This window comes from Pinus tabuliformis, chromosome 3_1, assembly GCF_031772625.1.
Source record: "Pinus tabuliformis cultivar Carrire ecotype Pingquan chromosome 3_1, CPIR1, whole genome shotgun sequence".
Lineage (NCBI taxonomy): Eukaryota > Viridiplantae > Streptophyta > Pinopsida > Pinales > Pinaceae > Pinus > Pinus tabuliformis.
The window spans coordinates 828,312,143-828,384,231 of record NC_142301.1 but is presented as its reverse complement, the minus strand read 5'-3'; positions in this window follow the sequence as shown (position 1 = coordinate 828,384,231).

The window sequence follows — 72,089 nt, the reverse complement described above, 5'->3', positions numbered from 1 at the left end:
GAAAACTAAGTGTACTCGTGAAGATGTAGACAGCTTGTAATAGCCCTGGTGAAAATTCCATGTAATAAAAGTTAAAAACAATACCCACGGATGATGGGACACTTATTCCAAGCTGAATTTTTGGAAAAATCCTACTGATGGGGATCACTTGTGATTGTTTATGGCTAAGGAAATTGGCAAAGGAAATGGTTAAGGATTTGGAAAGGCAAAATGGAATTTTGACACATATTTTTATCAAAATAATGGAATTTAGGAGAAAAGGGAGGTGAAGGTTCACAAGTTGCATGTGAGGAGGAAAATGAAGGAAAATAATGGAAAGTGAAGAAAATAGAGGCCTCATTCATAAAAAGGATTTTGAGGATCAGTTGGTAACCTTTTGTTAATTCAATGTTGGAGCTCTCTTCTATTCTCCCTCTCTCTCTCTCTCTCTCACTCTTGGAGACTTAGAGTTTCCTTGGAGCGTTCTTGGAGGGTGTGGAATACTTGGATTTTTAGAGCAAGAAGGAAAAGGAAGAGCAGGAAAGCGCAAGAGGGCATCGGGATCAACAACTACATCATATTTAGTTGCAGGTATCGAGTTACATGTATGTTTCCTTACTAGTTTTGACATGCATGACACATGTATGCAGTTTCTTGGTTGTGATCTGTCATTGACATGGAGGATTGCTTGGATTGACAGTGGATTGCCTAGCCTTTCCATTTCCTGGATAGCCATGGTGATTGTGGGTTTACTTTTGTTGTTTGTTTTTGGTTGGTTCTCATGTTTCCTTAGCTTGGGTTGTGTGACTAGTTCCTAAAGCCTTGGTTGGACAAACACTCTAGAACCCTATAATAGCTTGGGTTGAGTTACTAGTCTCATAGCCTTGGTTGGACAAATGCTTTGGAGCCCTTCATGGGTTGAGTTATTAGTCCTTGAGACTTGGTTGGAAAAACACTCTAGAGCCTAGCGACAAATGTGGGTTGAGTTATTAGTCCTGGAGCCTTGGTTGGAACAAACGCTCTGGAGCCCTGGATGGTTGGGATAGAGACCGATTAGATGATGGTTTTGTGATGTCTCGTTGTGAGGTGGAATCACTATTTAATGGGTTGAGGTGGATGTCCATTGGAAGCCTTAGATGAGTTTTAATTGATGTGTTCTATGAGATCCCACAATCATGCTTGGAATATGGCATGGGGGTGAATTGTCGAAGAGAGATTTGGCTCAGCCATTCTACGGTCAGGTGGAACGTGGAAGTCCCATCCTAGGTTTGGAGTTTGCATCATTAATGTAGGGTTATTTATCCTTGTATTTCTATGAGAATTTTTATGGATTATATGTGGTGTATATGCCTATGATTTCATGGATAATTTTTTCGCTATTATATTGGTTATGTATGTGTTTGATGACAATAGCCATGCATGGTTTTCCTCATGTTTTTAATTGTAAGTGAATGATCAATGTATCTATGACCTAAGGGAGGGAATGACAATTGATGTGTTGAGGAATCAATGGTTCTTAGCAATTCTTAGCTAAGTATGAGACCCCTATGTTCAAAACTGTTAATTACACCTATATATTACACATTTGCAATATGTTTGACGAAATGCCTGACATATCTAGTAGGGGTCTAGTTAAGGTCTCGAACAAGTATTTGCTTTAGTATTGTCATTTCCATGTTATTTTACTAATCTGACGAGATGGTTCAATTCTGGGCAGTGATCTAGGCTCTAGGCCTGAAAAAGTGGCTCAAATCGTGGAGTTGTTGGCATAGCACTGATAGTTTTGGTCTCTAGTCGTTGGCAGGCAAGCCTGTGAGAGGGACTCTGGGTTGTTGGTCGCACTCATGCCTATAGCATGGGAGCAAATGAGCCTTAAATTGTCCAAAATCTGAATGGGAGTCCAAGGCAAGTTGTCTAAAGTATTGGATTGGTTCTTAAGGGTCCTATAGCTGATAACTAATGTTTGTATGGTGTTTTTTCATGGGATCCACTTCCTTAACGTGAATTAGGAGGTCAAATCATATCATAGTGGCCTCTTGTCGCATGTTTTCCCTAGCTAGCCAGTTGCTTGGGTAGATGTGGGAGGAGGGCGTTATAGAGTGGTATTAGAGCATGGTTCACCCTTCAGACTAGATGAGCTATGTGTTGGTCATGCATGCATGTCAGTTGCATGTGTGTCTCTCACCCTTGCATTCCATGTGCTTGTTGCATTTGCATGATATTGTTCATGGTTGTAGTGATGTTGTCATGTGAAATTTGAGGTGTGATTGTGGAATGCATCGTTGTGAGTGTATAACCAATTGCATGTCGATATATGTCGCTTACATGTATCATTGCAGTATGTTTGGTTACAATGTTGTATGCATGGTTGCATGTATCATTCTTGTAGGTTTGATTTCAAGTATTGTTCATTCATGCTTGGTCATATGTGTTTATGTATATGTGTGGATGGTTATGCATTGCTTATGCATGTTTATGTTTGCATGTGGTCGAGTGTATAATGACATAACAATGGTGGTTGTCATGCATGAGGTCGTGGTGTGTGTTGTTGTTTAGGTCATGAATTGATGACTGGATCGTAGTGCTTATGTTTTATGTTTCTATATGATATCATGATTATGTTATACATGTATCACACAAATTTGTTGATCTTGTAGACAAGGTATCCTCCTCGAACTATACTAAGGTATGTTGGTTTATTGTGATTTGGTTTAGTTGACATGATACACCTTGTAGGAAGAAATATAAAATGGATAGCAAGATGGTTGACTACAAAGACTCTCCCTATGAATCTAAAGAGCAGTATGGTGTTGGGAACTCTTCTAATTTGGAAGCTACACCAAGAAATAAGGAGTTGTAAGGTAGATAATGATAGAATCATACAGCCACAGGAGAAACAAGCAGTGGTAAATGTAGTAATACGTCAGAGTTTGGCATATTTGCAGTGACAGGGACCACGTCGGATCAACTATGAGAAGGAGGATAGAACTAATGGGGCATGCGGTAGTCAGTCGCATGGTGGTCATAGATGAGATAGAGATGAAACAATTAGAGACGACAGATTGGTGGATGCTTCAGATAGGAGAGGGCATAGACACATGTATGATTCTAGTTCTGATTCAGATACGCATTATGATTGTCATTGTTATCATCCTTACAGGAGGAGTGATCGGGGATATTTTCTGAATGAATTTATGAAAGAAAAAACACCAAAATTTAATGGAGAGATGGAGAAACCATAGGATGTAGAGGCATGGTTGTTTGGCATGAGGAAATTCTTCAGGTTGCATGACTATTCAGAGAACATGAAAGATAGAGTGGCTACATTCAGTCTCAAAGGTAAAGAAAACATTTGGTGGGAAGATGTGAAGAATGTCATATGTATTCATGAGGAAGATTTGACTTGGAGTGAGTTTGAGTGATTATTCGAGAAGAAGTATTTGTCAGAAAGATACTTTGATGATTGGGAGAAGGAATATTATGAGCTAAATATGGGATCAATGACAGATGATGAGTACACTAGCAGGTTCTTGGAGTCACTGAGGTATGTGCCTTATCTCACAAAGGAAAAAGCCAAGATTCAAATATTCATTAGTTGGTTACTAGCTGCATTTAAAGATAGAATTGAGTTTGATGAGCCCAGATCATTGGAGGAGGCCATTCAAAAGCTAAGGCATTTCTATGAACAATTGAAGTGCAGAACCAAGACTAAGCCAGAATGAAGAGGTAATGCAAATAACAAAGGTAAATGGAATAGAAAGGCCTCAAGATACATGTAACAAGGAGAATGTTGCACCACCTAAGAGGTTCAATGCATCAGATAGAGTACAAGGGCATAAATATGAGGAACATAATGAGGAGACCATGTGGTGTTCTGAATTTTTGTAAAGGAGACTTAAGAGAGTTGAACTATTGTGCCTTTTGAATAATATTAATAGGAAAGTTAAACCAAGACTACTTTTCTTATGAGTAGAGCACTGATATATCATGATCTAGGTGGATATTCGTGGCCACCCACCTATTCCACCTAGACCCCCCAGTCAGTTTCGTTTGTTTCCTTGTTCATTTCAACATTTACTATTTTTAGCAGTTTTTTGGGTCTTGAACTTCTGGAGCAGTTTTGATCCCCTAAATGATGCTTTTTAAGGTCTGCGGTAGGCCATAGCCTTAGGTAGGGGCATGTAAAAAACTTGTAGTACTCAAATATACCTTTCCAACAACGTATCGTACGCGCCCAACAAAGATAATATGACCAAGTTACGACCCTGAGAAGTTGGCTGCCCAAGTAACCCGCATGGGGCTCACAAAATCTTGGTGTTACATCTCCTGGGATTAGGGTTTTGGTTGTTTAGGGTTTTCTCATGTTTTCCAATAATAAATAGACCCTTGAGCCTCATTATAGCATAATTTAGAGGCACATAGCCGCCACATTTCTTCTCAGAGATAAGTTACCATCGCCCAAGCTATCTTATTTCCATTCTGTTTGTAAGCATAGTTCAATATTTTTCTATTAATAAAATGAAGTTTTTTCCTGCTACATCTCTATATTTATGATTATATATGTAAGTTGTTGCGTTCCTAATTAATTTCAGATAAGTGGTATCAAAGCAGTCTGCTCTTTCTCTATTTTTCTTTGCGTGTCCCCAACGCGGTTAGCGCATAAGGAGTTAGGGCTCGATTTGGTTGAACCATTGTAAGATCAACCTTGTAAAACCTGGAAACCTCCCATGGTGAAATAAAATAAAGATGAGGGGGCAGGACATCCTTTCAAAATATTGCTCGAGGAAGCCCTCGAGTGAAAGAGGGACACGATGATGGATAACTTTTCCTCAATCCTTTGACGGCTACCCACAAGTGATGCATATTCATCCAACATCCACTCTGGAGGTGCCACTCCTTTTAAGGTACAAGTTAACTTCAATATTCCGATATTCGAAGGCCTGATAGATGAAGGTACCATAGATAAGTGGTTAAATCTGTTGGAAGGATATTTTTCGGTTCATGAATTTTCCAATTGGGAAAAGATTATTTTTTCACTTCTCAAAGATGCCCCACACGTCAAGGACTGGTTGGAAACCTACTATGAACAAAAGGATGAGAGTGAACCCTCGTTGTTTTTAGTTGCACCCACTTGGGATTCTTTCCGACACGCCATCAAGGAACAATATTACCCTGTCGAGAGCTATGAAGATAAATACATAAAGTGGACCACACTATGACAGGGAAGGGACCAAGATGTGCCAGAGTTCACAAATATTTTCCATACCCCTCGCATGAAGCTGGTTATTAAGGATACTGAGCGAAATTTGGTGCTGAAGTATCATGACTTTCTACACAAGTACATCTAGGATGAGATGGAGTTCCTAGACATTTCCTCGCTTGGAATGACGTATTAGTATGCTACCAATATTGAGCAAACGTTTAAACAGAATAAGTGCAACTTTGGATGTACGAATCGAAAGCAAGAAAAAGGCTTCCCCAAACCACAAAACAAAGGACCAAGCCAAGGCAGGGCTACCCAGGATAGCTCGCCGAAGCACAAGCAAAGAACAACACCACAACAACAAAGAAGGACATAGGAAAATGATGTGAATTCCATAAGAGCTCCACTCACAATACAAGTGAGTGTTAGGCCAAGCGGTCACTAGTGGCCAAGCTAAAGGATTCTAAATCAGACGCAGGTTCTAACTCTAAATTAAAACCTGATAAGGGAACTAACGAAGGGAAGCAGATCATCGATGCGAAGCCCAATGCCATAGTGGCCACCACCAAGATCCAAAAGATCGAGCCTGAAGATCCAGAGGAGGGGAAACGCCTCTTCCAATCACAGATGTGGGTGAAGGGTTCTCCAATACAGTTCATTGTCGATGGCAGGAGCTAAAAGAACCTCATTTCAGCAATGGTCATGAAATGGATGGGCCTAAAGACTACAACACATCCACAACCACACACCATCGGGTGGCTTCTCCAAGGACAAGATCTTCACATCAACTAGCAATGTCACCTTCCCTACAACATCAAGCCCTTCATGGATGAGGTAATGTGTGACATTGCTCCTCTTGAAGTTTGTGATGTATTATCAGGACAACCATACTTGTGGAAGAGACATGTTGTATATGAGTCTAGACCTTGCTCTGTGATTATTACTTTGGCTAATAAGTTGTACAAGACACCAGGAGGTAGCCCCACCTACCGCCATCTCTTTGATCACTGCAAAGAATGTAGTAAGATCATTTCCCAGACCAGGAATTTTTTTTTCCTTATGATACACCCCTAGGGAAAGAAGAAGCTTTTGGCCACAACTTCTAGGCAGGGCTCCTCTCCACAGCAACAGAATATGGACAAGTTCATGGAGGAGTACATGGATATTTTTGCCTCACCCACTGGGGTACCTCTACACTATCAGGTCAAGCACTCCATCAATCTGACCTCAGGCACGTCGCTGCCTAATGGACCGATCTATTGATGCTCTGTTCTGGAGAACATTGAGATCAAGAGGCAGATTCAAGAACTATTGCAGAACGAGCACATCATGTCAAGCTCATCACCCTTCAATGTGTGGAAGACTTCGATTTGAAGGCAGACTTCCACATATCAATATCATGAGGGTCATGTCATTTAGATTAATGAATGCTCCTGCAACCTTCATGAGACTGATGGATAACATCTTGCAACCCTTCATCAATGCATTCGTGGTGGTGTATTTAGATGACATCTTAATATTCATCTAGAGTTGGCAAGATCACCTCCACCATATTTAACAGCTCCTTCAAACCCTGTGACTACACAAGCTGTGTGCTAACTTGGAGAAATGCACCTTTGGCCTAACCAGGTTCAATATCTAGGGTACATCATTGATGAGTAGGGTGTACATGTGGATCCTTCCAAGATACAAGTCATTCGGGATTGGCTAGCCCCAACCACTCTAATAGAGCTCCGCAACTTTTTGGGTCTTGCCAATTTCTACCGTACGTTCATATTGGGGTTCTCTCATATCACTTGGCCTTTAAGTCAAGTCACCAAGGGTGGAGCGAAAGTAATTTTTTTTTTGGTCGGAAACCCAAAAACAAGTGTTCTTTGAGTTGAAGAATCACCTTTGTTCTGCACCAGTGCTCACATTACCAGACTTGCAACAACCATTTGAGATTGAGACACATGCCTTCGACTATTCTATTGGTGCAGTTCTTACTCAGCATGGGCATCCAGTGGCTTGCCACAAAGAGACACTTTCAAACACAGTCCAAAAGTACCCAACTTATGACAAATAAATGTATTCCAGTGTGTAGGCCTTCCATCAATGGAAGCATTACATTCTGGGGAAGGAAACAATCATCCACACATATCACCAACCTCTATAGTTCATGCAGACACAAGGGAAGTTTCAAAACGATCGCCATCAGAAATGGTCCACCTATTTGTAACAGTTCCATTTGAATATTAAGTATAAGAAGGATAGCACCAATAATGTCACTGATTGCCTTAGCTGACCATCGGCCATGGCACTAATCACTGTGCTCGACTTCTGTGGGCACGAGACATCGAGGTGGCCACATCTTTAGAAGAGCAATCTAGAATTCAACAACATATACCAGAAACTCCTGGAAGGGAAGCAAGTTCCAAATTTTCACCTTTAGGATGCATTGTTATGCCACCTAGGACACATCTGTGTTCCTTCAAGAGACCGTGCCAAGATAATTTGCGAGGCACGCTACAGTCGGGTCGCCGGACATTTTGGAGTAAAGAAAATAGTCGTGGTATTGCAGAAGTATTTTTATTGGCTAAAACTGTGTCAGGATGTTGGGAAGTACATTAGATCATGCACCACCTACACCATTTCCAAACCAACCATCAAGAAGCAAGGCCTATATACTCCTCTACCTACTCCTAATCGTCCTTAGGAACCTGTCTCTATGGATTACATGTTGGGCCTTCCTTCTACTAAGCATGGCAACGATTTTGTTTTTGTGGTCTTCAACAGATTCTTTAAGATGGTCATCATGGCGGCCTCCAAGAAGAGTTTCACAACAGAAGCCACTACTAAGCTCTTCTTTGAGTGAGTGTGGGTACACTTTGTGATCCCACAGTCCACTGTCTCAGATCAGGATAGCAGATTCCTGAGTGAATTTTGGTTAAGTCTCTGGTTGATGCTGGATACAAAACTTACTAAGTCCATGACTTTCCATCCCCAAATAGATGGCCAAACAGAGGTTGTCAACAAGATGATTGTACACATTTTGTCCATGTACAACTTGAATCATACACACGCATGGGATGAAAGTCTCCCCTATGCCCAACACAGCTACAACAGAGCTCTCCACAACTCAACAGGCTACAACCAATTTCAGGTAGGGTGGGGATTTCAGCCATTATGCCCCATTGATGTGGCCATACCATTTGCAACCACTCAGGTCGATTCGGCTCACATTCAGTTCGAAGTTGAAAGGGCTAACAACTTCATTGAGCACATCCACCAGTAGGTACATGATATATTGGACAAAGACAATGCTAAGGACAAGAAATGCCATGATCAGCATCGAGTCTCGCCCAAGTTCCATGTGGGAAAAAAAATTTGGCTACATTTGCAGAAGGAGTGCTTTGTTGGACCTCATTGCAAGATTCACCTACTATGATATGGGACTTACACCATCACCAAGAACTTCAGTGACAATTCCTTCGAGCTCAGCATCCCACCGTTCATTGCTTTGCACCTAGTTTTCAATGTAGACCGCCTTCGGCCATACTTTCCAACATTGTTGGACACATCTAACATTGCAGAACAACTCACACCAACAGAGCTCAACTCGGACTACATGGAACATGCCACAACTAATCAAATCATGGACACACAGATCAAGAAGACTTGCCGATAGAGGATACAACTATATCAAGTTGTCAAAGCAGGCCAACTCCTTCACCAGGGCAATTGGTTCACTAAGGACCAAGTTCAAAAAAAATTTCCTCACCTCATGAAGGATCTGCACGCAATGGGGACCATTTCTTCTTAATGGGGGAGGGATGGTCCAGGTGGATATTGGTGGTCACCTGACTATTCCACCTAGACCCCCCAGTCAATTTCATTTGTTTCCTTGTTCATTTTATTCTTTACTATTTTTAGTAGTTTTTTGGGTCCTGAACTTCAAGAGTAGTTTTGACCCCCTAAATGAAGTTTTTTTGGGGTCTGCAACATGCTTATAGCCATAGGTATGGGCATGTGGTGAAACTTGTGGTAATTGGAGGGACCTTTCCAACAAGGTATCGTAAGCGCCAAACAGAGATAATATGACCAAGTTACAACCCCGGGAAGTTGGTTGCCTAACTAACCCTAATGGGGCCCAGAAACTCTTGTTGTTACATCTCCTGGGGTTAAGGTTTTAGTTGTTTAGGATTTTCTCATGTTTTCCAATAATAAATAGGCCCTTCAGCCTCATTGTGACATAGTTCAGAGGCATGTAGCTACCACATCTCTTCTCAGAGATGAGCTACCATCGCCCGAGCTATCTTATTTCCATTCTGTTTGTAAGCATAGTTCAATATTTTTCTATTAATGAAAGGAAGTGTTTTTTTGCTGCATCTCTGTATTTATGATTATATCTGTAATTTGTTGTGTTCCTGTTTAAGTTCGATGATATCGGGTACTATTATCTTTGTGTTATTGTCATGTTTATATCTGATTAATACTTACATCTTTTCTTTACTGTTTTTCTATGTATGATCTTATATGCAGTTGAATACTTATTCACTATTGAAGAGTACGAAGTTGTTGGTTTTGAATGCATTGTGAAAACGAAGAAATATTATATGTGATATGTATAAACAATTAAATTGATTAACTATTTAATCAAATTAATTATCTTTCTTGCACTTACTTCTTGAATCACTAGATGATCTATATTGTTTAGCATATTAGAGAATCTTTCAATCGCACATATAAAGATAAGTTAAATCCCGGAAATAGATAGCTAGTAATATATATATGTTTGTACTCCTGTATTTCTATTCATCGCAACCATTTCACCCACATTATACTTCAAATTCCATTATATACTCTTAAAGGGAAACTGGTCCCATTATCCCCAGCTGGATCCACTATTCCAAATGGAAAAGGAACGATTTTCAAGTTCCCGACCGGGTGGTTATCCCCAATGTTGAGGCAATGACATTTTGAGCCTTCAACGGAGTGGAAACTTCAAAATAAATTCATTATCTCACATCTCACATTTCTACAATCGTCAAATTGCATTTCCTTTTCTACAACCCTAAAATTGTACCTACATTTCAACAACTCTCAAATTTCCTCTTGCATCACTCTATTTGTACCCTCCCATACTTAGTCTATCTTTCATATGTAGACCCTTCATAAGAATTTCTTTGGAGTGTAATTGAAATTTCACAACCATTACATCCTTGATATTGTTATTAATCAAACAAAGTTTTCATAAATTCCCAGATAAGATGTCAAAACCAAGTGGTAATTGGCATTAATGAATTAAACTTCTATACATGAGATACAACAACAATCTAGTGGAAAATTCAGTAACACAATAACACTCATGTCCACATTAAATGTGATGTTACTTTATAGGACTGCTAAATATTAATTAAACTTGTGTAACAAGGATGTCAAATGAAATAAAATAAGTCTAATATAGAGACAATATGTATACTCTTAGATGTGAGGATTATGAATTTTAATGGTTTGAATATTATCAGTGGTACTAAGGTATCACACCAAAGGAGAAAAACTTGAACAAAGTATGGACTTCAAGAATAGCACAAGATGTATTTATGGTTGATGTATTCACCTTCAATGAACTAGTTTCCTATTTTACAAAAGAGTTCCAAACAAAGCAAAGGATAATTCAATTAAAAAAAGGTGATATAATTTGATTCCCCTGACTAGCAAGTCCTAGTAAAACTTTCAAGGTCTCTAATCGAGATGCCATTTTGCATGCTTGAGGTATGGGAGATGACATTTTCAAAACTTTTCTTAAAAATCCACTTAATGATTCTAGGACTTCTACTTAGATTGAGGTATGCTCAATTACATATCCGTGGAAAGAATTTTCATGTTTATTTTCAAGAATTGTTAATCAAGATTCCACTACTCATATACCAAAATACATCCTTTATGTCCTATAGAGCTTTGTGCATGATAATTCCATCTTGATTGGGATCACATCATTTTTTATGAGATATATTATCAGTTGGGAAATTTCCAAAAAAAACAAAGAAGTTATATATGACTTCTTATTTGGTTTATCGTCTTGTATACTATAATGTATTCAAAGATTTACCCCGATTGAGGAATTTTTTTTCAACAAGGACCAAGTAGGATGCTAACATTCATAATTGTGGAAACATAAGGATCCATTCACTTTTTATCAAATTCAATTTTATTTTCTTGTGACATTCAGAAAAATTATTAATGGCTCTATTATAGACATGTTTTCAAGAGAAAATTTGGCTTATGTTATTGGAAAAGGGGTTTTTAGTATCAAAATGAACTCTACTACAATTGGTTGTTTAGGTTTCAAGGAAATCAACTCCTTCTCCCTAATTATGTTTTTGATAAGTTCTTCATAAGTGAATATATAGACAATATAGATCTTGCGCTCATTTCTTTATTGAGAAAAGGAAAAAGTAGTTCAACCAATTTCCCATAAGAATTGGAGATATTAATGTCATAAGCATATGTCATTTAGATAATTTTTCTTCTCACTTTGATTCTTACAAGATGAGGGAAGTTCAAGAATGTGAAGGTTTTGACCTAGAGGGTCTTTTCTCAACTCACATTTTTTCCATTGGTTATGGTTTGTTCTTCAATAGATAAATAATTGGATGAGGGTGGGGGAAATGATCAAAACTCTCAAGATCATTTTCATTCGATGGTAGACGTTATCTCTACAAGATGATGTTAATACTTTAGTAAAGGAAAAATGACCAGTACAAGTGAAGAGGACAAACTGCAACTATTAATGGGGCTATTTATCCACATTTTCTAGTATATCAAAGTAGAATAACACTAGAGAAAAAAAGATATCAACAAGTAGAGATGCTAGTGATGGAATTGACAAAAATCCTCCTAAAAAGTCACTTTGAAAATCACACACTATTTCTAGAAATTCGAAAAGAAAAAGAAATGACATTGAAAGCAAAATGGAGGATGTTCAAGAATGTGAAGTAATTTTTCAAGATATAAAATAGATTCTATAGCTAAAGTGCTTGATTGGAAAAAAAAATAATTAGTTGAAAGTAAGCAATAAATGAGGAATTGGTTTGTGACAAGCCAATAATATTTTAAGGTCAAAGGTCAATTCCTATTTTTCTCCTCTTTTGTTCTTCGAAGTATTTTCCATCTAATTTTTCATCCATAAGATCCCATCATAGTCCCATTCCATTTGGACAAATACATTTCATTTTTATGAATATTATGAATTATTTCTATAAACATTTATATATTTAAAATCTCCATATAAACATTTATATACATTTATAAACATAAATAGTGTGAGTTTTAACTTTGAGTTCTTTGCATGAGATTTCAATTGTCTTCTCAAAACCTTTATGAACTTAGTTGAATGATCATGTTAAGCTCTTTGCATATGTGGTCTTTTTATCTTCAACTTGTAAAATGATACGCTATGCTTTACTTTATACTATGTTGGAAGCATGTATTATGAAATTGTTCATTTTATTCTTTTAAGTCCTCTTATAGTCACAATTGTGAATATTCATTTCCTCTGAAAATCTTAATTTTTATGTAAAGTAATTTATGTATTTGTTGTTATTGCCAAGAAGCTCTTTATGTTGTAACTTAATTTTACATTTGAAAAAAAAAATAAAAACAACTTTTTAGTATAACCGAGATGTAATTCCATCACTACATATATGGAATTGACAAATAACATGTAAAAATTAGACTATTAATATTACTTAATGTGTAATTCATTCTATATTCGATTGACACAATGTTTAAAATAAAAATATATTAATAACAAAAAAAAGAGAGTGATAAATAAAATATTTTGATATCCACATTAAATATAATTTTATATAAACTTTATATAGAGAAAAATAAAATAATTTAAATTTTTAAAAATAATGACTTATAATATGAGGGGGCATAATATATTTCAATGTCAAGTATGTATGTATTATATAAAACAAATGAAACTAAAAAGTTTTTTGTAATTAAGCATTTTATTAGTGTATTTTTCAAAACCAACATATATTTAGTTTAACTCTCAATGTATCAAATGCCGAGAGGGATCAATCACTAGAGGTGCAAACCTTTAGTCAAGCTTTACATTCAAAAAGAGATTTGCATTTTAAGAGATTTGATCCCTCTCCACATTTGGTACATCCAGAGTTAAGATAAATCTATGGTGGTGTATTTATCACTTTTAAAAAGAAAGAATGCCACAACTTTTCCTTGAAATATTATCTCTATTTAAGAAAAATTGGTGGCATTCTTCCTTTTTAAGAGCGATAAATACACCACCCGTGACACAAATATATATTAAAATTAATAAAAAATATATTATTCATTTTCATATATGCCTTTTTACCAGAATACTCCGACATTATAATATCAATTAAGATTGTGATTTTGTTGTTTAAAATGTATTTTTGAATGCATAAATAGAATTTTACAGACTAAATAATTTAAACTCAAGTTTTTAAAAATCACTGCCTATTTTGATTAAAATTAACCAAAAAAAAAGTCATTTAGTCTATAAGTTAGACTACCCATATAATTTTTAATTATATTTTTATATTATTTTTATTTACAATTTTTTTCAATATTAAATACGATACATTGATAGATTCTTTTTATTAATTTAAATCGTATAAAATACATTAATTTTATTATATAAAGTGACATATATATAAATTTTGCAAAAGAGTTTCAATAACTTTAATAATTTTATATACAAACATTTTGCTATATATATATATATATATATAATTACAAAAAGGAAAATTTAAATTGTGATATTTATCAATTTTGAAAATGGAAAAATTGAAAATAACTCTTTTTTTAAATTATAAATTTTATCCCTAATGGGATGATAAACATTGAGGAAATCCAAACGCATAGTTTATGATGATGAACACGTCGCAGTTGGTGTGTAGGTCAACCTCCTTGTCCTCCCACCGCTTTAGCAGTACAAGGGGAGTAAATATGTAGCATGTGAAATTTCCATCAGTTACACTGGAAGTGGGAGTGGGTGAGGGACATTAGTATATGGAAGTTGTTAATCTCCAGGCTTGGTATGAAGCTGCGACATTTTTTTAGTCTGTTGCGAGTAGGCTGAGTTCTAGTGGTATTATTGGTCTCTCCAGCTAGTGCCCTGTCTGAGAATGGTGGTGTTGTTATAGCTGACACATCCTCCTAAGCGTTTGGGTCATAGAATTGATAAGTATTCTTTCTTGTGTGTGGTTTCCCATTTTTTTCAGCGGGCTCAATGCTTTGTATCTAGTTATTAGGTTGGCCCTCGAGCCTTCTCATGGGTGGTCAACCAATTCTGCTCTTCGTTTCCTTCCGTGTTTACGGGGGATTTTTTTATCTTGTCAACTAGTTTTCTTGTGGGGTCTTGTCTTTTTAAAGGTTTTCTGAGGCTACCCGCGACCTACTGTTGGGTAATTAAATATTTAGGCTAGCAATGGGTTTTTTGTGTTAAGTATTTCAAGGTAGTTGGTTCCATTGTGGGCTTAGAGATGACTAAGTCGATGGTTATCTGTCTCGTCGCTTGGTCTATGTCTCTATTCCCTATAGCTCATTCTGTCAAGGCAGTTGGTAACCACCTAGTTTTCTTGTGGATTTTTTTTGTTACAGTTTCATTTTCTTCTCCTCGAGCGAGAGACAATGGGTAGGTAGTACCTTTTCATCCAAATATTCTCGTAAATTTGGGATTGATAGTTGCTTTGTCATGCATTATGGTGTGTTGGGTGGCATTGTTGTTAGCTGGTGCTCTTAGCTCCGTTACAATGTACCCCATGCCACACAATTCTTGCTCTATAACCCTGTCAAAAGGAATTTCGGCCAACTAGGGGGGTGACATATGAATCTGAAGGTGGTGATAGTGGACAAGGGGCATGCACACTCTACGTGGGGAGGTAGAACTACCAAAAAAATGGATCGGGCGGTATCAAGGGCTTCTAGTGGTTGGGGCGACTCGAAGGTAGGATGAGGTGGGCGAACAATGGGGACTGCGAAGTTGGGTAGTGTGACATGTAGGGGCAACACTGCTGGTTGGGGTAAGGTGCGACGACCTACGCGTGGGGAGACTATAAGTAGACAATGTTTCTCTAAGAGTTTTCGGGACCTGGTCCAGTCTGTATTGGATCGCCTGGAAAATTCTTAGAATGCTAGGAAGGAAGACCATGAAGTAATCATTTCTACACAAGTTTCATTATTTTCAATGTCATGTTCAAGAGAAGATCATGGTGGTATGGCATGGGAAGAAACTGCTATCTGACAAGGTGGAGCAATTGGATTCATGGATGGCCCATTTTGAGTAGCATGTACAATGTTCTTACTGCCACCCCCCCCTCCTCCAGGTACTGGTTCGAATAATCTTACTTCTATTACCTCTGATGATTGAGCATGGTTACTGGTGTTTTACTTGTCTTATTTGTATTTTGGTGCTTTTGGCCTCCGAAGTTATGGATTATGTCTCTAGTTGTACTTCTGTTTCTATGTCATATGCTATTAGTGGTAGTCAAAAAACCGGGTTGGCGTGAGATTACCTTGATGTACTTATTTTTTGATGAATGAATAGAACTTTGACTTACAAAAAAAATATAAATTTTAAAATTAATAATAGTTAAAAATAAACTATATAAAAAAATTGCTATTATATTTTGAAGATGAATCCATTTTAACTCTTGATCCACCAAGTGTCTAGAGGGATTAAATCTCTTGAGATGCAAAGCTTTTTTAGAGTGAAAAGAGATTTGATCAATCCGAGTGAAAATATTTTATTAATAATTATAATTATTAATTTTATTATTTTATTTTATTTTATTTCTCAATTTAATTCTTATTTTTATGTAATTTTACCGATTCAAAATGTTTACAACAAGTTTTTCCTACGTAAAAAAGACACCATAAATATTTGTAATCTATGGTGACTTTTTCAAGTAGGAAAATCTTGTTTCATGGCTCTCTCTGGTAATGCAAGAGAATTGTAACGTCCTCTGTGTCATGCCTTTTAAACATTTTGACTCCATCAAATTACATAAAAATTAAAATTAAAATTAAATTAAAATAAAATAATTGAGAGAAATTTCTGATGAAACTTAATCCCCCATCTCATTTATCTATTTTAATTCTCTTTTAATTTAATTTAATTAATCATTTACTTATTTAAATATTGTCACTTGATACTTCCTCTTAACAATTATTTATATATTGTATTCAATCCATTGACTTGACCATTTCTCTTGACAGCTAATTATATAATTTAACATTATTATTATTATTTAATGGTTACTTTTATTATTTTACTATTATTCTTTAACGACTAATTCTGGATTCCTCCTTCTATTAAAGGATTAGTTCTCATTTGTAATCATTCAATTCTCAAAATCCCTGACAATGGGTGGAGTGTCCACCGGAAACCTTTCTAAAGGATGGGATTAAACACCCTCCACATAGTTTCATCCGAAAATTTCTCTCCATATAAATATCTATGGAAATATACTCTCTCAAAATTAAAATAAGATAAAAATAAAATTAATAATTATAATTACTAATAAAATATTTTGACTCGATGAAATTACAAAAAAAAATGAAATAAAATAAAATAATTGAAAAAATATAATAAAACAATAAAATTAATAATTATATTTATAATTATAATTTTCATAATTAATAATTAAACCAACCTATATCCATCTTAATTCCAAATCTACCAAGAACTGAGAGGGATCAAATCTCTTTTCACTCTAAATGAGATTTGATCTCTCTCAGCGCTTTGTAAATCTGGAATTTAGATATATCTAAGGTAATAATATTTAAATGATCTATAAAACTCCTTTATTATATTCAAATTGAGAGCTATACAAATATTTTATAAAATGGATAAAAAATCTTTTAAAATGGCAATGTTCATTATATCAAAATTATCATATATTTCATTTTTATATTTTAATTAACCAGAAAGCATGTTGTGAAAAAAGTCATTTCGTCTATAAATCAGACTATATATATATATCTATATATATATCTATATATCTATATATATATATATCTATATATATATCTATATATCTATATATCTATATATATATATATATATATATATATATATATATATATATATATATATATATAACTACAAAATAATATGATGATGATGATTAACCTCCACTGAGACCAATCTGGTTTATTAGACATTAATAAGGTAAGAAATTAATGAAAATTATTTAATATATTATTTCTATACCTGGAAAGAAGAGAGAGAAGCATTCCAAGATTGCCATAATTGTGTTGCCTTAATAGGTGAAGAGGGAACTTGGTAGTGTGACATATTTTTTGAAAATTAGAATGGATTTGACTATAAGTTGGGCAATTTAAGAGAAAGTTCTTTTGATTCTTAACCCTCTTAGTATCGCATAGGTGACAAACTCTTTCATCCCATGGCATTTTGGGAGTAGACCAATACCTAGTTTCACTATGAAGCTCATGAGAATTATTTTTTATCTTAGTTATGCTCATTTTTGTCTTAACATTGTTCAAGATAGATAAATAATTTTTGTTTTCAAGATTGGGATTGATCACCTCCTTATAATATATTAGTTTCCTTTTTCCCTCTTTATCGCTCCATAACTTCTCCTTAAATTTGGAAGTAATAATATTTTTAATATTATTCTTATTCTAATCCCCAATGGAGGTGAATTTCGAGATTGTTTATGGGATTGGGGGACAAGCTCGCCACCCTGCCACAAAGAGCACATTAAATATCAGGGGTTGCATGGGCATCCCCATGCATGCAAAACCATACAACTGGGCTATATAAAAGGGTGTATGGTATACGAGGTTCAGTGGATTTCAAGTTGGGGAGTCTAGTTGCAATGCTGAGGAGGGCGGGAAATCCAAGCCCTTCACTGCAGGAAGATCGCCCTAAGGAAGGTTGAAGTAATGAGAGGCTTGTTAACACTATTTCATTGTCAAATATGAGTATCCTTGTTGTGTTTACTAGATTTAATTCTAGGGAAAAGGCCATCACCTTAGCTTTGTTCTTCGTCTGGTGGGTCAAATACTTTGTGTTAGAGTGGAGGGCTCCTGGTCATTAGAAGGAAGCAGGAAGGGGAGGAAAGATTAAGGTAACTGGTCGCAACTCGCCAGGTGATCCTCGTTCTTTCATCACATAAAATTCTATTTCAATCCTCCTTCCCTTCCATCTAACATTTGTCTCAACCAACTAGTCCCAGGTAACTCTTTTCTACACACAATTCTCTATCTATATTTTTAACAATTATTTATGTCCATTTTTATAACAACTTGTTGTGACGAGTCTCATGTTCCAATATTCTTATAACATCCCATCCAACATCGAATTAATGAATGTAGGTATTCCACTTGGTCTTGTGTATAGTTTTGGCCCACCTATTTTTTTGACTCCCTATCTTGCAGTCAGTTTGAGCGTGGTGTCACAGTCACTCTCATTTTTCTACCTTGAAGTATCCTTGTAGATACAGTTAGAGCGAAATAATTTTATTTGAAATGAAACATGTAGTAGGCATGGAGGGGGAGGTAGTGACCCCCAGGGTTGTAACCATGCCCAACAACAAGCATAGGAAGTTGTTGAAACCTATCATTCGATTATTCCCTCAAAAAACTAGAATGCGATTTTTCAATTGGATTCCCTTGTTTCTAGAGCTAGATATGCTTTCTCAGAATCATAGATTCCGAAGGATATTTCTACCTAGGTTCCTGACATTGGGCATACCAAGGGAAGAAGGAGGAAATTCCTTAATTCCACCTCCCTTTACTAGCAAATGAAGACCTCATTGGGCAAGGTATTTAAGGATAAACAATAAGAAAGATATAATATCTTTTCAAGTTATGAAGACATCAAACAACTACAAATAAACTAACAGGTATGTTTATAAATATTGGATGTGAGGTTGGGCCATATAGAGTACCACATCCATTGTGATCCTATTCCTCCAGCTCCTCCTGGGTCCAGTGCCAAAGATCTGACATCTATCACCTCTTCAGAGTCCTAATTCCCTAAATATTAATTTGGAATTTTTTGTTTTACATTACTGTAGTTGATACGTTAATCATGTTAGAATTGTTAAAATGGTTATAATTTTGGATCAACTACTCAATTTTTAGATGGTAAAAAAATTTTGGTTTCTCGGTGGGAAAATTTAGACCACCTACTCAATAACATGTCTAAATTGGTTGATTGTCTGATGTATCTGGTTTTCATGCTATTTGAGGAAATACAACACTAACTTACAAAAAAAGAAAATTATCCTTATTCTGCAAGATGATCTCCTCCTTTATCCCCAAATGGTCTTCCATGATTGGGAATCTTTAATCCATCCTTGCTTGAGCCAAAGGCGGGGTTTTGGATAGAGTTAGAAGCATTTTTCTCTTGTCTTCCATGTTGTATAAATTCTTCTTATGATATACATGGTCATAACCATGCTTTCAATAGGGTAAAGGATAGCTTCAATCAAGAGGATAGGATAGGGAGTACATCCTTTAACCTTGAGGTTGTAGGTCATAAAATTATTTTGGATTTTCTTAATATTCCTCCATGATTCTTTGAATATACTACAACCCCAAACCTCACATCCATATAAAATAATAGGGGTGAGAGGAGTCTCGAAGAGGAACTTTTTTTAATCTCAAATCCAATAAATTGTTTCCTTGCGATTGATTTCAAGCACATAGTAAGCTTTTCATCCTACCTTTATCCTTTTCTCAATGCTATAACACCAATTGAGTTGTTGATTGATGTTTATTATCAAATATTGTATGAAGGAACTTCCTCCAAGTAGTAATTATCGAAAATAGAATTGTCATAGGTAAACGTTTTGGATTTAATTACCATGACTTTAGTCCTCTCAGTGTTAGCAATCATATCCATCTTGGAGAAAAATATTAGAGGATTCTTAGTTGATTATCGACATCATCATGGCTCTTTTCCATAATAAAAATATCGAAAACATAAATGAGAAGAGTTATGATGATACCAGTGAGGATGAGGCTAACACATCCTACATCTTCTAAACATTCTTCTATCTTATCAATGTAAATTCCAAAAATGGTAGGGGATAAGGGGCACCCTTGCTTGATTCCACTATTGCAATTAATTTCTTTTGACCAACCATCAGCAGTATCAAGCTTGGAAATAAAATTCTCATACAACCTTGTCACAACAACCCTCGACTTAGGAGGAAACATTAGCTCCTCCAATGTCTTCCATAGCTTCATCCTGAATGGTGTCAAAATATTTTCTAAAATCCACAAAATGATATAGGATGTTAGTCTTTTTATTGCAACATTCCTCTGTAATGATCATGAGAGTAACAAGATGGTAAATAGTTGAATGATGTCTCATAAACCCAACTTGGCCTTTAGCTCTGTCACCATGGATTTCAAGCCACAGGCTTAATATTCCTTTTCAAAATAATTTTGTACAAGTTGGATAAAATGTGGTTGATCATAATAGTTTTATAATTAGAGGGACTTCTTTTATCCCCACTTTTAAAGATAGGCACAATAAGTATTTCTGTCCAAGGCTTAGGAAATCCTTGCTTCACTTCTAAATTGAAGAGCTTATGTATGTGAGGGATGAGGATAGACCCTCCCATTTTAAACAATTTAGCTTGATAGCCTTCAATATCCTTTGCTTTCCCATTAGCAAGGGGCCTAACCCTAAATTCAATGTCTTCTAAAGAAAATATATTATCCTATATAGGAGCATTCAAAATGATTCGCCTAGAATTAGGGGACTCATAAAGGTTTTTAAGGTAAATTATCCAATTCTTTAAGAGAATCACATTATTTTCTTTAGTCTTACAAAATAAAATTTTCCTGCAAAACTTTTTGGGATCAATTTTAGAAAGGTGAAGTAGCTACTCTTACTTTCTATTTATATAGCATATTTGTTTTTTAATAAAATATTTGTACAAATTTGTCTTATCAAGTTTTAAAGTTTCACTAAGTGCATCCCTAATGGATTTTATAACATTTTACAATCCTTACCAAACCAAGGATTGGTAGTTTTAATATTCTTTTTACATGTCACCTCGGTAGATAACTTTCCAATTGTAACATACCTCACAATTTGTTTTCCTTTAACTATGGATTGTTCATTACCACCATTTCACTTGTATGAGTCTTATTATTATTACCTTTATGTCGTTGGAAGAATATTTTATGTTGGTTTTTTTATAACATCATTCCACTATAATAACTTAATATTATGCTCCCTACGCCCGTGTGGATCCATTCTTCCATTTCACAACATAGGCCCCCAAGGGTTTTGATACTAAATTTCACATTCGATGCATTCGAGAAATATTTTTTGAATATTAACATTTGATATTGTTATATATAGGGAATTGCTTGATTTTTATGATAAAAATATGTTTGAACTCTCACGAAGTATTTCCAGTACGAATCAGAATATAAATAATGGATTGGGTATGTGCACCTTGATATCTACGGTTCCCATTCATTCGGTTTTTAATTGATGACCCATAGATGGAAGAGGTGGTTAGAGGGTAACCACCCTCCATCCATCGTGTCACGAGTGAATCATTCGACCATCTTCCTTTTTCAAGAATGACTCTGCTACTTATTGGGAAAATTCTACTTTGATCGTTCTTGAACCATACATTGCTTTACAAGCAGTCAGGTACCTTATCATTTCTACATTGTAGAGAATTACTAGAGGATTTGTTTTTATGTTCTTATTAATTTATAGTATGTCTTACCATTTATTTTTTGATCCTTTTTGTATTGTTCGCGACAGAAATAGGGTTTAATAATAGGATTGTCGGTCCCAAATTATGAATTTGCATACTTATTCAAACCCTCATTTTATGGTGGAAACTACCAAGGTTTTACCCGACCATAGGTAAATTTGTAGCTAACCTAGTTGTAGAGTCCTTATGGTTCATATTATAAATTTCAATAATAATTCTAAGCGATGATTTTTTTTTTAGGACAGAAAAGGAAGTAGCAACGAGAAGGGTGAACATGGGGTTCTTACACCTTCAGTTTTCTTCTTGAGAAACACAGGTATGTTGAGAGTTTCTATGTTTTATAACATTCACATTTCTCTAAGTTCTTCATACACTTGCCATTTCTTTCTAATTTTGGGCATAATATGATTAATATATTGATTCCAACAACCCTTGGAGTTTTTCAGGTATCAACACTCGCATTAAGCCTTCGTGCTTTGTTTTTATCAACTAGAGAAATATTCTACTGAACTCCTCCTATTGAGTCTTTCTCCAACTGGATATTTTCCAATATCATTACCTGATTCGATAAGGGTTAGTTCTAACTTTTTGCCTTATTTCTTGTTTTCTACAAGGTCCCTACCAATTGGTGTGGTGACCCTTTTAATAATTTGGTACGATTCGGCGTAAGAGAAAGACAAATATTTTAAGTTTAGTTTTCTTACTTCTTGTATGTTGCAGCAGGTTTTGGAGGTCGTGACGACCCTCGTTCCCTACATCACAGGTAATTAATAATTCCTTTACTTGCTCTGTTGTATTACCCATTTCAGGGTTGGGGTTTCGACTAACCTTCACATTTTCCGTCACAAGTCTTCCTATTAGTGGGGAGCCTCCAATATAATGATTTCACGTTCCTTAAAGAAAACCAAGTTCTTCCATAGACTTGCCTGCTGGCCATTAGGAACTTGAGAATGACTGTAGGAATTTCACTGATGGGGCTTTTCCACCATCTAATCTTCTATCTTATAATTGATATCTCTGAGGAAATGCATATCTTTTGAATGTGAGACCTTTAGATTCACCCATTCTCTATGGTTAGTCAAGGAATATTGTTGTAATTTAAGGAATGTTTTTAATCAAATACAGTGTTTGTAACTTGGCTTTGATAATTATTACATGAAATTAATTATTTTTCTAGATTCTTAGTCATGGTGGTGACCTGCTCTTGGAATACCCTCTTGGCAAAATTGTTAGTAGCTATGATCTCTAGTCTCTCTTTGTTTCAGTTTGAAATGATTGATTACATTCATACATTTATAGTTGAATTTTTTGGTTAACCCTATATCCTAGCGTTTAGTCGATGGTCTCTACCATTAACTGTAAAAAAAAAATGAAGAGAAAATATATAAATTAAATTTGTTTTATTATATTCCATTCTTTCTTTTCTGGTGAATGGTTTTCTTATTATTGATGCAACATTGTTTTTTGCTTCTAGTTAGAATATATATTATCTTTATTTCTTGAATTTATGGCCAACCCTTTGATTTAGTAACCGTCATAGAGTTTGTTCTCTTTTTGTAAGTGAAAGCTTATTTTCCATCGTACACATATTTATGTAAGGATAGTTCTCCATGTCAATACTTAGTTTTCCAGACTACTTTTGTTTAATATGGAAATCATGAGTAGATCTGTCTTCAAAACCTGCTCCTTCCGTTCCTGACTTGTTATCCTGGACTAGTATTTCTTTCTAAGTTTCTAGTTAGCTAGCTTGGCCCAAAATCTAACCTACTTCATATCTATTGGTTTAACCTTACAATGCACCTGCATTCATAGGACTTTATCTTTCATGATGAGAGATGAAACGTTAAAGTTTCATTCATTTGACATATATCTAAAAAATGTAACATCGTACAACACAAAATAGTTTCACATCTGAAAGGAAATTAACACACAATAGAAAGTATGTCAATAGTACTTATATGATTTTGGCCTAGTCATAAAATCACCAAGAAAGAAGGTGCTCCACCCAGCAAATGAGTATTGTGTTTGCACAATAGGACCCACCCCCCGAACCAGTTTCTTCCTAGAACAGTTACTTGAAAGTGACCCTGTCAGGTCTATCCAGAGGCATCAAGGCCTTTCCAATCTAGCCCAAGAAGTTAGACTCACAAGTCTATCTCAAGGATCCAACTAGCCACCCACGAGCTCAAGGATACCTAAACTGACAGTGGTCTGCCAACCTTGAATAGTGTCATGTTTCACATTCCAAATCTTCGAGCTTCAACTCCTCTCTTGGACCTCCTTCAACCAGGTACCAAGTCTCCATGTTTTCCTCAGGTTTTCTTCCCTTTCACCCTCTTTTCTTTCTTGCCCCAATTGAGATTATTTATCTCTACGAGGAGGAATAACTGTCTTAACTGTCTGGTAAATGAAACTCTATTTTAGCACTTTTTCTCATAATTCTATGGCTTTCCATAGCTTATATTATTTAAAAAAATAAATTTAATTACATAAAATAATAACTTTTATTTTTTACCATCCACCTAGGCCTTTACGTGGCCCACAATTTTACCAAGTCATTTGTGGTAAAACAGAACATTAACAACCTTTATGAAGGGGTGTTACATCTTCCCCCCCTTGAGTAAAAGATTTCCCTTGGTGTTTTCTTAGCCATCCCAATAGGCTAGAATATGCCTCACACATATAATCTTCATCTTCCAGGTAGCCTTCCTCAACTGAAGTGCTTCCACTACCCTTATCCTAGTGATCTCTCATCTCTGCAACATGAATTTCTTTTGGTCAGTAAGAGTACTTAGGGGTCTGATCAAGAACTTTTCATCTGATTGAACCTACATTTTCCATCATCAAGGCTGTTAGTGTCCATTAGTTCCAGTGATCAAATTTACTCTTTCATGTTGTTTATAGAGTATTAGGTCAAATTATTATATTTTCAAATAAAATTTGACATCTCTCCTAGTTATATTCAAATTCAAGCTTCTATGATCCATATTTTGATTTGAAAACAATTTCGGAAGAAATCACATTGGTAGATTTAGGCCGACGCATTTCGAACCAACCAATGTGGTTCATCATCAAGACAAGATGAAAATCAGATCACAGTGGTAAGTTAAATAGGAATTCAAGACCTTCTAACGGCTATAGGGAAAACAACTCTTTTTTACTAGATGGATAAAGGGCCAAAGTATTAATTAATTAATTAATTATTTAATTATTTATTATTATTTTATTTTTTTCTAAACTAAATTAAATAATAAATACATTATATAATTATATATAACTAACATGATCGTTAATATAATAATAATAAGATAAAGGACTATAACCTAATCCAAGCTAATGAAAGTAATATTCAAATAAAAACAACAAGAAAAAAAATTAGAAGGAAATAATGTTGAAATATTGTTAAATAGTTTAAAAAAAGAGAAAAAATAATTAAATTGGTTAAACATTAAATTTAGATGTAATATGTATAATTGAATTTTATTTTTATTTTGATAGTTTATTATTTTATTTTTTTTAGTTTGTAGTTATTCAGAAAGGAAGAAAAAGGGGGGAGGGATAAATAAACAAACCTCAGGGAGGGGCGGGGGGTGGGGGGGGCGGGGGGGGTGTGAATTAAGAATAAAATAAAATCTGAAAGGAGGAAATGGAGAAAATAAAGGAAGGGATCTAAGAGGAAAGGATCGGAATCCAACAGCTATTGATTTTCCATCCATTGTCCCTATTAAGATTACTAGGCCTCCTTTCAATTTCTATGGCTTCCCTAAATTTACGGTGATGAAAGTGAGAAATCTTCGCAATGACCTTCACCTCCTCAATGCATATCTAATTATTGGTCTTCTCAGCATGTTCTGCTAAGGCCAAAGAGCGGGTCCTTCCATGCTTGATATCAGTAGCATGTTCCTTAATCCTTTGATTAATGGATCAGCATGTTTCACTAATGTATGATGTTCCACAAGAGCATAGGATGACATAAATTCCTTTCATATCCTTGGGGTCCACATGGTCTTTAACCGATTTTAAGGAACTTATGGTGTTTAGGGGTCTAAAGGTAGAGGGAACGTTGGGTTTCTTGAGGATTCTTGCAATCCTGTCAGTCGTCCCTTGGATGAAGGGGAGGTGAACTCCAAAACTGCGATCATTAGGGTATTTCTTAACCTTAGGACTTTTGCAAGATTTGAGGAAGGCTTTAAGGCCTTCTTTCTTACTGTAACCATTATTGACAAAAACTTTCAAGAGATGGGATTTCTCTTTAGAAAAATGGTCGACATCAGAAACCCTCATAGCATGAGTAGCTAGAGTGCAGAGAACCCCCAACTTTTGAGCAGGGAAATGATGGGACCTGGCATGAAGATACTACTCAGTATGGGTTTTCTTCCTAAATAACTGATGGGAAAATTATTCATCCTCTTTCATAGAAATGAGGACATCTAGGAAAGGGAGGCAACCATTGACTTCTTTCTCCATGGTAAACTTAATGGAGTTAGATTGATTATTAAGATGTTGAAAGAAGAGATCTAACTTATCTAGACCATGTTGCCAAATAGAGCAGGTATCGTCTACAAATCGTTTCCAAAGCTTAGGTTTAAAAATAGTTGAGGCTAAAGCTTTGGATTCAAAATCTTCCATAAAAAGGTTAGCAACAATAGGGGACATGGGTGAGCCCATGGCCACACCACAGGTTTGTTCATAGAACACACCTTCAAAACAAAAGAAAGTGGAAGTAAGGCAGATCTCGACTATGTTGGGTTGTGTTATATTCTTTCTACGTAGTTAACAGGGGGTTTGAAGGGCACCCGTAACCCCACTTTATGGGTTTTGGGGCAGCGCCCCAGAAAATTTTGGTTTTGGACCCCATGTTAGGTTGGCCAGACCCACCTATGGTTTTGTGCATGATTTTCGCACATGTTTTTTGGACGCAATGGTTTTCATTCCATGGTATTGGACGCGATGGTTTTCGGTCCGTGGTATTGGACATGATGGTTTTCGTTCCATGGTATTGGATGCTTCACCATGTATAAATATGTATTGTAACATTGAAAGGAATATAATGAAAAATCAAGCTGGTAGTCCCGGTTTTGGACCTGTGAAGGTTCCATCACTGGGTAAGTCTGTGTATTATGTATCATTTATAGATGACTTCTCAAGGAATACATGGATATATTTCCTTAAGAAGAAATCTGAAGTCTTTGATAGGTTTAAATAATTTAAGGCTCTGGTGGAAAACCAGACAGAGAAGAAGATAAAGGTGCTGAGGACAGATGACGGTGGAGAGTTTTGTAGTAAGGAATTTGAAGAATTCTGTAAGAAGTGTGGTATAGCACGGCAGAAGACTACTCCATATACACCTCAACAAAATGGAGTTGCAGAAATAATGAATAAGACAATGATGGAAAGGGCAAGAAGCATGCTCAGTGGTGCTGGGTTAGGATAGGAATTCTGGGCAGAGGTGGTGGATACTGCATGTTACTTGGTCAACGAGTCACCTTCATCAGCGTTGGAGGATAAGACTCCACAAGAGGTATGGACTAGTAAGAAACCCTCTCTTTCACATCTGAGGGTATTTGGATGTGATGCATATGTACATGTTCCAAAGGAGAAATGAACCAAGTTGGATAGTAAATATGAAAAGCGCATCTTTATTGGGTATAAGGATGGTTTAAAGGGTTATAAGCTTTGGAACCCATTCACACAGAAGGTTGTGTACATCCAAGATGTGGTGTTCAGAGAGGTGAAAGATGTTATTAAACATGAAGTCCAATGAAATGAACCTGAGAAGATAGAGTTTGAGCTAAAGGAGGAAGAATCAGACTCTACAACAGAGGAGGAATCAGAAGATGAAGAGCCACAAACTCCGGCTGTGAGAAGTTCAGTTCGAGAAAGAAGGTAGCCTGAAAGGTATAGTTCATCTACTTTCTGTTCAAATTTTGCTTTATCTATTACTGATGATGATCCCAGAACTATGAAGGAAGCAATAGATTCAGAGGATGGAAAACTCTGGAAAGAGGCCATGGTTGATGAAATGGCATCTTTGCACAAAAATGAGGCTTGGGATCTGGAGGAGTTGCTGGCTGGAAGGAAACCCATTGGCAGCAAATGGGTGTTCAAAAAGAAGACAAATGCAGAAGGAAAAGTGGAGAAATACAAAGCTCGGTTGGTAGAAAAAGGTTATCCTAGGTGCCGGGAATTGATTTTGGTGATATTTTTTCTCTTGTTGACAAGGTAACTTCTCTTAGATTACTTTTATCTGTTGTTGTTGCTTTTGATTTTGAGGTAGAACAGATGGATGTGAAGACAACGTTTCTTCATGGGGATCTAGAAGAGGAAATCTACATGAAGCAACCTGAAGGCTTTGCAGCGAAGGGTAAGAAAGAACTGGTATGCAAGTTAAAGAAGTCTCTGTATGGGTTAAAACAGTCACCAAGGATCTGGTATCAGAAATTTGATACATTTATACGGGGACTTGGCTTCACCAGAAGCAAAGCAGATCACTGTGTGTATTTTAAATTAATTGGTGACCGTGTTATTTATTTGGTCTTGTATGTGGATGATATGTTGCTAGTTGGAAATGACAAAGAAATTATCCAGGATTTGAAGACCCAATTGTCCTCCAAATTCGACATGAAATATCTTGGTGCTGCAAACTCTATTTTGGGCATGGAAAATAAAAGAGATCAGGAAAATTGGAAGCTCTGGTTAAACCAGAGGAATTATGTCAAGACAATACTGCAGAGGTTTAATATGCAGGATAGTAAACCGGTGAAGGTTCCTATTCCTGTAGGTGTGAGGTTATCTGTTGAACAATGTCCCAAGACACAAGAAAAGGAAGAGGACATGTCCCGTGTTCCATATGCAAGTGCAGTCGGTAGCCTGATGTATGCAATGGTCTGTACTAGACCAAACATTGCACATGCAGTGGGACTATTGAGCAAGTTTATGTCAAAACCAGGAAAGGAGCATTGGACAGCAGTGAAGCGGGTTTTCAGGTATTTGCGTGGCACTAGTGATTATGGTCTGTGCTACCAAGGAAGACTAGGATTGGACAGAGTGTTGGATATTCGTGGCTTTGTTGATGCAGACTGGGCTGGAGATCTGGATCAGAGAAGATCTACAAGTGGGTATGTGTTCAACCTATTTGGAGGTGCAGTCAGTTGGATGAGTAAGAAACAATTTGTAGTGGCACTATCAACTACAGAGGTAGAATACATGGTAGCCATTCATGCAAGCAAGGAATTAGTTTGGTTGCAGAGATTGTGTTCAAGTATGGGGTTAGCACAGGAAGCTATAAGGATATACTGTGACAGCCAAAGTGCAGTTTTCTTGGCAAGGAACCCTGCATATCATTCAAAGACAAAGCACATTGATGTTCAGTATCACTTTGTGAGGGATATGATAGAAGACAAAAAGGTGTTGCTGGTAAAGGTGGACACTTTGAAGAATACTGCAGATGCATTGAAAAAATCTATGAGCTCTGAGAAGTTCTCTTGGTGTAGAGAGACAATGGGAATTTCAGGGCTAGGAAAATGACTAAGCTCTCTTGTGGCCCCCTGTGGAAAGAAAACAACAAGTGGGAGAATGTTGGGTTGTGTTATTTCTGTACGGGGTTAAAACCTACAGACTAATCTAGTGGTGTTGGGATCAGCAAGGCGAAAGATGACATCCAAGGCTTGTTTGATGGGGATATTAGTATATAAGGAAACCACATCGAATCTTACCAGAATGTCTCTAGGATCAAAATTCACATCCCTTAACCACATCAAAGCTTAATTTCGAATCTCTCCTAGTTGTCAAAAGGTCCCAAAGTCATTTGTCTAGGTGTCATGCTACTCCCTCCACTTGTTCAAGGTTACCCATGATGGTGATGTCATCATTCCCTATAATAGGTCATCAAAAGAGTTAGTGAGTCACCATATAGGTCATGGTCTAGGATATACAATGGATTGTCATCATTATATCAGTCATCAATATCAAACAAGGGAGTCATGTGATCCATTTTGGTCATCATCATGGGAGTTAGCAATTAGGGAATAAAGTGAATCAAAGAAACATTTCCTATTGAAGAAATGATGTTGCAGTACAAATCACATCACCAAGTCATTATGTCAAAGCACACATGATGTCATCCCACTGTCAAGCCAAAATTGAGTTTCTAAGCTATAAAGGAGCACAAAATAATTTCAAAACTTCATTGTATCCTTCCAGAAGATCCAAAGGCTCCTCTATACCAGTTTTATACTTGTCATAGCCATCAGAATTCCAAATTTCACCACCACTTCTCTTCTCAACTATTTGTTGCGCTTCTGGAGGTAGTCGCTGCACTTTTCATTTGGAGACCAAGGGAGGGCAAGAAACTTCATTTTTCATCACACATGTTTCAAGACCTCTTTAAACCAGTAATTAAATCTCCACAAACCATCCATGCAATATTTCTCCTCAAGAAACTGATTGAAATCTATCCCTAGGGTTTGTCGATGTGTTTCTGCTATGTTTTTGCATTTTCATGATCTTTTGCTCCTTTTGAGATGAAATACCCTTGTTTCTGAGTCTACACACCCTTAATTTCCCTCATCAAACATTCCTCCATCATTCTCCACACTCAAATCCACTTCTTTCATCATTTTCCTCCATATACCTAGCTAGTCGTTGCGCTTTTGGCTTAGGACTATGTTTTCCCCTTTTCAGCCCTCTTTCCTCACTCAATTTGAGAAATTACATAGTTTCCATTGCCTTCATCACACATATCACTACCCTCCTTAGTTTCCTCATAAATTATCCCATCCTCCTTCCACTTCATTCCATCCCCTCAAGTTGTTGTGTTTTTAGCTATGTGTTGCTATCCTACAGAAATGCATCAAATATTTGCCGCACCGACTTCCAGCTTGGATTATGAACAAGTGGGATGTATTTTGGAAAAATGGAGGATTTTTTTGTTCATAAAATATCCAAAAACAATAACCTCTCTAATTTTTTGAATATACTTTATTATCTGGGAGATCTTCCCAAAATACAAGTTGCTACAAGAGAGTCGTTGTGCTTTTGACTCTCTTTTTGGTCATTATTTTCAAAAGAGATTTCTACCAAAACGAAGATGAATTTTGGAAAACAAAAAGAGGTTTTTCTTAAGGATAGACTTAATACAAATAAAATACTTATGTTTCTACACAGTTATCATATATTGGTAGATATCCAAATTTTCCTAGTTGTTTTAGTAATTATTTTGTGGCACTAATTTCGAGAATATGGGAACTAATTTCAAACAACTGGGAGAGGTGTTTTTCTAAAACAACCTTATATACAAAAACCTCTCCTAGTTTTGTAAAACGTATTATGGTTAAAGATATATCGGTTTGTCTTTTACCCCTATGTTTTCACTGCGCTTCTCGAGAATTTGTTGCGTTTCTGTGTAAGCAATGCTTTTTTTTACTACATGTAAAAGGTTAAAGTGTAACAAGGTTAATGTAAATGGTAAATTATATGTTTTGATTGCATTGTAAAGGTAAACATCCTATGTTTAAATTGAACATTGGATACTCTTTTAGAGATAGGACCAGTTAGCTAAAAGGAGGAAAGTTTGTTCTAACTCCTCCTAGGTCTTAGCAGAGATAGGATAGGTGCATGTACCATCTTAGTTGACTTTTTGAAGATAGAATTCGACCTACTTATGAGGAATTCGATATCATCTCCTAGACAAGGATGAAATTTAATGTAATCAAAGGTTGGATACTTGAGGCTCTGGCTCTTGGACTAGTGTATTTGACTATTTGCATAAATATAATAGATAGTTGCATCTATTTTTATGGGATTTTTGTGTTGTGATCAGTGGCTCTATTTTTCCTATGCTTTATTATATATTTGATTATTAGCAGCAATCTACTTTCTTCTTATTCTTTATCTCATACTTTTTAAACAAAAATGATCATTTTAATGCTCTGTTTCGTTTGGGATTAACATTCAATGTTTTCCTTCTAGATAGGTGAATTCATGCTTTTGCTCACTTAATCTCCTACCATATTCTCCTCACAACACTACAACGACAAACCAATTTGTGCCACTGATTACACCTACCTTGCCCCATCTTATGACTACAACTGACCTTTAGAATTACTTGACCTAGTTCCTAAACCTAGTGCTCTCTATCCAACAAACCCTAATCAAACCCTACTGAAATGATACCTAGCCTAAAGCCTTAATTTCCACCAGTCATTTTCATTGGTTGTTAGGTTGTTTTAGAGAGATCCCTCTTTAATTTGGTACGGCTAGCTACTAAGTCAAATGTTGGTATGAGGTTACCTCTTTGGTTTCCTTTCTTAGCCTTGGGAAACTAAGGAGTGCTAACATTTTGACGTTGTTTTCGGGGAGCGAATAGTTTCATATTCCCCAGAAAATATCATCATATTTTAGATCTGATTTGATGATGGTGGGCAATGGTTGGACACATATGAAGGCTGAAATATTCACCTGGCAACTCCAATCAATTTTCAATCCGATTTAAAGACTCCACTAGTAGCAGGATCCATGAATCAATATGAGTTCTATATATTTAAGGTATGCTCCTATGAACAGAGCACATATTCCAGGTTTTCCAAATATGATACCTAAAGTATATTGGCAAACAAATCTGCCTAGGTTCTGTGATGTAAAAGATGACAATGCTTCTATACATTTGATTAAATTTCTTATCCATATACACAGGCTAGGCTTGCAGTTTCTTGAGGATTCTTTGATGAAGATGTTCATGACAACCTTAGAGGATAATTCCAAGCCATGGTATGAGGGATTGCCTGTTGCCAGTCTATATTCATTTAAAGGTTTTCATATAGAATTTTGTGACAATTATAAGCCGCATTACCCTTCTTCATTGTTGATAGAAAATTTATGTGGAAAGTTTGAGGACCTTTTTCAGCTCATAGGGATTGATATTGATGATAAATATCTAATGAATGACGAGATTGACGAGGCTATGTTTGAGTTATCTTTGCATCAAGATGAGAGGTCAGAAATCAATTATGAGAATTTCCAGCCAGCAGATGTTTATCCTTTGACTGTAAACGAAATAAATCAGCAGCCTATTGAAGATGTTTTTTATTCTTCTATTAAGTTAGATAAGGATATACAACTGCCTTCTTACACTCCATACAATCAAGAAATTCAATCAACTGACTTATCTTGTCAACAAGATTTTTTTCCCTCTATTGTTGAAAATGAAATTGAACAATATTTTAATGATGATAGTTATTTTCCATCTTCTGATTTCAATAATAATGTATAACATGTTTGTTCTCTTGAGATTGATGAACATATTCAGCAGTTTTCATATCACCAAGAAAAGGATGAGGATAGTCAATCAAATTGTTCTTTCTTTGGGTTTTTATTTCAAGATCAGGTTTGTGAATACCAAGATGAGGTTTCTGATGAAATGCATGAACAAGGATCTCTAGAAATTCACCACTCATATGTCTCTCCATCTCATCCATTTTCTAAAGCAATATTTCAAGGGTAGATTCGTGCAAATCATAATTTTGAAATGGCATGTGTGGAGGTTTCAGACAATGTAATTATGGGAGAAAATAATCATCAAACATTGCAAGTAGATTATTAAGAAGAGAGAAGTGTAAAAGAAGAAGTTGTTTTAGAGCCTCTTGCACATGATGATCTTCCTCCAGGTTAAAAAAATGAAGGGTCTGTTGAAGAAGAGAAGTTTGTCTTGGATCCTATGGATGTGCACATTTTCACCCTTGATAATATGGTCGCCTCATATGCATATTTTCAAGAACAAACTTCCCTTTCTCTCGATGCGAATGAAAAACTTGATGAACATATTTTCTTCTTTCATCCTGACACAAATTTTGGATTGGAAAATGAAGGGTGTCCTTGTATTTCTACTGACTTTCAAGACATGGTAATGTTCCAAATTATTGACGACACTATTGACAATTTTCTATGGTCATCTGGGAGAATGAATTTTCTTGTATTTATGGATCATAAGCACATGTTCAGTGGACACTTGGAGTTTCCTATCTTTTGTTTTTATTGCCTACTCAAGGAAAGTGTGAGCAGGATTCAAGTAAGTAGCTATTTGTTGGATTGGTTATGCTAGAGGGATCATTTCACATGATTATATATATATATATATATATATATATATATATATATATATATATATATATATATATATATATATATATATATATATATATATATATATATATATATAGCGGGTGGGCGGTTACCATCAAGATTTTAAGCCTGAAGTGAAGGCCCTAAGATCTCGATGGTCTGCTGCCATATGTAAGTCATTTAAGCTGAACCATTGATCCTCAATGAAATCGATAATGTAGGTCAGCCCAGGTGTCAAATGTAGAATGAAGCTTGAGATCTTCCACTACTGAGTTAATTTAATGGATGCCGACATTGAGTTATATAGTAGGTTATAAAAACCAAAACCCAATTCAAAATGTTGTGGTCATCAAGCTAGGTTGTATCAGGGGTTAGCTTTACAGATCAAATAAAATAAAATAATATAATCTTGACATGAATATACATGGTAACTTTAAAAGGAAATCTTGGGTTGTTCAAAGAATAATTTTATTTTTTATTTCTTTACTTTATAAGAGTTACATATATGAGAATGACCCAAAGGGGTGTTACAGTTGGTTATACCTTCATAACGTTGTTGTTGAGGATTTTTCTAGAGGTGTGGAAGACCTTTGGCTAGAAGTAGCTAGCTTGCTAGAAGACGTTAAAGGTTGCAATTTCGGATTTCTAGTCTGCCTTGAAGATGCTCTACCTTGAGAGTAGGTATTTGACCCACTTGAACAAGAAGTAGTGTTAGACCTTCGTGGACTAGCACTGATTCGTGAAATTGGAGAACTAGAATTTCCCTAAAGCATTGTAAAACAATGAACTTAACAAAAATAGGAAATACGATTTATTGATCACTACCCCTTGGGAAAACTAAAAGATACCCATAGAACAATATGCTCCTAAATGAACTTTCCAAAACTTCCATCAACAAAAATAAAGAAAACATCCCTTCAATTATAACAGATACTCATGAAGAGGTCATGATAAGAAGGAAGTGGGAAGGAGAGCAGAGTGAGGAAGCGGGAAGAGCGGAAGAGTGGAAGAGTAAGGTTGAGGGTTTCTACACGGGATTTCCACCATGGACGGGGGCAGAGGAAGGAGCTCCACTCCCTCCTACAGTGAGGTAGTGGTTAACAAGAGCAAGGCCCGTCCAGAATCAAGCAGAAGTAAAACAATGGATGGAGGAAGCAACAAGGAAGAGAAAATAGAAAGCAACAAGGAGAAGGCGAATGTTGGCACAAAAGACAAAGAGGAAAATGACAAAAAACAGGGTACAAAAGACAGGAAAAAAAAGGGACCATGTAAGCCCAAAGTTGAAGTCACTCCCAGAGTAATCTTAAATAACCTTGAGCTGCAGGCCCACAAGGAACACATGCAAACTTATGCAATCATATGCAAATTCATGGGACTATGGCCCACCGAAAAGGCTTTACAATCATGGATCAGATACCACTGGAAGCCTAAAGGAAGCATTGATCTTCATTTAGGATCCAAGGGTTTTTTCACTGTGGTGTTCACAAACATTGAGGACAAAGACAAAGTGTTTGAAGGTGGGCCCTACTTCTATGCAACAGCAGGGCTCTACATGTGGCCATGGATGATGAACTTTGTGCCGGAGCGGGAAACCTTTACCTCAATCCCGGTTTGGGTAAGAATCTATTCGATACCTCCGGATTATTGGCAAATAGAATCATTAATAGCCATAGGAAATAAATTAGGGAGATATGTTAAATATTCTGAAGCCACAAGAAAAGGAAAATATACCTCCTTTGCTAGGATTTGTGTAGAAATGGACATATCTGGAGCTCTTCCGGACAAGGTCATACTAGAGGTTCATGATGAGGAATGGGTGCAGACGGTTGACTACGAGCATATTCCATTTAGATGTCGAAAATGTCATGAACATGGACACCTTCTGAGAGACTGTCCTCTTAGTAAGGCAGAACACAAAGGCAAACCTAATACAATGAAAGAAACAGATGGCTTTCACAAAGTAGCTCACAATGGTAAAAACGACAAAAAAGGGTCGAAACAGCACCAAAGTGGAGACCAAAAAATGAGGCCAAATCAGTTCCAAGTTCTTGAAGAGGAGGAAGATGCAACAGTTGAAAATCAAGTTATGGAGGATGAAGATGATAAACAGGAAAAGGAAGAAGTACAAGTTCAAGAACAGGTAAAAGGAAAACAGAAAGAGATCATGACAAATGAACCAGAGATGGATATGGATCAGGAAATGACCCAGAGCGAGATGGAAATGGAAGACAATGAGTTACAAGAGATTCTTGACAGAGAAAACCTAGACCTAGAAGGGTTCTTAAGTAAGGGAACAACAAATGGAGTAGAATCTCTACCACAAGAAGAATGCAATCGAATAAAGCAGCTATTCTTATGGAAATCTCAGACAAAAGGCTTGGCAGAAGATCACAACAGTGAAAGACAGGGGAAGCAGGGAGTGAAAGCGGTAAAATCAACTCCAGGATTAGCTCCAAGAAACCCGGGGAAAAAAAGGGGCAGGAAAAAGCAGAACGAGCTATTAATGGAATGTGGAAAGCTTATGATAGACTCAGGTAAGATGAAAGACCTAACCAGTTACTCCTTTACCAATCTGTAATTATGAAGTTTACAACTTGGAACATCAGAGGTCTAGGTAGTAAAAGAAAACAGAGAATTCTCAATAATAGAATGAAACAGGTAGCTCCGGATATAATTTTTGTCCAAGAAACGAAAAGCTCTCTCCAAAAAATAAGACAAATCCATAGCAAGTGGCTCAGTAGATATGAGTTTATAGAGGTCAAAGCAAAAAATACAGCAGGGGGTATCCTCATCTTATGGAATCCCCAAAAAATAGGTATCATTGATGCGGAAGCATCAAGGAATTATTTATCAGTTGTCATACAGCCTGTAGGAGATAGGGATACTTATCTAGTAACGAATGTCTACAACCCACAAAGATTAGATGACAAAATCAAGTTTATTGAGTCCTTAGTGGACCTTCGAACTAGATTTGCAGGGCTACTATAGGTTATAGGAGGAGATTTCAACATGATTAGATCTCTCTCGAAGAAAAAAGGGGGCACAAGAGTACTAAACAAAGATTCCTCAGCTTTCCAAGGTTTTTTAGAAAACATGAAGCTGGTGGATATTGAGAGAAATAATGGTCTTTACACTTGGAACAACAAAATAGGAGGGGATTCTCAGGTAGCTTCCAAGCTTGACAGATTCATGATCTCTGAAGAGCTCACGCTTCTTGACAAGGAAATAACAGCAGATATCCTTCCTTTTGGAGGCTCAGATCACTGGCCGATTCAAATGGAGATCAAGGGCATTAGGACCCCAAGAAACAAACCGTTTAGGTTTGAAAACATTTTGCTTTCACACCCGGACTTTGTCAACAACATTGAAAAATGGTGGGCTGAAGATCTTCAGATTCAGGGATCATCCATGTTCCTGCTACATAAGAGAATAAAATGCATTAAGCAGAAGCTAAAGGAATGGAACCAAAAGCAATTTGGCAATATTTTCACAAGAAAAAAATTGTAGAACTCAAAATCCTAGAACTCAACCAAGCTCTGATCAAGAACGGCTTTGATAAAGACAAAAATGAACAAGCGGAGAAATATCACCAAGAATGGGAAAGGTTGTGTAATCAAGAAGATATTTTTTGGAAACAAAAATCTAGGGTTCTATGGCTAAAAGAAGGAGAATGAAACACTAAATTTTTTCACATATCTACCATTGCAAATAGAACTCACAATAGAATCTCTTCAATCAAGGACGAGAATGGCCAAATTCTTCAATCCCATGAGGAGATAGATGTAGTGTTAGTAAAGCATTTTTGGGACATTGCCAAGGAAAACTTTTCAGGAAGAGAACCTTTCATTAAGAACTTAATTGAACATATACCTAAACTGGTATCCAGAGAGGATAATTGTAATCTCAACAAACCAGGAACTGAAAAGGAGATCAGTGAGGTCCTCAAGGAAATGCAAAACAGTAAGGCACCATGTCCGGACGGATTTAATGTGGATTTCTTCAAAGCCTGCTGGAATATTATTAAAAGGGATATTGTGGAGATTTTCGAAGACTCTAGGTGGAACAAGATCATTTTGAAAGCTCTCAATACCTCCTTCATTGCCCTTATTCCAAAATAGGAAAATGCTCAAACTCCTGAAAGATACAGGCCCATTGCCTTATGCAATGTGGTCTACAAGATAATTTCCAAGGTTGTGGCTAACAGACTTAAACCCCTGCTGCCCATGCTCATCTCCAGGGAACAAACTGGTTATGTAGAAGGAAGACAGATTCTGGACAACATCATTCAAGCTCATGAGGTGGTTCACTTGTTAACTTGCAACAAGAGAGCAGGCATGATCATGCAACTAGACATAGCAAAAGCTTATGACAAAGTAAACTGGCTTTACATCAAAAAAGTGCTCACTACGTTTGGTTTTGATCATAATTGGGTCAGATGGGTCATGGCCCTTGTGGCTGCGTCTAGCTTTTCAATTTTAGTGAATGGCTCTCCTTTTGAACTTTTTCTCCCTTCCAGGGGTCTTAGATAGGGAGATCTGCTTTCTCCTTTTCTCTTCATCCTCATGATGGAAGGGCTAGGGCGGTCCATCAAGCATGCAAGAGTAATGGGAAAAATTCAAGGACTCCAACTTTCGAAGAATGGGCAAGTTCTCACTCATCACAGTTTGTAGATGACACCATGTTATAGGGAATTCCCACAGTTAAAGAAGCGCTTGCTTATAAACAAATCTTGAATGACTTCGCAAAGGCCATAGGTATGGAAGTAAACCTTTCTAAATCAAAAGTCTTTTTCTTTAACACACATATTGCCATACAGAAAAATGTCTCCGGAATCTTAGGCTTTCAAAGAGAATCCCTTCCCTCTAAGTATTTGGGAGTTCCTCTCACAGCTAAGCCCTGTCACAAGAGTATATGGGATCCTCTAGTAACTAAAATGAAAGACATGGTCAATAAATGGACAAACCGATCTTTAAATTTAGTTGGTATACTGGTTCTCACTAAAGCAGTTCTCCATGCGATCGCAATCTTTATGCTATCAGCCCTCCCAGCCCCCATTGGAGTCTTGTAACAATTTCGGAATATTCAACGAGATTTTATTTGGGGTAAAGAAGAAACAAGGAAAAAATGGGCCTTAGTCTCGTGGGAAAAGATCTGCAAACCCAAGAACCAAGGACCACTGAGTTTGGACAATCTTGAGATTCTCAACAAGGCTCTTGGAGCCAAACTCTGGTGGAGGTGGGTTAAAGATCCTAAAGCTCAATGGGCAAGCATATGGAAGCAAAAATATGCCAATGACTGGCCGACTTCTGATATCATATGTATGACAGGTACAATGAAAGGCTCCCTGATATGGAACAAGGCCTAGGAGAACGGAGAAGTGGTTCAAAAAAATAGTTTCTAGGAAATAAGAGAGGAGATCTGGCACTTTTCTGGGAGGACAAATGGCAACAAGAACCTAATCTACTGAAGGAAGAATTTCTAAGCCTCAAACATGAGACTGACATTCAAGGTTTAGTAAAGGTGAAAGACTTTTGGGAGCATCCACAAAATGCTGGCAAATGGAGAATTTGGAAAAAAATTGAGGGCAGAGAGGATAGGACCCTCAAAAGTCAAGCAGAGTCCCTTAAAAAAAATTTGGATCAAAGAATAATGTTAGTCACGGAAGGGCAGGACCAGCTGAGATGGGGTAACAACAAAGAGGGCAACTTTAATATTAAGGAAGATAAAGGTTTTCTCCTAGATCAGGAACCACAAGATCCAGATAAAACTTGGCAGAAGCTTTGTAGACACAGAGGGTGGATGAAAATCAAACTCTTCATGTGGTTAGTCCACCACAGGAAAATATTAACCTGGGACAACCTTAAAAAGAGGGGCATGTTGGGACCCTCCAGATGTCATCTCTGTGAGAACCATGAGGAGACTATTGAGCATCTTCTCAGCAGCTGTATCTACACCAACAGGATATGGGATTTTTTTACCAACATTTTCAAACAGTCTGATAGAAACAAAGAATGTATTGCTAACACTCTCAACAATTGGAGGAATAATTATTCTAATAATGAAATTATCAATTCAGCCTGGGATCTCTTGCTGAGTTTCATTATATGGAATGTGTGGAAAGAAAGGAACAAAAGAATATTCAAATAGGTAAAGACTAACTCTCTTAGCCTGGTGAAGCTGATAGTAAAACAACTTAAAGAGACACTTAGCACCACAGTCAAGAATCTCCCCAAAAATCCTCCCACAGCAGAAGAGTTAAAAATCCTTCAGCAGTTAGACATGCAGGGGCTCATGCCTCAAGGTCTAGACAAGGAAGCAAGCATGAGATACAAGGAGGAGGAATACTGGCATCCTCCCCTTGAAGGTTTTTTAAAGTACAACATTGATGGAGCTTCCAAAGGTAACCCGGGGGTGGCTGGCTTTGGGAGAGTTCTAAGGGATGATACAGGAAGCATAATTTCCCTCTTCCATGGTCACTTAGGAAAAGCTACTAACAATATGGCCAAACTAATGGCCTTGGAACAATGCTTAGAATTTTTTATTTAGAACAATTGTCAAAATGTCATAATAGAAGCGGATTCAAAGTTGGTCATAAACGCAGCCAAGAGAATCTGTAATGGTACAGGGCCAGAGAAGGTCACAAAACACTGGAGGTTAACTTAGGTTCTTCACAAGATCCAAGCACATCTTCAGGAACTTCGTACTCTCAGATTTATCCATGTGAGGAGAAAGGCCAACAAATTGGCGGACATTCTAGCCAATCAAGGTGTCAGCTGCGAGGATAGGTCAATTTCAAGGAAGTGGAGCACTATGGAGTGGAGCAATCTGCAAAAGCTCTGTCATAACCAGGTGGAGGAAGACAAAGAAGTGTATAGAAGCAAAAGAATAGAATCCAACCACTAATGGTTAGCGGTCAGAGGGCTTCTCAAGGTAGGTCAGAAAGGTTCATGGTGAAAGGTATGACAAGGTTTGCAGCAAAGACGACCATGATCAAGATTATTCCCCGCGACAACGTCAAAGTTTCCTGACCGTTCGCATCAACCTCATTTTTCATTGGCTGAAGGTAATACCACCTTCAGAGCGGGTTCATAGCGTCGCACCGCTTATAAGTCATATGTGGCTTTCCATGTTTGGCAGTGATACCACTGAGAGCGTGACACGTGGTGTTGGGCCCGCTCGTAATACCACTTTCCCCGCTACTTATAAACCGATCACCTTGGATGCACGATATGCAACTCAGCCGTCTGATGATGCGAGGATAATCGACGATCGGGATCGAACGTGCGAGTTAGTGGGGCCCTCATTGCATGCTATGTGTCGGCTTTCTTGGTGGGGGTGTTTGGTCCTTTACTGTTGGATCCTTTCCTGTTTAAGCAACGGTGGTGATGAGTCGAGCAGCTTGGAGGCATTGCCAGTTAAGAGGCGTGCTTCTCTCCTTGGTGATTTAGTTCTTAGCCATTGATTAGGACCCGATAGATCTTCACTGCAGTTTCTGGTAAGAGATTCGGTTTTTCAGCGAGGTTTGTACGGGCCCCTCCTTGTTGTCAGGTTTCGTTGGGGCATGTTTCTCTTCTGATCCTGATAGACTGGTAGGGCCTTTTTTCCTTTGGCTCAGGTCCATCCACTTTTTAGGTACATTTTGGATTTTTCCGGTTCAGCTTTGATGTTTTGAAAGGTAAGGTCTTTGTGCCGAGTCTTTGCCTCGGCCCGTTCTTGGCTCCCTTGGGGGGTAGTTATCCTTCGCCACTTTTCGGGGTGGCTTTTTGTAAATTCTGTATTTTATTAATGGTAAAGAAGGACCCACTCTTGCTTCAGCAAAAAAAAACAGATACTCATGAAAATTTGCTCGAACTAAAGAGAAGAAGCTTGTGCTCCAATTGCTTGAACTAAACAGAAGAAGCTTGTGCTCCAAACATTAGGGATTCATGGAGACAAGTGATGTCACAATTACCACAACTCTTGACAGTAGAAGAGAGAAAATTTACATCAAAGTAATTTACCATAATTACATAAAGAATGAAATAAGGATAATGGAGAGAAATATTTATTAATAAAAAGTAGATCCATTTTACATGTAGAGTGAGAAGTGTCTCACCCTTGAGGTTGTTTTGCTTGATACTTGTGGAACATAAATCACTCCACTCCGTAGTGTACTTGTCTCAGAAATGTTAACACAGGGAGCATCTTGCTTCAGTGAAGGAAAATGTGGAGTGCCTGGGGAGTCAAAACCATGTCATTGCATTACAAAGCAATCTCAGGAATAGAAATGTTTATGTGATGAGAAAATGCACTTGGAAAACCAACGGTATGCACCAAAAGAAGTGAAAAAGAGAAAATATGTGCCCATATTAATCTGGCAAGCATAAGAAGAAAAAAAAAAAAAATATATATATATATATATATATATATATATATATGAAAAATAAATGAATATTCTGAAGGCATAGTCATATTTCTGTAGTGCAAAGTGACAAGTGCATATTGCTAGTAGAAACATGAAAAATTCTTCCAACTCTTGTTGCATGTGAACTATAATCCTACTGTGAATTGTGCAAGCGATAAGATGCATTTAGAGAAGTAATCCCCTTTGAATGTTGAGCCTTTCCATCAAATCTTATACTCGATGCTAATCAGTTTGCATCAAAGTTTCTACGCTCGTACATATCTAATTTTCTACATGGTGATTTTTCTTTATCTTCTAGCTCTGAATGACATTTTGTTTACTAATTTTTATCTTCAGTGATTTTATATGTGTCATGATTCTTCTTGAATTTATGCCTTATGGCATTTCCTTTGCAACATCTAGTATAGTTTCTAGTTTAGATCCATCTTAACTCCAAATCTCTCAAGCACTCAGAGGGATCAAATCTCTTTTCACTCTAAATAGGTGTGCATATAAGTTATATTCCACATGAATATCATGGATCAATACAATAAGTCATTGTTATTTTTATTATTATTTGTTTTTATAGGATTGTTTTTGTTTCATTATTTTTATTTTATTTTATTTTAAATAATTTAATTTAATCTAATTTATATTTTATGTAATTTGACTTAGTCAAAATATTAAACATTACATTACAAGTGTCTTTCGATGCAACAAATATTATGGTATATATATATATATATAATTTAACTTTTTAAATATACATTTTATTTTTAATTTTATCTTGTTTTCTCTTATTAACAATCTTACACACAACAAATTTCTACTTTATTAATGCAATCTAGCTTCAAAGGATCTCTCACTGAGTTCATAAATTCACAAATTCACTCACTTATATATGAGATCTAATCCCAAATGTTGAAAGAGCTATTAATGGAAATAAACTTAAACTAAAAGAGAATTATATGTGATGGGGCAATAAATCACAAAATAAATCATATTCATTAAAATGTTTTAACATAGACATATAAACAAGTTTGAGAGATATTTATTTTCTAATCTTATTAAATTATTAGTAATTAATTAAATAAATAATTGTTAATTATTATAACATTTTTTTTCTGAATTTTAATAATAAATATTATTTTTCCTTATAACATTTTTTTATAAATTTACCATCGTTTTGTGAGTACATTATTTTCTAAATTCACTATTATTTTGTGAACCTTGTCGGGCTAACTTTATAAATTTACAAGTTTTATCACTTATGTATCTCTCTATGTGAAATTTAATTCGAAAACTCTACTAAAAAAATGATCAAAACTTTAAAAGAGTAGATTCCAAAAAAAATGTAATATAACCATACTAGCTCAATAAAAAAATCATATTCTTTAAAATAATTTAACATAAATACAAAACATGTCATAGAAATATTTATCTTCATACACTATAAATCCACAAATGACTAATTGAATAAGTAATTGTCAATTAGCATAGAGCATTTTCCAATTTGTTATAGATTCACAAATTACTAATTGAATAAGTAATTGTCAATTAGCATAGAGCATTTTCCAATTTGTTAAAACGCTTTGAAAATATATTCATGAATACTAAACAAGACTTGAAAATATTTATCATCATACATATTAAATAATGAATGATTAAATGAATTATTAATCATTATAATTTTTAAAAAATTTAATTATTAATATTATTAAATAATTACATTTTATTTTTAATATATTTTTTAGATATAACCTAATTTATAAATGAAATAGTTTTTTTCATCGGAATTCACCAAAATCTAGTAATACAATTTCAATTATTATTATTATTTAAAATACATTTTTGAATGCAAAAATGAATTCAGTTCCCTAAAAAATCACTCCTCGGGCACTAGAATTATGTAAATTAAACAATTTAAACTATATAAACTATATAAAATTTTGATTTAAATTAACTAAAAAAATATCCTGAAAAAACTTGTTTTGTCTATAAATTAATCTGAAGGTATTCTCCTTGGTTACTCTTCCCAAAGTAAAGGATATAAATGCTATAACAAAAGACTTGGGAAAATTATTGGAAGTATTGACGTTGTGGTTGATGAAGCATGCAAAAATCCAAAACAAATAAAAACCAAAGATTATGAAGAAGATGAGGATTATCCTTCCACATCAAATCCCACTAATTCTGATGAAGAAACCAATGGGGCACTAGAAGAAGAGATAACGGTAGAAGAAAAAACTCCGTCCAGGTATGTTCAGAAAAATCATTTAGAGACGCAAATTTTGGGACATAAAGAGGTAGGTGTGCAGACAAGAAGAACTATTACAGAAGCTTCAAGCTATCTAGCATTGCTATCCTCCACCGAACCTCAAAATGTAAATGAAGCATGCAAAGATGAATGTTGGGTAAAGGCCATGAATGAAGAACTTGAGCAAATTGAAAAGAATAATACCTGGGAATTAGTTCCTAGACCTCATGACAAGAATATCATAGGAACTACATGGATATTCAAAAACATGCTGAATGAAAATGGAAAATTTATTAGAAACAAGGCCAGACTTGTTTGTAAAGGATATGCTCAACAAGAAGGTATAGATTTTGAAGAAACTTTTGCACCTGTTGCTAGACTTGAAGCCATAAGAATGTTCCTTGCTCTTTCTAGTTTCAGAAATTCAAAGTATATCAAATGGATGTAAAATCTGTCTTTCTTAATGGAGACTTAGAAGAAGAAGTCTATATTGAGCAACTAGACGGATTCATTCTTGGAAATGATGTAAAACTTGTATACAGACTCAAAAAGGCTCTCTATCGTCAAAAACAAGCTCCAAGGACCTGGTATTACCATCTTGACAAATATCTCCATCAACAAGGTTTTTCAAAGGGATCAGCTGATAGCAATCTATATACAAATATTGACAAGAATAAATTGCTAATACTTGTTGTGTATGTTGATGATATCATTTTTGGAAGCAATGAAGAAGCTATGAGTCAGAATATTTCTTCAGTAATGCAACAAGAATTTGAAATGTCACTGCTTGGTGAGCTTACATATTTTCTTAGTCTACAAGTTCAACAAAATAAAGATGGTATTTTTCTGTCACAAACCAAATATCTCAAACAGATCTTGAAAAAATACAAAATGGAAGATTCAGAACCAGTATGTACGCCAATGGTAATAGGATGCAGTCTCAGCTCAAATGATGATTCAACAGTAGTACATCAACCAACTTACAGATCCATGATTGGCAGTCTGCTTTATCTAACAGGTACCTGACCAGACATCATGCATGCAGTAGGAATAGTTGGAAGATTCCAGGCAAATCCAAAGGAATCACACCTTCAAGCAGTCAAAAGGATTTTCAAATATCTTCAAGGGACACAGAATTTTGGTTTGTGGTATCCTAGAGATATAGATCTTACACTTCATGCATATACAAATGCAGATTGGGCAGGAAGCGTTGATGACAGAAAAAGCACTAGTGGTGGTGCATTCTATATGGGTTCCAGATTAGTGTCTTGGTTCAGCAAGAAACAAATTTCAATTGCATTATCTACAGCTGAAGCAGAATATGTGGCTGCTGCATCTTGCTGCACACAACTACTTTGGATGATACAAACATTGCAAGACATTCAGATCACATGTACTCCACCCATCTCCATTCTATGTGATAATACAAGTGCCATCAGTATTTCAAAGAATCTTGTCATGCATTCCAAGACCAAGCACATACCCATCAAATATCACTTTCTACGTGAACAAGTGCTTGAACAAAAGGTCAAATTGGAATATGTTCCCTCCAAAGAACAAGTTGCTGATATATTCACCAAACCACTGCCCAGAGAGACTTTTGAATATCTCATATAGAAGCTGGGAGTAGTTGATGCATCATCCTACTGTTAACACCTACCTGTTTCAGAGAAAGGTGGTTATACGCGAGTTTCGTGAAGCATAGTCACGTACATACGCCTGTTTATGTGGATACAGTCACGTATATGTTGGTTTGAAGAAAAGCAGTGGCCAGACTCAGGAAGAAAGGAGTCTGATATGGTTTAGGGGGAGCATATGCTTCTAATAATGCATTGTTGGCATTATCTTAGAAGATCTTGGTACATAATCACACATTTGTTTTTTGTTTCAGGTGAAACAGGTTCAGGGGGAGAACAAGGTTGTTGGACTGGACGCTGATTGAAAAATGTTGTTGATGATAGTTGCTGATGACTATCATGGTCTTGGTCTCTATTATATATGTCATGTATATATTTTTATGAAAAGGTCATGAAACGACCTATTTTGTTACCCCACTATGCATGGGATGGATGTTGTAATGTTTTTGTTTTGACATGTATAAACAATTGGTATATCCCCACTTGGTTGGGAGATGGATGTATGTATGAGTCATTGGTGATAGGAAGGTCATTTATGATGTATGTATAGAGTCATGTTCTTCTTTTAGAACATCTTTTTGTAGACCTTGCTTATATTCAGGGGGAGCATGGACTCGTTCATGAAGCTCAATCAACACACTTCAACATATCAGAAAATTCAGCATGTACTCAGGGGGAGCATGACCCTTTGCCCTTGATGACAAAGGGGGAGAGTGACTTAGGGTTGTCATTAAGTCCAAAGGGGGAGATTGTTGGCATTATGACTCAGATTTGACACAGGTGTTGTCCTTGATGGGAACTCACTCAGATGACAGATCACAGTTCAACAGGTTAACAGCTCAGAGTTATAGATCATACTTCACATATTGAGGAAAGAAAAGTATACACAGGTTCACCTTGACAAAGTAGTGTATACATGTGGGTTAACAGACCAAAAGGCGCGTATAACATACACACATAGTTTCACAGAAGGAAAGGCGTGTATATGTTGGAAATCTAAGTTTTGGTCCGTGGTATTTGATACATGGTATTGGTCCGAAGTATTGATCCCAGGTATCTGGTCTAAGGTATTGGTCCTAAGTGGTTTTGGACCATGGTATTGAGAAAGATCTAACACTATATAAGGAGAAGAAGATCATTAGGCCAAGTTACTCAAGTATTGAATATATGATGATAAGCAAGATCTAGTGTACAGGTTATTGGGTTATGGTGCACAGCTGGATCTGAACCAAGGATGAACCGTAGCGCTTGATGAAAGATAATATCTAATGATGGGTGAAGACCTTAAGGCTTGAAGTGAAATCTGTATGCAAGTTCACTTTAGAAAAGGCGCGTATACACACTGGTTCTACATATTAAAACAACATATACATCTCAAGTTTGATTTGCAGATCTATACGCAGGTTCACCTTGAGAAAGGTGCATATGCATGCAGGTTCGACACAGGGAAGTAGCATATACCTTGTAAAATATGTTTTAGCTACTTCTGTTTGTTTTTGAAGTGTTTTGGGTTCTAGCTTGGGTTCTGGTTACTGTGTTCTGGTTTCAGCATTCTGAAAGATTAGATTGAAGGGTTGTCAAAGTGGTTGATTGGTTCAGTTGTGAAAAGGAGATTGGTTGATGCAAATATATTTGATTATTGAATGATGTTATTGATGGATCCAGTTTGAAAATTTATGAAACGTGGTCCCTGAAAGAACAAAGAAGATTGTAGCCTTCTGTAGGCCGGCACCTACGTACTAGTAAACATATCAGCTAGTACAAGAGCTAGGGGGTTGTAGCTCCCTTCCAAGAGAAGCTGGAGAATGAGAGAAGGTTGTAGCCTTCTTCAAGTAGAAGCCTGCATACTAGTATAAGTCTGCACCAGTACAAAAATTGTAAAGAGAAGTTTTCTTATTATTAAAAGGAAGATAGAGACGATTATAGCAGGTGGTTTTTGCCCACATTGGGTTTCCACCTTATATCTTGTGTTCATGTGTGTGATTGTCTGTTCTGTTTTACTGCACCTGGTTACTGTTTATATGGTTTTGATGCACTGATTAAAGATCAAAATACGATGAATTGAATGAATCTTAAGTTTGCAGTATATACGATAGTCGTCTTAACCACAATTGCGTATACACGTGAGTTCCTCTAACTAAAGTAGCGTATATAAATCTGATTATGAGAATGAAAAATTATTGACTTGCTAATATTGATTCACCCCCCCCCCCCAAGTATTATTTCCAACAGTATCACTACAAAAAGAAGGTCATTTTATAGAAGATCTTATGAGTAGGAGCTCATAAAAGTTTCTTTCTTGGGGAGTCTGATGCAGGTGCATTAGACCAAGCACATAAAAATGATAAGTTATTAAAGTTAGAACAAGATCCTAGCAATGTGATGGATTGCTCACATGTCAAGGCTAGAACATTTTAAAATTTATTTGTGAAAAGTTTTTGATATTCAGTTAAGATTAGTTAGGAATATCTAGTTAAAAGAAATGATGTTATAGTTAGTAGGTAGTTAGGGCTAAAGGAAATTGGTTCACATCCATGAACTCATTTCTTGGACAGTTTCTTTTAGTTTTTGGAGTGAGAAGGAACATTTTTGGGGGGCTGGAAGTTTTTAGGTTTGAGAGAGATGTACGCAATTTTTTTTCTCTCTATGAGATTGAAGTTAACTAAACAAAATTTCTTAGACCAATGTTTTTTTTATCAGAAAATCAAAATTTGTAAGTGTGTGTGAGACAGTTATTTGCATATGTTCTTGTGAGGTTTGTGAACCGTAATATTAATATCTCGAGATTGAAACTGATTTGGTCTTTTAAATTGCCGTGTGGAATGAGGAATTAATGCATTGTATTTTCTTTGTTATTTACGTTTAAATGAGTACCTGGAGAATCACATTTCAGTTAATCTTCTAATCCAGTGCTTTTGAATCCAAGATTGTGTATTGGAAAGAGTCATTTACATTACAGATTCGAGAATACAGAGCACTTTGTATCAAGGCAATAGGAGAAAGAAAATTCGTAAGGGAAAACTGTCATCAAATTTTCAGGTCAATTTCTTATCCAAGGAAGACGAAATTTGAAATTCTGGCATCTGCGTTTTGTGCAGAGGAGGGTCTATTTTCTAACTTATGAACTATTTTCCAGAAAGATATTTGGTTGGGGAGTTACGAAGGGAGCTTTAAACTGTGTTTTTACATACTGTGTGGCTGGGAAAAATGGTTTGTTGTTCCCCCTGTACCAGTGTTATGGTTTGCTAAGATAGCAACTATTTGTTGTTCCCCCTGTACCAGCACTATGGTTGCTGACATAGAAATGATTTGTTGTTCCCCATTATACCAACACTATGGTTTGCTGAGATAGCAACGATTTGTTGTTCCCCCTGTACCAGCACTGAGGTTTACTGAGATAGCAGCCATCAACCATGCTCCATCGTGGTTGCCTTATGGAACTCGGTTCACATGGAGATTAGATGTTGGGTTCACAACACTAGATGTAAAACCTAGATAACTTTCTATTCAATGGTGAGTATTTTATAGAGGTTAATAAATGGTGAGTGTTATTTTTTTCATTAGGATAACTACCTACCCTTTGCCTTTGGTTCTTCAATCTCTTTTGTTGTTTTCTCTAGTGGGGAGATGATCTCTACAACCTCAACATGTTTTAACTGTGAATATGGTTTTTTCAAGTTATTCTTGAGATTATCACTATCATAGTTTGGTTTCCCTACTTAGAATTACTATTCATAGCTAATGCCCATGCAGGCAAAGACCAAATTTGCACACTAGGTTCAACTCTAACATGAAAATCTCTATTATCTTACTTCTTCCTGGCTATATATATTTTTTGAAGCTCCTTTACAATGTTCTTCATGAAATCAATCACCAATGGTTGACTTGGTTGACTACAAGTAAAACCCTATCCCTTCTTCAAGGATTTGGTCGTGGTGACTCTCTTTTCTGAGGATTTGGCCAAGCTTTGCCTTCTCCACAACTTCCTTAGCCATACTTTCTCATGGAAAATTCAAATCCTGGAACCCTAACCCTGGTATTTTCATGAGGTTTTATATTTTGTGAATTAAATTGTGGTACTGAGAGTCTCCCTTCTGTAGCAAGATAATTACATGAAGACTTCATTCTTATTGCTAAGGGAAGAATAATTCTTGTTACCATAACATTTATCTTGCCTTTTCTCCTGATATTTTCTTATGAAATTCAAGATACTGGCTAAGGAACTCATTCTATTTTTTTCGTAGGTTAGTTCTGGTTACGATTGGGGTTCATTCTAGAATTTTCACGAGTATATTTTTACAATTATGTTTCCTTTCATCATGAATACTACAAATGCTCATTTACCTTTACCTTTCTTTTTTAATGCCATTAAAATGTTTCGCTCATGCCCATGGCTTGCACGAAATTTCTTATGCTAGGGTTTTTACTAAGAGGCCCCATATTAGCCATAATGACGTAATTCATTTTGTAATACCTTAGTTTGGAAGTTCGGTTAAAATATTTGGGCAAACACCTGATATGCGTAGATGAATTTCAACAATATTTATGTTCCCTTATTTTTATGTCAAGGGATTTTCCACTCTTGCTAATTTTTCAGTTTCTTGTTCAATATTTTTATTGTATGGCCAAGACCCATGTGGCCATGATTGTAAATTCTCTTCTTTACATTTTTGTAATAATAATTAAATTTTGTTTCTATAATTCATTGTGCATAATAATTAAATGTGAATACCGAGATGGGGTTTCTTATCATTTTATAAAAGTTGAGGTTGAAGCATGTAGGGTCTTGGAATTTCTTCCTCGATTTATAAGAAAAGAAACTATTTGATTTTTTTTTTCTTTTTAAGATTGAATCTGGTAACTTGTTTAAGAATTACTACAAGGCTTGTGCCCTTATTCATGTTGTACTCCTTTCTTTCTTTATGCATGTATGTGTTGCTTGCTCTTTATGTGTATTATGAATATGTAAATTAATTCCTTTCCGCTGTTAGTATTGAACATACATACTCTATGATTTGTTATTAGTATTTGTGTGTATATATGGACTACAAAACTATAATTTAGTTAAAAATACAACTAGGCTAGAGGCCTAGTGGACTCTTATCATGGGGGGTCACTTCAGGTTTCTCTAATCCGTGTCATTTTTTCTCTAGGATTGCCTATTATTTGGCCTATGAACAAGGTTTCATTCATGTTAGGACCCGCAACAACTAATCTGGGCATAATTCCTACTTTCCTTGCCATTGTTATATAGTTATGTACATATAGTTATTTTATTCCACTATCTACATAATCAGACATTAATACTAGTAAACATTAATATTCACATATAGGATCTATGTATAACATTGTCCTTACCATCTGGTACTTTCCATTTACCTGTAACAAAAACAAGAAAAACACCTCTCTCTCTCTCTCCACCAAACACTAATATGACTTTCCCATTTATTCTTCAGCAATACCAAAATCATTTAAAATCACAATAGAAATCTATTGCATCCTTTCCTAAACCAAAATAGTCAGAATAATCCAATTAATCACGGTTTTAATCAAAACATTCATATACTTATCTAAAGTCTTCTATGAAATATACTAAAGGCTTCTACATCCCTCCCAACCACGAACTAAGTTCCTCATTTAGTTCTCTCCAAGATCTACTCCTCTCTCCCTAGAAAACAATGTAGGAACCTTTTTTTAATTTCTCCTCCATAACCCTTTAGCAGTGTCTTGCTAGTTTTTTGGGTTCAGGTCCAATATTTCTCTCCCACTAACCTTTCTTAAATAAATTTGTCTTCATCTCATGCGTTCTCTTTACACGGGCTCCACCCCATGACATATATCTCCAATCATAAATTTCTTGGTGGTTTGTTCTTGCTGAAAGTTCAACTGAATGGAAAAAAAGATGATTTTCTTCTTTTGTTCCTACCCATTCTTGTGCATAATTGATTCAAAATATTTTCTTAGTCAAGAGTCTAATTGCACATGATAGCCTTTAACATATTTTCAAAAATATTAACACATAAAAAATATTTGTCATTTTATTTAATCGAAATAAATATTTACATCCTCACATCAGGTCACTTTTCCCATTTAACTTTCCAAACATAAATTTAATATAAAAATCATAAAATAAATTTATCAAGAGTATTGCAAGTATCATGTTTCTCTTTTCTTTTTCACTTCCATATCATTTCCTCTATTTGTGTACACCAATCTCTTCAAAGATTATCAAATATTTTAATATTAACTAACAATGAAAATATATTGTATGTTCAACTTTCTTTCTATTTCATGAATTATGGATTTTGTTATCTCAGATGATAGCAAACATTTTTTTATGCGAAGAACATTTTCTAATTAAAAAATAAAAATATATAATCATATTTTGAACAAATTTATCATATATTAATAAGATATGTACACATTATTCATTTTAAACATTAATGTCTTATATAAATAACATAACATTGTAAGTGGTCTTCTCTCTTAAACAACCTTTCGCACAGAAAATTAATATAGCCTAATACCTTCTCACTCTAGCTTCCTAGACTTACAATTTGGCTTACTTATTAAGCTTTACATATGAGATCTAATCCCAAATGTGGTTGGTCAAGTAATTATTTGAAATTCCAAGGAAATAATCATATTCATTTTTCTAGAGCTTTAATTCGAGAATAAAAAACCAAAGAGAGGAGGAACTAGGGGATAAAGATCTAATATCAATTTATATATAATATAAGATACTTTTGACAAATACTTATGAACACAAAACATGAAAGGTATTTTATGATTATATATTATTAAATCACAAGTGATTAATTAATTACTTATTAATTAAATAAGTAATTAAGTGTTTTTAAAAAGTTATGGATAGAAAGGATTTTCCATCTCTCTGACAATATGAATATCGAGAATGAAAATCACTTTTTTTTAGAGTGCCTCGGATACAACCACATATGATCTCAGTTTCATAATATTTGTTGCAATACTGACCTTCCTAGTCTTTTACAATGTCAAAATTAGAGTGAGCTCGAGAATTCTTGAGCATAGGAATAAAATCTTAAATCAAACTAAGTAATTCGTTTCTTTAAATCAGATAAACGAAAATTTAATTTCAGTAGATGTTACGCAACGTCATCATCATCAATATTAAATATCATTCTTTTTATGATATTCTTTATAAATTTATTATATTATTTTGTAGGAATAAAAATACAATAATTTTTAAAAAATTAAATAATGAATAATATACTTATGATTTGTTTTGTCTTCCTAATTTAATCTTTTATCTATATATGTAATAATAATCTATAACGGGTCGTCCGCTTATTCAACATTTGACAGTCTATAAAGTACAGTTGGAGTGGCCCCGCATAAAACCAACAGTATAGTAATATAGAAGGCACTAGTCTGATTCCCCTTGTGTAAAGGACCATGAAGACATGGACGAATTCCTTTTAGGGCATATATTTTCTTTCATGCCCACTACTTTTACTTTTATCAGCTAAAGGAATAAATTAAACGTCTTTTGTTTTGGTATCTTTGCTTTTATTTGATTTTAGGGATATGATTTAATCCAAATACAATTAATGAAGGGCTTTTTGGAATATTTTAAGATCGTACATTGACCACGCTAATAAATTATTAAATTTCAACATGTGTATGCCGTTTTATTTTATGATTATACGACATTTGATTATGGTTAAGATGACAATTATTTTTCTACATTTAACCTTTTAGATATTGTATTATAATAAGAATTATTAAACTAGTCTTGACTTATTAATTTTATATATTGTATTATAATAAGAATTATTAAACTAGTCTGACTTATCAATTTTATATTTAAGTTCTTTCTGTGTATCAATTTTATTATTTATCGTTTTTCTATTAATAGGACAATTATTATATAAAAATTTAAATAAATTTAAAATTATTATTATATAAAGAAATAATTAATCATATTGAAAAATAATTTTAAAATTTTATTATATGTTATAATTTTAAGTTTTCATTAAATGATATTATTAAAAAATTATTAGTATATTTAAACAATATAATAATTTTACATAAAGTAATAAATTTTTATAATATTAATAATAAATAATATTATAATATTAATATTATAATATAATATAATATGTTCTAATCATGTTTATGTGTTTAATGAATAATACTTTTAGTTAATATTTGGAAAGTTTGTGTTAGTTTTTTAGATGATATTTTGATTTATTTTAAGAACAAGAAAAACATAAGGAACTATTGGCATCAATTTTACAATTGCTCATAAAACACAAGCCTAATGCTAAGTTCAACAAATGTGGTTTCTTTCACTTACAAGTTCAATACTTGGGATACATTGTTTTCAAGGAAGGAGTTGTAGTAGATTGTGTGAAGATCTAAATCATCATGAAGTGGCGTACTCCTCAAAATGTGACAAAGTTAGATCCTTTATGGGACTCGCTGGGTATTACCATAGATTCATTCAGAACTTCTCCAACATTGGAGATCCAATCACGACATTGTAGAGAAAAGGAATTAAATTCTAATGCACACTACAATGTGTAACCAATTTTGAGGAATTAAAACATCTAACACAAGCACCAATATTGAGAATCACAAACCCAGAAAAGGAGTTTGTGGTTGGCACAGATGTCTGCAAGGAATGGCTCAATGGAGTCCTAATGCAAGAGGGACAAGTAATTTGTTATGAGTCAAGGAAGTTGAATGAGCATGAGCAAAATTATGTCACTCGTGACTTGGAGCTAAAATAATAGTGTATAAGATTGAAAGTGTGGAGGAACTATTTTCTAAGAAGGAGGTTTGTTTTAAATTCAAATCGTGGAGGGTTGAGGTATTTATTTGACCAACCTAAGCTAAATGCAAGACTGTTAGGTGGCTAGCCACGATTAGTTAATTTTATTTTGAAATAAAATATATCAAAGACAAGGAAAACAAAGTGGTAGATGCACTTTGTAGGAGGGTGTAGGTGGCTCATGTGGTAGCCATCGGTACTTATGAGGTTGATCCTATGGAAAGTATTAGAGGCAATACATTAGGATGAGCATTACCATCAAGTGAAGGAATGCTTGCAATGAAAGCCAAAAGGAGCATTGAGTAAGACTTACTCACTCATAGATGAAGGTATGTTAAAATTCAAAGGTAGATGGCATATACCTTGTACGGGTGACTTGAAGAAGCTCATCTCTGATGAGTTTCATAAAAAACTGTATTCCAATCATCCTGGCTATCATAAAATGATAATGGCTATGAAAAATATGTAGTATTGGATAAGCATGAAAAAGGGTGTTTCTAAGTACATTGCTAAGTGCTTTGAGTGCCAACAAGTGAAAGTGGAGTGTAGAAAGCCAATGAGATTTTTACAACCAATCCCTATCCTGAATGCAAGTGGGAATTCATTGACATGGATTTCATCACAACATTACCAAGGACATGTAGAAAACATGATGCCATAGTGGTACTAGTGGAAAAGCTGAGTAAGGTAGCTCATTTTATAGTTTTCTAGTCCACCCACAAGGCAGTGATATTGTTTAGATTTTCATGAAATAAATATTTAAATTGCATGGTGTATCCAAGAAGATCATCTCGGATAGGGATGCCAAATTCACCTCAAGATTTTGGAAAGCACTACTTGTTGGATTTGGGACAGAGTTAGCATTTAGTACAACATATCATCCTCAAATAGATGGATAGACTAAAAGAGTAAACATGGTACTAGAAGACATGCTATGAATGCATGTCATGCATAAACCTAAGAGGTGGGAAGATTTTCTACCTTTGGTAGAATTTTCCTATAAAAATGGGTACCATGAATCATTGAAAATGAGTCCATTTGAGGCTCTATATGGAAGAACATGTAATACACCTATAAGCCAGAATGATCTAGTGAAAAGGGTGCATATTTCACCTAATATGCTGAAGGAAATGGAACAAGAAGAATTTTCTACTGGGAAGAACATGAAAATAGCTTAAAATAGGCAAAAGAGCTATGTAGATCAACAGAGAATGCCTATGGAATTTCAAGTGGGGGAACTTGTCTACTTCTTTGTTAGACCAAGGAAGAGTTCATAGATAATTAGATCTTGTGCTATGTTAGCACCAAGATTTTGTGGACCATTTTATATCATAGAAAGAGTGTGGCTAGTGGTTTACATACTAGCCTTGCCACTCACAATGAAAGCACATGATGTTTTCCATATTTATTTACTTAAAAAGTATGTACATGATGTTGATCATGTTGTTCATTGGACTATGATATAGGTGGAATCTAGGGGAGAATTCTAGCTAGAGCCAATGTGCATTTTGGATCGAAGAAAGATCATACTCTAGGATCGAGTAATTGAGTAGGTCGAGGTGTAGTTGAGGAAATTTAGAATAGATGAAGCCACTTGGGAGATGGCTGATCATATGAGGGTATCATACCCATTTTTGTTTATGGTGTAATGAATGTGAAAAGAGTTGTGTATATAATGCTCATTGTAAAATTTTGTGTTTGGGTGTAGAACATTGAGGACATTGTTCCTCTAAGTGGGTGGGGTTTGTGACAACTCTTTTTGTTAGCCCTCTTATAGATGTCACTATGAATCATAATTCATGTAAATAATGTGGAAGTATAAATAATGATTGGCTAAAGGAGTGGACATGGATTCAGAGGTCCAAGGAGAAGCAGTTTCTTGTAAACCTAATCTAGTGCATTTATGTTATCACCTATCTCGCTGATGGATTAATGGTATTTATGGTGCAAGCATTGAATAAAAGTATAGGGTAGTATGTAGTAAAGGACACATAAACACATATAATCCCTGGATCGCAAGACATGTTTTGGAAGTCAACACATACGGTGTGAAAGGGCAAAAGCATTGGTGGTGGTAGGAAGAGAGAGGAAATGCTCAGAGACACACACATCGAGCATAGTTATGCAAAATCATATAAATAAAGCAGATACTCTTAGATGTGCAAGGGGAATTTTAAGAGAATTTGTTGAAAGAAAAGGCCGAAATCATAATGTATGGACATGGTTGAAAGCATTCTGAGGAGTGTGGTGTAAAGCCGAAGGTTGTTGTGTTGAGAAGGTGGAGTAATAGTGGACTCTGGATTCCTACCCAACTGGTGGAGACACTATGTACTCTGGTACTTCTTGTGGCATTCCATAGGTGGAGACCTTGAGGGTGGAATTTGGATCCCTGTGAAACCTATCAGGGGGAGGCATGGTGTGCTTTGGATTCCTTCTGGGTTATAGGTGGAGACGCTGTGGACTTTGGATTCCTATAGTGTGAATCAGGTGGTGACAACGTGGGTTCCAGATTCCTGTAGTGATTTTTAAGTGGAACATTGTATGATATATATACCCTGAAGTGATTGTTGGTTGGAGCAATATGTGCTCTAGATTCCCTGAAGTGTTTGATTGGGTGGAGACATTGTGGGTTCTAGATTCCAATGAGATTTGGTTGAATTGTATTGGAGTAAGTTCCCTAGAGAACTTAACTCCTTAGTATCTGAATTTGGTTTGGGGGAGGACAACAACAAGAAATATTGTAGTGTAGTTGACCTATGGTTGGGTGGAGAGTTGAAATCCCTCCCTTAACTGCTAGTTATTTAAGCTAATCAGGTAAGTATGCTTGCTTGTACATATGTGGAAACTATAAATGGTGAATGATATCTTCATGATTATGAAAATTGATATATCACTACTATACATGGTAGAATGTGTGATTCTAAATGTCTACAATAAAATACTTATATGTCTCATATTTTTTAGGGGCATGCAGAACTTGTGTTTGTCAATCTGTTCTTGAGCTACAAAGTTAGTGCATGATCTTATGAATGCTAAATGTGTTCAATTAACTATTATAATGTATAAATTCCATTGTTTGACATGGTCATGTATGCTTGATTGATTAAGACTATTGATGGTCTTTTTACTGCAACATATAGTTTATTAGTTGTTCTAATAGGAATGTGAAGTACATATTTTGGGGTACGAAGTGTTTTTGTTGATATATTTAAGTTGCACAGTAATGTAGTTGTGGTTTGGATTGATTTTCTGCATGTTAGTGGACACACTAGTAGTTGCATTAATGTATTATGGACATGAAAAGATAAATATAATGTTAGTGTTGAAATTCAGGTTTCATTCATGTGAATATTGGTGTTATCAGAAATATTATAATTCAAGGAAACCCTGAGAAAAGTCCCTTAAATCCTCAACATTTCTAAGTCTAAAGTATTGTAGAGAGCCAAACTTATATCTAGGGTTGGATAAGTCCTTGGTGGTGATTTGTATCTAGGTTAGAATCTTTTCAATTTTGGTGGATACATTTGAAAGTCTTGACATTCAAGGCATTTGTATTTGTGCACTTTTGTGAGTGCACCGGATTTGGGGAGTAACCTGGATGACTTGAATAAAAACAAGGAAAAATGGGGAAATTCGAGTGAGACTCATTTGAGATTCTAAAGGCTTAGAGACATATTTTGTGTGATTGGAATGTGTGCATTCCATGAATTATTTCCAAAAGGTTGGCCATCATCGTGAGAGGCAGATGTGTCTAGGGATCTAGGACATCCCAAGTTGAGGAAAAGGCATGAATGCATAGAACCCAAGATTTGGGATAGATCTGCATAAGAGCATGGAGCTGAAGTGATCCAGATATATGTAGGGATCTCAGAGTCTGGGAGTTTTTCCAATTGCAAACATTGTGCACACTCAGATGTCTTCTACAACTAGATATGAAGGGATTCTTTTCTTTTCACGAAGGTTAAGTTCCTATGCCACGTGCATTTTAATGATTGGAAAGTGCCACAGATGAATGACCACTAGTTGCGAGAATGCCATGAAGGTGTTGTGGAAACATGACAGGATCATGTTAATCACACTTGGTTTCCCTGTGACGTCGAGTTGTTGATGTGGTAATGGTTAGTTGGAAAATCTTCAAAAGGGCATAAATTTCAATCCAAAGATTGGATTGGGGTGAAACTTTATATCCCAGAAATCTCTAAATGAGATGAATGTGATGGTGTTGTACAAAGTTAAATTCCACAAACTTTGGAGGCGTAGAATATTTTGCAATCCCATTTCCATAGTGATACCATGGAAGTTGTATTAGTTGCAAGTAACACCTCCGATCAGCTAGGAAGACCAAGGAGGTGGGAAGGAATGTTACAAAATAGTGGTAAACCTAGCCTTTTGAGACCTAGATAATTCACATGTTAGTTTTAAATAGATTCACATATCTCAACCAACTCATGAGAAATTCACTTCTATAGTTGAAAACATTACTCCATTTATGGTAACATAAATATTGATGGAGTCTAAAAATGATGCATTCTAAGTTAGGATTCGCCTAATGTAGTTGGGTATAGTCTCCTTTGTGAATACATGATTCTCCTTTATGAAATATCATGATTTTAACTTCAATATGAACATGGGAACTATTAAATCATGAAGGAGATATTTATATTGAATTTTTTTGTGGATGTAATCATTTTCCATTACTCTCCCTCCATTGGGTCCCCTCTTCTCATGACATTTTTAAAACCATGAAATGAGATAAACTATGATGTATTTCATCCTTATTGTACCTTCTTGACCTCATGTATGAAGGGGATCTTATATAATCATTGGTCTGCCAAAAACCAACAAATACCTTGGTCGAAGGAAGGATATCAACAGACTCTCAATGCACTAATTGAAAATTAGAATATCTAAATCAATTAATCAGTTTAATGTGAATATACTTAAGTTTTGAGCATCACACTACTATTACCTATAATAGTGATGACACTTAGTTGTTGATTAATAATAAAATCAAAGGATATTTATTGTTATTATATGAAAACACATAATCAAAGGATTTTGACATGAGCCTTTTCATCAACAACATGCATTTACTTAGTGTTTTGTACATGGTTTAAGATCAATACATATTGAATCCTTCTTGTCATGTTTCTCAAGCCTAGAGGAATCCATGGAAACTATAAAGCTAATAAGAAATGACTTGTTGCATTGACCTTTCTTCTTTTGTAAGTGGCCTTTTGTTGGCTAACTACAATACTTGGAGTTGGATTGTTATTTGTTGTAGAGTTTGTCTTGGGAAGGATAAACCATGTGTGTGAGAGTATTGGATAAACACATTCTCCACCTTTTATAATACCCTTGATTTAACAATATCATTTTCCCCTAATGCACCATTTCCTCTCCCCCTACATCCCTTGAAATCTATCATTCATAATGTTTTTTTTATATGATTTTATACGGTGGTTTTAGGCTTACTTTTCATTATATCTAAATTGAGTTTGTGCTAACAAGAATTTAAGAAGATATTTTGAAACAAATTGTTGCACATAGAAGTATCAATATCACAGTTTTAGGCTTACTTTTCATTATATCTAAATTGAGTTTGTGCTAACAAGAATTTAAGAAGATATTTTGAAACAAATTGTTGCACATAGAAGTATCAATATCACTTTGTTTGAATGTGTAAGTCACTCAAGAAAAATGACTTACTTTCTTTCATCCCAAAATACACCAAGAGAGATATTAACATGGCACCAATATTGAGTATATCCTCCATTATTTTCTTCAAGGACTTTCTCATTCAATGTTATTTTGGTTCTTAATATAATTTGGAGAATTAGAAGAAACACAAGTACCACCCCTTTTATTTACCTATTGTTTTTATCAAGACCAATTACTTTATAGTGGGATTAGTGTGAGAATATTATCTAAAATCGTTAACAACAATATCCATGATATGTAAGATAGTTTACATATCACTCAACATAGGTTTCCCAAGTATACCTAATTTATTCAATGCCTTATGTATTCTCAATGCCCTAGGTTCAGTGTCCTCAGATCCTTAAGCATTTAGGGTATCATAAGCATCATCGACATTGTAAGTGTAAATGAGTATCATATGTGATGATGTTATGAATAATGAATTATCGGGCTTGGACAAAGATATCCACCATACTAATTTGTTATTAAAGGTCATATCTCTAATCATGTACTAGATTATTTGTAGTCTAATAAACATAATTTTCAAAGTGAGTTTTTCTTACTATGATAGGACTCCCCACTCTAAACCTTTGTGTTGATGCGATACTTGTATGCTTCATTAGTGTTATGAATTTTATTTTACTATTCTTTCTTTTATGCTAACATATTAGGCATTTTTTATAATAATGAATAAATAAAGATAATATTAATCTTTTTATAAAATTACCATTTATTAGTTAAAATCATAGTTATATTTATTTTAAGCGCTGTCCTAATTATAGTTTAAATGGATTTCCATTATACTACTACTGAAAGTACAATAAGAGATCATTATCACTATCGTGAACATGATATTTTCTTGTAGTAATAAACCTGATTTTTTTTACACATTTTTAGTTAAATAATTTAATCTTAAATTTTGAATTAAAACTCCTTACATAAATAATAATAATATTAATTAATTAATTGCAAAAGAAGAATGTCATAAAAGGCAATTAAAAATTATTAATATATTGAAGTTTTTGAAAATAAATGTGTCTTTCTAAATGCTTTGTAATATTAATGCAGACTCTTCTGCCTCATTGATATCCACTTTAACATTATTTCCATTATTTGTAGCACTTTAAAAAGTCTCTTCTAATTTGTCAATTAAGTGAAGTGCAATTTAATAGAGAAATCAATATTTTTTTATATGTAAATATGAGCTATACTGAGAATAAATAAAAAGATGTAATGAGGAACTTGAAATTATATATATATTTTTTATATATTATGTATATAGTTAGTGATATCATGTTCCTGAGGTTTTCTTTATTACTCTTTAAACTTAAATATTGCTATGAAAAAAAAATATAAATACCCACAATTACGAGGGTTTCATAGGTTCTATAGTTTTTTTTCATCCACTGATCGTAGATGGAGTATGTTTAGATAAATGTTAACATTTTTTTACTCATAAAATTTGCATCAACCTCATTGTTGAACTGAGAGTGCTCATGATTATATTTTCCTTTTCTCTTCAATGTTTATATACATATATTTTCTAAAATTGTTAAAAGGTTTTAATGTTATGGACCAATGGACACATATAATATGATCAACTTCTTTTATGTTTAATAAAATAGCAATTTGTTAAGTATTAGTTACGTTGTAAGGTGTTTCTTTCTAAAAAAACTCTCTTATCTGTAAGGTGTTTCTTTCTGAAAAGAACTCTCTTATTTGCCTTTGTTTCATAATATGTTCCATTTAGCCTTTGTTTCATAATATGTTCCATTCAATCTTTTGTTAGGCGATTGGGTTATGATTATTTGTTGATTTGAATTGAATGATGGTTGCTACTCGGTCCCAAGTCCATTTATTTCCTAACCACTTTCCCAACTGCACAAATGACTATGGCAGATGCATACCATGGTTTGCGTGTGTCCTGCAGCACTAGCCGCATTTCCCAACCGCACAAGACTGTGGCAGATGCTTACCATGATGGTTTGTGTGCATCCTGCAACATTGGCCTCGCTTTCCAGAGCTTGTAGAAGGGGGTAGGTGGCATCCATCTTACAGAGACTCAAGCTAGCACTACATTAGATAATCAGAGATGTGGAAATATTAACTTCATATCTCGTTTGGGTTATTTATAGCTCGAGGATTCTTGATAGTTATAAAATTGTGTTGGATATCTCATTATTTTGTGTTTCTTCTAGTGGCTCAGGAGTTTGCTAAAATCACAATTAATATCATACTTAAAGGTGATGTGGCTGCTAGAGGATATGCCAAAGAAGCCAGTGCATTGCAAAAATTAGTAGATGCAGTGGATGAGGGAGTGAAAATTCCTTGTGACATCTTCATAAGATCGTAATAATCCAATTTGTCAGATGTCCAGATGACTGAATTTCTTAAAGATATTGGGTTCCATAATTAGATAACATAATGCTTGGTAGATTACTATAGTCAATGATTCGGGGAAATAAGGGGTTTGGTTGCAGTTCTAAGACTTAATGTGTCATCATACAGAAAGATGGAATGACGACTTGATGTGCAGGTTCTAGAAATACCCCTCTTGAAACTGTGGAAAAAATTGAGTAACATTATTCTTGTAAATTGAATCTAGATATGTTTGAAGCTATCTTGCGGTCTCTTCCTTGACTCGGCATTATGTGGATGTTTCAAAGAAGAGGGGTAAGATGTCACACCCTGGTACATCAACATTGGTAACTAATTGTTCTCTTATTATAACTATGGTTAATTATTGTTAGAGGATTTTAATGATTCGGTTAAAAAAAAATTATGAGACAAGAGAAAGAAAAACTATTTAAATTTCTATTATAAATGTAATTTACATATGCATGTACGTGCACTCGTTGATAGTTATAAATCTAATAGGGAAAACTCAAAAGAAGAGACTTTAGAAGAGGTTAATTAACTACCAGACAGTTAAGCATTTGTGATTCTTGGCCTTCCTTTCTTGAGAAACAAAGACGTCTCAGTGGAAAGGAAGGAGGTTCTAATTTTTTTTCAAACTTCCTGAGGAGGAAAAGAAGATAAAAATTCAACCAAGAAGAGTAGTGAAGATTGCAGGCAGAGGAAAATTCTTGAGATGGGCTGGACCCAGTGGAATACCTCACATAGAACTACTTTGGACTGGATCGATAGAGGTCTTGAGACGTGCAAAGTATCTCAGGCTGGGAAAAACTGTTCTAGTAGTTGGAAGCTCGGGGGGTGGGAATGCCGAGGGGGGGAATGCAGACATCATTGTCAATCCCATTGGAAGGGTGGAGGGTACTCTTCCTTTTGAGTTATTCCTAAACTAATAACCAATGGATAAGTATAAGTATATTAGTCATTTTACCGTGTTTATTTATTTTCTTGAATATAGACAGTAATGTATGTACATTGTATAATATGTTTGAGTTCGAGTTCAGTGTAGAAAGTGTGATTTTGTAAAGATGAAAGAAAATAGTAGTAGATACTGTAGTTGACAACTAAGTAGGTTGTCAAGTAAGTATAATAATTAAATCTTTTTATTTTAATGGGTTTGTCCTAGTTGTCAGAGATTTAGTTAGTTTGGCCCTTGGGCTGCAACCAAGGGCTAAACAATTTGGTATCTTGAAGAAATAAATTAAAAACCCTTGTGGGAGAAACTACCTAAGAAACTGTAAATAATAGGGTAATGATTGATTATACTAAGTATGATAGAAATACACCAGGAATAAAGAAACAATAGAAAGGAAATTGTACTAGATACTAGAAACGTGAAAAGATAATGTGGTCACACACACAAACTTTGGAAAATAATCATAAAACTATATACAGAAACTCGGAAAATGTGAATACATTTGAAAATAACCAATATATATATATATATATATATATATATATATATATATATATATATATATATATATATATATATATAGATATATATATATATATATATATATATAGATATATAAACAATAACTCAGGAGCTGTAGGGATATTATAAATGTAACCAAATTTACTAGAAATTTAAGAGAAGCCATTTCTTGTTTCTTAACAGTGATTTCCATAATCATGCAAACTAAAATAGGAAACAGTTCGTGAACTAGTTGAATAAGAGAACTATAGTTCTATTGGGACCAAGAAGTCTTGCTTAACTTAACAAAATAGGTTCAATAAAACCAAATAAGCAAGTCCTTAATAATTTAAGGGAGCAGCCAAAGTTCTTGTCTAAAAGCCTCGGCTTAATTAACAAAAAATAATCTAAATAGGGCATTAACACATTTAATTCAACAAAAAAAATGTAACAACAAATTGTGTACAGTGTCAACACAAAATCTATAATAAGACTTGAAATTTAGAGGGCTTGACTAGTGGCCATCCCTTTGAAAACATTTACACCTATCCAATGAATGCAAAGCCTTCGTCTAACCAAGCTACCAGGGCCAGCCATGAATCAAGTAACTAAGATAATTGCCATGAAATTGCCTAGTCAGTATTGGATCGACAAAAGAGGTTGAAACCCCAGAAGCAATCCTTAATCGTCACTGGTGTCAAGGGGTACCTATAAGTGCATCGACTGGGTTAACTCCCTCTGCTTTGCGCATAAGTTTATACAGAAGCCTAGCAGGAACAAATTAAAAACAGTACCTGCAACATCCAACCGGAGGGTGTCTTAGTTACAACTGGACACATGAAGTCGATAGGGTAAACAGTGAGAGAAACACAAACCCTGCAAACCTGAGAAAGAAATTGGGCATACATGTGTAGGAAGAGGTAGTCTATAGAATTCGTGACCTGCAACAATTATTACCCTTTAAAACCTTCATTAACCAGGGGAGAAGCTTATTAGACACTAATAATCACCAGATTACCTCCAACAGAGAAGGGCATAACTCATTGCAGCTCACAAAGAAGCGCGCAGTTCATTGCAGTTCGCAACAAAACACCGAACCTGTTACAAAGGGAGTGAGATTAAAAAAAACAAACCAAGATCATGAAACCCTCCATTGTTGACATAATGACTAGCAGAGATACCTTACCTGCCTCATGCCCAAAGCTGTGACAATGAAACTGTGCAAATGCAGGTGCCAGGCGAACGAATCAGGGCACCAGTTGCAGAGCGATTTCACCATACCGATGGAAACGCAATGAGGAATGGGTTGAGGTTTCAGGGAAGGGTAATACCCTAACTACTCATTTAAGCTGAACCGTTGATCCTCAATGAAATGGATGATGTAGGTCGGCCCAGGTGTCAAATGTAGAATGAAGCTTGAGAAGGTTCTTCCACTACCGAGTTAATTTAATGGATGCCCACATTGAGTTATATAGTAGGTTATAAAAACCAAAACCCAATTCAAAATGTTGTGGTCATCGAGCTAGGTTGTATCGGAGGTTAGCTTTATAGATTAAATCAAATAAAATAAGATAATCCTTACATGAATATACATGGTAACTTTAAAAGGCAATCTTAGGTTGTTCAAAGAATAATTTTTATTTTTATTTTTTTACTTTATAAGAGTCATCCATCTAGTACAATTTCTAGTTTAGATCCATCTTAACTCCAAATCAGTCAAGCTTTGAGAGGGATCAAATCTCTTTTCACTCTAAAAGACGTGTGCATATAAGTTATATTCCACATGCATATCATGGATCAATACCATGAGTCATTTTTATTTTTATTTTTATTTGTTTTTATAGGATTGTTTTTGTTTCATTATTTTTATTTTATTTTATTTTAAATAGTTTAATGTAATTAAATTTATATTTTATGTAATTTGACTTGGTCAAAATATTAAACATTACATTACAAGTGTCTTTGGATGCAATAAATTTTATTGTCTATATATATATATATATATATATATATATAATTTAACTTTTTAAATATACATTTTATTTTTAATTTTATCTTGTTTTCTATTATTAACAATCTTACACACAACGAATTTCTACTTTATTAACGCAGTCTAGTGTCGAAGGATCTCTCACTAAGTTCACAAATTCACTCACTTATATATGAGATCTAATCCCAAATGTTGAAAGAGCTATTAATGGAAATTCCAAGGGAATAAACTTAAAGTAAAAGAGAATTATATGTGATCCGGCAATAAATCATATTCATTAAAATGTTTTAACATAGACATATAAACAAGTTTGAGAGATATTTATTTCTTAATCTTATTAAATTCTTATTAATTCATAAAATAAATAGTTGTTAATTATTATAACATTTTTTTTTCCAAGTTTTAATAATAAATATTATTTTTCCTTATAACATTTTTTTATAAATTTACCATGGTTCTTTGAGTACATTATTTTCTAAATTCACTATTATTTTGTGAACCTTGTCAGGCTAACTTTATAAATTTACAAGTTTTATCACTTATATATCTCTCTATGTGAAATTTAATTCCAAAAGTCTACTAAAAACTTGATCAAAACTTTAAAAGAGTAAATACCAAAAAAATTGTAATATAACCATACTAGTAGCTCAATAAAAAAAATCATATTCTTTAAAATACTTTAACATAAATACAAAACAAGTCATAGAAATATTTATCTTCATACACTATAAATCCACAAATGACTAATGGAATAAGTAATTGTCAATTAGCATAGAGCATTTTCCAATTTGTTAAAACACTTTGAAAATATATTCATGAATACTAAACGAGACTTAAAAATATTTATCATCATACATATTAAATAATTATTATATTAATCATTACAATTAATCATTAAATTTTTGTAGGTTGAACTTTTATCAAGGTCCCACTGGTGTACAGAGTGTTCTACAAGTTTTCCACGATATTGTTGAATTCATTATACCGTAGAAAACACATTTTGCGTGCATAAATATCTCATAGTTAAACCGATTCCTTAGAAATAAGTGAGGAAAAAGCGGGTCAAGAAACGATTGTGAAGTCATTCATTGTCACGGAAAGATACTTAAAGCAGCCTTCAATAGCAAATTCACATGACCTAGTTTCAACGACTGCTGTTTCAATACAGGCGGCTGAGTCCTCAGTCAGGACTCTTTTTTGTAATGGAAAGCCGCGTGTCTGTCTGGTACGAAATGATCGTATAAGAAAATTATGAAGGTGCTTTCAAGTCACCAGGACTCTGGAGGTGACGACACAGGACTGACGACTCAGGAGGTGACGTCACCCACTCCATTATACAGGTACAGGGCATGCCGGCCAAAAAACTTTGCTATTGCCCCGGAAGTCACGAGGAACCAGCGTGTTTATTTCACACCACATTCTTAAAAAAAAAATCACATTTTCTTCATCGATTTTGACAGTTCCTTTGACTTGTGGGCATCAGCATATATGCCTTATCGAGGTCCCACTAGTGTACTATCGCAGCAAGTAAAGCATGTTTTCCCCGAAGACAAATGAAGGGTCCCACTGCCGAAATTCATTTATGGGGACCTGCTAGGCAAGTGTATTGAAAGAGCAGTCGTTGAATTGAAAATAGGTAATAGGAAAGGAAGGTGTCATATGAATTTGTCGTGCCACTATCTTTTCTCGGGTTTGATACGGTAAATTGAACGCTTCTTTAAGTATCTTTTCCGTAGACAATAACATTCCCGCTTTTTCAGACGAGACTTCACAATCGTAGACAATGACATTCCCGCTTTCTTCACCCGCTTTTTCCTCAATAATGTGAAGGCTGCTTTTCCGTAGACAATGACATTCCCGCTTTCTTCACCCGCTTTTTCCTCAATAATGAATTTCCACACAATCGTGGAAAACTTCTGACAGGTTCACGGATAATGATATGGACATTTTCAAACGTTTCATGTGACATATAAATAATAACAATAATAATATTAACCACGAATTTATGTATACGCGCCGAGCCATATTGCGTTGATTTGGTAATGGGTACGACACAGGACTGGACTCAGGAGGTGACCCACTCCATTATACAGGTACAGCCTGCAGGGGTTAAATTTGACGGGTGTCCCTACCAGTTAGATAATTATTTTATGATGGTCTTATTTTTAAATTGCCCATCATATAAATTTTAATATTTATTTGTACAAGTTTCATTTAATTTTGGTAATTCTTAAAATTTCTATGATGTGTTGTATCAACTCAAATGTCAGATTTGGTGATGAAACTTTTTTGTAATGGAAAGTAGCGTGTCTGGTATGAAATGATTCGTATAAGAAAATTATGAAGGTGCTTTCAAGTCATGACACAGGACTAAGGACTCAGGGGGTGACCCACTCCATTATACAGGATAGACATGACATTCTCATAATTTCTTAACTTTTTCAAAAAATAATCTTGTAGACTCCCATCAGTTTTTGTTAAAGTTTTGAAAGAAAATGTAATCAAATCTTTTAAGAGTAGGTGGGTTGATAGACAAGACACTCTCATAATTTCTTAATATGTTGAATTGATAAGCAATTTGATCAAATACCACCTAAGCATATTATATTTTTGTGGATTATTTTTCCCAACATTGTATTCAAGTAAATATAATAATCTATACTTTGTCAATTCAATTTGTAAATTGATAGAAAGGAATTGGAATAAAGGTGGAAATTGTAGAATAATTACAAGTCACTTTTATATGTTATTCATTGTGCAAATTATTAGTTTTTATAACATTATTTTGCTCTACTAAAAAACAATCTTCCTTTTTCGTTTCATATATTCTCATATACTTATCGAATTTTAGTTTTATTATGTTGAAAAATATATTTGAGAGTATAATTTTTTTATTTACATTGGAATTGAGAATGCTCTGGAGAAGGTAAAAAAGGTACAGTAGTGAGGAAAGTGCATGGAAATTCAATAATATTCTCTTTATATCGCCAATGTTAAAAAAACGAGAGTTCCGCCTCCCCATTCATAATAATGACAACAACTCTACCCAATATTTTAAATTTAATATTATAAAACTTAATTATTAATCATATAATTATATAATAACTTATATTTATATTAATATTAAATCTCCATCATATATTTAATAATAGTATATGTAGATTAATATGGTTGTGTATATAGTTGATATTTGCCTATCACCATATTTATAAATGTAGTTGTGCCAATAAATTACTAAATTTCATTTAGTTAAATATAGGTATTATTTTATAATTATATTAAAAGATAAGTGTTAGATGTTAGATATTAGAAATTAGATATAAATATTTTTTAAATTCATTTTTTTTTATATTCTATATTTTTTTATTAATAAAATTACTTACAATTTTTTAGATACAAGAAAATCATAACATGCATATTATATTAAAATAGATAACATATAGACAATAGTTATAAATTAACATCCATTTTGTCATATAAATTAAAAAGAATGATTTTGTAATCATATTTAAATTTAATTAATAATCATATAAAAAAATTAATATTTACAATATAACAATATTCTTAACCATGAATATTCACCCATTTTACAGTGGATGTTATTATCTCTTAAATAGGCTTTCTTACAATACCATGGGCCAATACCTTGAGTTATCAATACCACATACCCAAAAACCTTAACTCATTTCAAAAAAAAATAAAATTAATTATTTAATTATAATTCAATTTTATAACATTTTTATATTAAAACCTAATACTTACAATAAACATGCAATATAACAAGATTATAACAAGATTCTTAACCATGGATATTCACCCTATTTTACCATGGATATTATTAACTTGTTTCAAAATCAAAATATTTTATAAATATTTAATTTTATTTTTATTTTATATTATTTTTAAACTAAAATCTAAAAGAAAAAGCCATGGGGAGATGTTGTAGTGGTGTAAATATTTGTAAACATTTACATGTGGTCTCAATTAAAAAGTAATAAAATGTTAAGAATACATGTCTTTCATCCCAAATCCCTCTATACGAGCCCATATCCATCTTAACTTTGGATCTACCAAACCCTAAGAGGGATCGAATGTCTTGAGATGCAAACCTCTTTTAGAGTGAAAGGAGCTTTGATCCCTTTAAGGGCTTGGTAGATTTAGAGTTAAGATGGATCTAAACAAGTTATAAAACGTCTGATTATGGTTAAGATGACAATTATTTTTCTACATTTGATATTTTTAAGTATTATATTATAATAAAAATGATTAAACCATTCAAAATTTATAATTAATTCATAATATAATAAATATGAAACAAATAGGTTAATTATTATACATAATTTAAATCATATCAAAATTTCAAAATAATTGTTCTACAAAAATTTAATAATATTGAAAAGAAAAGAAAATACCATTAATAAATTTATTATTATATTTAAATAAATAAAATAATTATTACATAATAATAATATTGTTGTTTTTTTTGTTTTTTTTTTTTTTTTAATTTATATCAATTGTATTCGTATCAAAAGAAGTTTACATCTGATTCCAAGGTTCACATAGAAATCCATAGATTCAATCCAAGAAGAGAAGAATGAAATTGCTCATGATCAGACCATTTAACCCAAAAATAATTATTGTAGAGCGAGAGCCCAAGACCTCGCTAATAAATAATTGATCATTAACAAAACAATGCATCATAGCCACATAAAATTATACCCATATACATCACCCTATGGACACTCTGACACCAACAAATAGAAAATGCATGGATGATTCTTTAGATAAGCCAGAGGGAATTCAAAAGCAAACCCAATCCCTGATAAGTGTTCAACATATGCAAGGAGTTGGACTATCACATAGAAGAAGATGACCCTCCTAGAAATCCCCTAACTCTCTGCCAGCATAGCACATAAGAAACAACCTCCATCGAAGACATAGAATTTTGCAATTATAACAAATCCAAAATGTTGCAACAACACAAAAATGAATTGTGTTCCTTTCACCATTGAGAGACATAATAATTGAGGTGGAAAAGAGATAGAAAACATAAAATATTCAACGATTGACAACAACCATTGGACATAAGAACCTTTTCCCTTACCAAAATTCAGATATTTTTTTTTGTGTAAGTCAGAGATTTATATTAACAGAGAAAAACTATAGTACAAAAAATCTGCACTAGCAGATCGAGGCCTGAAGAAAATAAGCCAAACATTCTGATTCCCACCCCTAAAAACCACAAAAATGGCTATTACCTGCACACCACGCAGGGTGGCTGTTTCTGTTATCTAAAAACGCTCGTGAATAGAAAATACTGACACGAGGACCGCAATCCTTCAATCCACGTAGACTATGGTAATGACAAAATCCCATATTTTGGGGAGACCAAAGAAAACCGATCAGGATATATGAGCATACC